Source organism: Solanum dulcamara, chromosome 12 (assembly GCF_947179165.1).
Source record: "Solanum dulcamara chromosome 12, daSolDulc1.2, whole genome shotgun sequence".
Classification (NCBI taxonomy): domain Eukaryota; kingdom Viridiplantae; phylum Streptophyta; class Magnoliopsida; order Solanales; family Solanaceae; genus Solanum; species Solanum dulcamara.
In genome coordinates, this window is record NC_077248.1 from 14,778,634 (window position 1) to 14,850,722 (window position 72,089).

General features: G+C 37.5%; 2 protein-coding genes across 2 annotated transcripts; both read right to left on the reverse strand.

The window, feature by feature from the left end:
- Positions 1-20,158: 20,158 nt before the first annotated feature.
- LOC129876926 (E3 ubiquitin-protein ligase UPL3-like) lies at positions 20,159-32,991 on the reverse strand. The gene is made up of 18 exons (XM_055952401.1): positions 31,880-32,991; positions 31,436-31,546; positions 31,216-31,332; positions 30,893-31,063; positions 30,678-30,824; positions 29,621-29,869; positions 29,407-29,528; positions 27,888-29,259; positions 25,125-25,217; positions 22,439-23,992; positions 22,107-22,331; positions 21,864-21,968; positions 21,585-21,665; positions 21,426-21,494; positions 21,173-21,301; positions 20,962-21,084; positions 20,696-20,865; positions 20,159-20,439 (listed from the first exon to the last, which is right to left on the reverse strand). The coding sequence occupies exons 1-17, from the start codon at positions 32,708-32,710 to the stop codon at positions 20,800-20,802; spliced, it is 5,565 nt and encodes a 1,854-aa protein (XP_055808376.1). The 5' UTR covers positions 32,711-32,991; the 3' UTR covers positions 20,159-20,439; positions 20,696-20,799.
- Positions 32,992-38,200: 5,209 nt separating this feature from the next.
- On the reverse strand, positions 38,201-38,818 carry LOC129875621 (uncharacterized). The gene has a single exon (XM_055950911.1). The coding sequence runs from the start codon at positions 38,816-38,818 to the stop codon at positions 38,201-38,203; it is 618 nt and encodes a 205-aa protein (XP_055806886.1).
- Positions 38,819-72,089: the final 33,271 nt, after the last annotated feature.

Here is a 72,089-nt window from a genome sequence, read left to right on the forward strand (position 1 = left end):
CATTAAATGATTTTCAATATGTTTTCGTTTTTATGTACTTTGAATTATCGTATTTTTATGTTTATGTATTTAAAAGAAAAAAAGACTTATATTTTTCTAGCAATATTATTACTTATTTTATTTCTTAGAATATATTTTTATTTTATAAAGATAAATAAATTTCTCAGTCTTTAATTAAATTCAAGATGAATAACGGAGATATGTGTCTTTTGGATAGTGGCACGACTCATACAATATTAAAAGAAAAAAAATATTTCTATCATTTGATTATGAAAAAGGCCTATGTCAATACGATATCTGATAGTACAAAATTAATTGAAGGCTCTAGAAGAGTGGCCTTATTACTACCTGGAGGAATGATATTGGTAATTGATAATGCATTGTATTGTAGTAAGTCTTAAAGAAATTTGTTAAGTTTCGAGGTTATTCGTCAAAATGGCTATCATATTGAGACTGTGAATGAAGGAAAGGTTGAGTACCTTTATATTACTACAATAAATATGGAGAAGAAAATTGTGCACGAAAAATTACCTGCACTTTCTTCTAGATTGTACCATACAAATATTAGTACTGTTGAATCACATATAGTAAACAAAAGGTTTACTAATTGTAATGATTTTATTATTTGGCATGACTGGTTGGGACATCCCGATTATAATATGATGCGCAGAATTATTAAGAATTCACATGGACACACTTTGAAGAATCAAAAAATTCTTCAATCTAAGGAATTCTCTTGTGTTGCTTGTTCCCAAGGAAAACTGATTATTAAACCATCAGAAACTAAGGTTGGGATTGAATCCCTTGCATTTCTAGAACATATACAGAGTGATATATGTGGGTCAATTTATCCTTCAGATGGACCATTTAAATATTATATAGTCTTGATAGATGCATCTATAAGATGGTCACATGTGTGCTTATTATCAACTCGCAACATGGCTTTTGCGAGATTGTTAGCTCAATTATAAGGTTAAGAGCACAATTTTCAGATTATGCAATAAAGATAATTCGTCTTGATAATGCTGGTGAATTTACATCTCAATCATTTAATGATTATTGTATGTCGGTTGAAAAAAAGTTGAGCATTTGGTCGCTCATATTCATACTCAAAATGGTCTAGCAGAATTATTGATTAAATGCCTCCAATTGATAATTAGACCATTGCTAATGAGGACAAAACTTCCTATTTCAGTATGGGGCCATGCTATTTTGCATACAGCAGCACTTGTGCGTATAAGGCCAACAAATTTTTATTAATTTTCCCCATTATAGTTGGCGTTTGGAAGGGAGCCAAATATATCCCATCTTAGAATATTTGGGTGTGCGGTATATGTCTCAATTGCTCTACCGCACCGCATAAAGATGGATCCTCAAAGAAGGTTGGAAATATATGTTGGGTGTGAAACTCCTTCTATTATAAAATATTTGGAACCTATGACTGTAGATTTATTTATGGCAAGATTCGCTAATTGTCATTTTGATGAATCAGTATACCCAACATTAGGGTGATAACATAAGCAATTGAAAATGAGATAGATTGGAATTCATTATCACTATCTCATTTAGATCCTCGAACAAATCAATGTGAGCAAGAAGTTTAAAAGATGATTTATTTGCAGAATATTACAAATCAACTGATGGATGCATTTACTAACCTTCCACGGGTTACTAAATCGCACATTCCAGCTGCTAATGCTCAAGTTCGAGTGGATGTCCCGATAGGATAACTTGTTTAGGCAAATGAGTCTAGGCCACGCTTAAAATATGGAAGACCAAGTGGTTCCAAAGACAAAAATCCTCTAAAAAGAAAAGGAATAAATGATCAAGATGATCATAATTTGAAGGTAAGTGCTCATAAAGAGCCCAGAGACACAACAAATGGTGATACCACCAAGGAGGTCCAAGTACCTGAAAATAATGAGAATGAAGAAATCTTAATAAGTTATGTCTCGACAGGAAAACGGTGGAATCGAAATGATATTGTGGTCGATAATATTTTTTCTTATTATGTTGCCTTTGAAATAATGCAACAAGATAAGGATTTTGAACCAAAATCTATCGATGAATGTAGACAGAGAAATGATTGGCCAAAATGGAAGGATGCAATTCAAGAAGAGTTAATTTTACTTGAAAAACGTGAAGTTTTTGGATCAATAATCCGAACACCTGAAGGTATCAAGCCAGTAGGGTACAAATGGGTTTTTCTTTATAAACAAAATAAAAAAGGTGAAGTCGTAAGATATAAAACACGACTTGTAGCCCAAGAGTTTTTGCAAAGGCCTAGCAATGAATATATGAAAACATATTTCCGTGTGGTGGATGCAATTACCTTCAGGTATCTAATGAATTTAGCAGTTCATAAAAAGCCTGAAATGTACCTAATGGATGTGGTCACTGCCTATTTATATGGCTCATTGGACCACGACATTTTTATGAAAATTTCCGAAGGGTTCAAAGTGCCTGAAGCATACAAGGATTCTCGAAAAACTTGCTCAATAAAGCTTCAAAAATTCTTATACGGGTTGAAACAATCAGGGCGCATGTGGTACAATCGTCTTAGCGAATATTTCTAAAAGAAGGATATAAAAATGATTCAATTTTCCCTTGCGTCTTTATGAAAAGATCTGGATCTGAATTTATTATAATAGCAATATATGTTGATGATTTGAATATTATTGGAACTCCGAAAGAACGTTCAAAGGCTATATCATGGCGTTCATCAAAGCAAACTATGAGCCCGTTTGGATGAGCTTAAAAAAAGTAACTTTTATGTATGAAGTGCTTTTAGAATTTTAAAGTACTGAAAGTTATTTTTATAAATAAGCAGTTGAGTATTTGGATAAAAGTGCTTAAATGAGGAAAATTATGTGAATTTTAGGGTTAAAAGAATAAAAAGGGTAGTTTGGGAATTTAGTTAAAATATAAGGGATATAAAAGTAATTTCCATGGTAAAAGAAAATGACTTTAAGCACTTAGAAAAAAAAAGTTAGGAATCCTAACTTTTCATTTTTGACTAACTTTAAGAACTTTCTGGCTTAAAGTTAGCATTAGGCAAACACGTTCAAAAGCTGAAAAGGGGTTTTAAGTTGGTTTTGACCAACTTAAAGCCAATCCAAACGGGCTCTATGATTGCCACTTCCTCAAATCATGCAGAGATAATAGTCATAGATGAAGCAAGTCGAGAATGCGTTTGGTTAAGATTAATAACTCAACACATTCAAGAAACATGTGGCCTTTCTTTGAAATGAGACGTACCAACAATATTGTATGAAGACAATGCTGCATGTATAGCTCAACTGAAGGGAGTATACATCAAAGGAGACAGAACAAAATATATTTCACCAAAATTCTTTTTAACTCATGATTTTCAAAAGAAGGGTGAAATAGATGTTCATTAAGTTCGTTCAAGTGATAATTTAGCAGATATGTTTACCAAGGCATTGCCTACTTCAACTTTTGAGAAAATGAGATACAAAATTAGAATGCGGCTTCTTCGAGATATTAAGTGATATTTTTATCAGAGGGAGTAAAATACGCGTTGTACTCTTTTTTCCTTAACCAAGGTTTTGTCCCACTGGGTTTTTCTGGTAAGGTTTTTAGTGAGGCAACACTCAAGGCGTATTACCAGATTTGTGTACTCTTTTTTCTTCACTAGGTTTTTTTCTATTGGGTTTTTTCTAGTAAGGTTTTAACGAGACAGCATCTATGGGTGTTCAGAATAACTATATATATATATATTTGTACTTGCACTAGAATCTTTCTTTTACATGGACATCCAAGAAAGAGTATTATAAAGTTGGTTTAATGGATGTTCCATATTATAAAGTTGGTTTAATGGATGTTCCATTATTAAAGTGGACAATTTGGACATTTTTTATTCTTATCATTTGGCTATAAATATAGCCACATTTCAGCAATGAATGAGATACACAGATACAGATAATATACACAGATAAAATTTCTCCTCTGTTCTCCTTTCTTTTCTCTTACTCTCTCCTTTTTATTTTGTTAGGTTAATATATTTTATAATAAATATACACATGTAGCAGGATACTTTTCACGTCTGAATTTTATTTCCAAATCTGCTTAATCTTAAATTGTTATATTTGATGTCACTGTACATAGTGTTCCATCTGTCCACTTTATATAAAATTATATTCAAACTTCACATTCACCATACCTTCACTCAATTTAGTTTCGAAAATTAATCTTTTTTTTTTGATAACTAATAGTTTTTCATTAATTACCAAGGTAATAGTTACATGCTCTATAGTCCAGCTTTCTACACAGCCGACTCTCTAAAAGATGGACAAACTAATCAGTAAAACTCTAGTTCCTACCAAAGACTATCTCAAGATTCTACAAAAGGAAGGAATGAATTACAGGTTTTGTCCTAGTGCCTGCCCCAACACAAAGCAATCTCTCGAAAATCAATCATTATTCGAAAAAAGGCCAAAAATATCCTTGGACTATCCGAAAAGGTTTAAATATATCCCTCATTCACTTATTGGGCTAAAAATATTCTTCAGTCCACCTTTTTGGTCTACTACTACCCTTATAACTAACATAATTTTATTTTATAATTATTATTATTTTTAATTATTACGTGTTATCTTTCTATTGGAGAAATTTAAATTTCAACCCATCTTTTTTCTCCTACCCGCCCCGACCCATTCCACCTTCCTTGACCCAAACCCAGTTAAAAAGTAAAAGATTCTATCTATCTCTCTCTTCTCATTAAATTGGAGTAAGAACTAGAAGGGTGTAAAAAACTTTAAAAAGAATACAACATTTAAGTAGACGGAAGAGGAATCTATCTAGTTACTTAAAGAAGGCCCTGACAGTTATGCAGCAGAATACAACTAAGATTCTATTGCATACATTTTGATCATGATTTGAAATACAAATTCGTAGTAAAGACAAGATATACTTGGACAAAAAAATCATACTCAAAATAGTTTGATTTTCGAGCATAGGTTTATCGGTAAAAAAATTAAATGTGTGTTCATCGAAAGTAGGAGTTATCCATGATGTTTTCCAACTTGCAGAGTTTCTCCATATCGAGCAATTAATAGTCTTTAAGTTTATCAAATTAGTTCTCTGGGGAGACAATCAGATTCAACTGTAACATATTACATAATGCATTGTCTTAAATGTGGATAAGCAAGATAACATACCGCAGAATAATTAATTAAAACATTAACATCATTTAAGCATAGAATCCCAAAATAACTCTCTTTAAACCAATTCAGCACACTAAAAAAAAGCCAAAAAAAAAGAAACTAAACACTTAAAAACCAAACAAAAAAGTGAATGTTGAGATAAACTCTCTTTGGCAGCCCTCACATAATCAGTAAAGTGGCATGATTAAGGCTTCTACAATCCAACTTCATCTATGCAAATGTCTTCACGTGCTTGGCAAAAATGGATCAGGAATTTTTTTTGGTTGATTTCCATAGTGAGTCACCCTTCTAGTTCTCACTCCAGTTTAAGTAGAAGAAAGAGATAGATAGAATCTTTTATTTTTTAACTGAGTTTGAGTCAAGGGAGGTGGATACGGGTCGGGGGCAGGTATGAGAAAAAAGATGGATTGAAATTTAAATTTATCTAATAGAAAGATGACACGTAATAATTAATAATAATTATTATTATTATTATAAAATCATTATGAAAGGATATGTTGTGAATGTCCATGTAGTGGGACCCACTAGGCAAGTTGATGTAGTTGGGCCTACTAGGCAAATTGTCCACAACTTGTTCTCCTTTTTTTGGCTATAAATTGTCATATTTTGGCAATGAAAATGGGCACACAGAATAAACGGAATTCTCTCATCTGCTCCTTTTTATTTTTTCTTACTCTCTCCTTCTTATTTTACTAAGTTAGTTTATTTTATAACACGTTATCATCACGAGCCTCCATCACTTTGAGTTATTTTAAGAAGGTAACAAAAGGGTAAGAATTTTATTTTCTTAAAATATCGAATATCTCTAAACTTGAATTTATTGCTCTTGATATATCTGGAAAAGGTTATTCATCATTAGCACTAAATGCCAAAATACATCTACAATCGATGGATCTGGTAGACACCATCAAAGATGACAATATGAAATCTAGTCAAGATCGTGTCAAAGCCACGATATTTCTGCGCCACCATCTTGACGAGGATTAAAATTACAGTATATCACATCAAAAGACCCCCTTAAACTGTGGAAGAATCTAAAAGAAAGAGATGACCACTTGAAGTTGATCATTCTTCCACAAGCACGTCATGATTGGCTCAATTTGAGATTAATGGATTTTTAAAATATAACTGAATATAATTTTGCCTTGTTTAGAATTATAGCTCAGTTAAATTTATGCAGAGAAGAAATCATTGAGCAAGACAATCTTGAAATGACATACTCCACATTTTCACCCGCGAATATGCTCCTACAGCAATATCGTGAAAAGGAGTTTAAAAAATATTCTGAATTACTTTCTCACATTCTTATTGCTGAACGTCCTAATAAAATGTTAATAAAAATCATGATTCGGTCCGTTGGTTCTTTTCCACTTCCTAAAGTGAATCAGGCAAGCTATAACTAATGAGAAAGAGGTCATGGCCCCAGTCGTTGTCGTGGTCGTGGTCGAAAAAGAAATTATAATCATTATGTTCACCTGGCACCGAAAAATGATCAACGATATAAAAAAAGAGTGAAAAGAAAGAACATATACCAAAGAAAAATTCAGAAAGTATATGTCATAGATGTGGAGGTATGAGGCACTGGTCATGGACCTACCGATCATCAAAACGTCTGGTTCAGCTATATCAGGCATTCTTAAAGAGAGAAAAAAATAATCTAGAGACAAAATTTATCTCTGAATATAATATTGAACTTATGCATCTGGATATAGTTGATTTCTTTAATTTTAGAGAAGAAAATATGAATATTGTTAAGCCTAATAATATTTAAAATAATTTTCTTTTTATTTGCCTTTACTAAATAATATGTTTATATTTTTCTGATTCATGTAAATAAATAAAATTTGTATAATGAGTCATGTTTTAATTATAATATTTATTTTATTTTTTTTGATGAAAAATATGAATATGCCTCAAATTTTGTTTGGATTAATGATCAATCACGAGGATATTTTTGTAATTGATAGTGGAATGACTCATGCCATTTTAAAGAAGGAAAATATTTTTTCTACTTGCTTAGAAGAAAAGAAAATGTTAATACAATTTTTGATAATTCAAAAATTATTGAAGGCTCCAGAAGAGCTACTATATTTCTTTCTAGGGGGACAAAGATTGTTATAGAAGATGTACTATTTTCTTTTAAATCCCCAAGAAATTTGTTAAGTTTTAAAGATATCCGCAGAAATGGATATCATGTTAAGACACTAAATGAAATGAATATTGAATACCTTGATATAACCCAAAGTGTCTCAGGCCAGAAATATATTTTGAAAAAAATACCATCGTTGTCGTCTGGCCTATATTATGCAAAAAATAGTGCAATTGAAGCACATTTGATCGTAAATCAGAAGTTTACTGATCTAAATATATTTGTGTTATGGCATGATCGAATAGGTTATCCTGGATCAATAATGATAAGACGAATTCTCAAAAATTCGACTACACATCCGTTAAAGAACCTGAAGATTCTTACGAATGATGAATTTTTATATGTTGCTTGTTATCAAGGCAAATTAATTATCAGGCCATCAACCCTGAAGGTTGACATCAAATCTCCTGGCTTTTTAGAGCGTATACATGGCGATATATGTGGACCTATTCATCCACCTAGTGGATTGTTTAGATATTTTATAGTCCTAATAGATGCATCATCTAGATGGTCTCATGTGTGCCTCTTATCATCTCGCAACCTGGCGTTTGCGAAGTTTTTAGCATAAATAATAAGATTATGGGCGCAATTCTTAGATTATCCAATTAAGGCTATTCGCCTTGATAATGCTGGAGAATTTACATCTTAAGCTTTTGATGATTATTGCTTATCAATTGGGATAAAAATTGAACATCTTGTTGCTCATGTTCATACTCAAAATAGCCTTGCAGAGTCATTTATTAAGAGCCTACAATTGTTAGTCAGACCTCTACTAATAAAAATAAATTGTCGATTACAGTTTGGGGTTTGCTATCTTACATGTAGCAATATTTGTATATCTCATACTGATAAATTATAATAAATATTCTCCGTCACAATTAGTATTTGGTTATGAGTTAAATATAGCCCATTTACGAATTTTTATTTGTGCGGTATACGTGCTTGTAGCACTACCACAACATACAAAGATGGACCCTCAACGAAGGTTGGGCATGTATGTTGGGTTTGACTCACCCTCCATAATTCGTTACCTTAAATCGTTGATAGGAGACTTATTTACTACTCAATTTGCAGATTCTCGATTTGATGAAATAACTTTTCCGCAATTAGGGGGAGAGAAAAAGGAATCTGAAAGAGAAATTACGTGGAAAGTTTTATCACTATCTCACTTTGATCCACGTACCCGCACATATGAGTAAGAAGTCTAGAAGATCATCCACTTATAAAAAATAGCAAATCAAATGCCAGATGCATTTACTGATTTGCAATGGATAACTAAGTCACATATCCGTGCAGTGAATATGCATATCCGGATTGATGTTCCAAAAAGACCATCTACTAGTATCATAGCTTCTGAATTCCAAACACGCCTGAAGCATGGTAGACCATTGGGTTCAAAGGATAAAAATCCTAGAAAGAGGAGAGTGAGAAATAATAAAAATGATACTACAAAAGAACCTCCTGAAAGAGGTCAAGATTTGAATAATTCTGATATTCCTGAAGAAATCAATGAACCCGAGATTCAAGTGAATGAAGAACTTTCAATAAGTTCTACCGATGATGAGATAAATTTAGATCGATCGAAAATCACAATTGATAATGTTTTTGCAAATAATGTTGCACTTAACCTCATGCAAGATAGTGAAAGTCTTGAGTCTAAATCCATCGAAGAATGTCGGCGTAGATGTGATTGGCCAGAATGACAAAAGGCAATTCAATCAGAATTAGACTCACTTGATAAATATGAGGTTTTTCGAACTGTAGTCCAATCCCTGAAGATGTAAAGCCAGTTAGCTATAAATGGGTTTTTGAGCGAAAACGAAATGAGAGAAATAAAATTGTAAGATACAAGGCACGTCTTGTTGCACAAGAATTCTCTCAAAGACCTGAGGTCAACTATGAAGAAACATATTCACCTGTTATGGATGGAATAACTTTTCAATATCTCATCAGTCTAGTTATACATAAAAATCTTAAAATACATCTAATGGATTTGGTTACAGCTTACCTTTATGGTTCACTTGATAATGAAATTTACATGAAAATCCCAAAAGGATTAAAATTTTCTGAAACAAGTACTAAGTCTCGAAAGATGTATTCAATCTGTAACATCCCCTAAAAACGTTGTATACGATGTTTCAATTTTTGCCTAAACATGATACAGCCTCTGTATTTTGGTCATTACTTTTCATAGAAATATCCAAATTGAGTGATTCAAGTTTCTGCGTAACCACAAGATCATTACCTACAACTTTTATGAATACCATATTTTAAGATTTGGAGGTTAAGTAGGTCAAATAAATTAATTTTGGTAAGGTAGGATGCTGTGATGGAAATGAGTGTTTATAGAAGAAAACTCATATCTCACTGTAGGTTTATCCAAATTGTTTGATTCTTAAACGATATGAAACTAGACTTCCATCTCTACAATTCTTATGAAGACACCAAATCCTAATAAGGAATTTATCTTATTCAAACGGAGCTCCCAAAAAGAGTATTCTGTCAAAGATAACTCAGTTCACCTACCATAGAAAGATCTAGATACATTTGACATCACTCATGACATAAATTGTCCTCCATTTAACATCATCCATGACATCAATATATTCCACTAAATTTTCAGATTTTTTATTTATAATTATTTTATTTATTGTTAGGTCCCTTTTTCCCACCTATAGTGTCACGACCCAAGCCTAGGGCCTAGATGTGACACGGCGAATGAGGTACCCAAAAGTACCTCAATCAAGCCTCTTAGCATTCTTTTAGCCTTTCATAGGTAATGATGATAAACAAGCGGAAATCATAATAGTAAATCTTCAACTTACATATATCCAACAATACCTCTAACTATTAGATTTAATGGGGCTAAGACAAGTCTTTAGCTCACCCTCAATCATAATAGAATAAATTCCATAATAAAATATCTTAACATATCATAAACTAAAAAGATAAAGGAGTATTGTTCCCGGAACATGGGAACTCACCAAAAGTAGTCTTCAATGGAATATCAACTAGCCACGTGGAGGAGAACGAGGAGGAGCACCGATCCCTACATGGTGATATCATGTAGGCAAAAGAGTATGCGTTAGTACTTTGAATGTACTAAGTATGTAAGGATGCATGCACATTGAGGAAATATTATAATATTTATTTAATATGGAACATAATGTAATACATGCATAATAAATCATATGGATATCTTTTAAAACATTCATTTTGTGGGAAAATAACCATAACCGACATTTAAGACCATGTGAGCTATTACATGGAATCCAACATAACTCCCTACGTTGGTCGGGGAGAATACTTGCCAGGTAGAACTCCGTCAACTTCATTCATTTCTTTAACTTTAACTTTAAGGGTTATTTATGGATCCATTAGCCTAAGCCTACAAGGGCTCCTATGTTGGCACATAGTTAATGAGACAAGGGGTTGCTACTAGGATTCCCTTACCGAATCCCACCTCAATGCCTCATTCGGTGCTAAGTCAATCCCACGGAATAGTTTAATACTTCAAAATATTCATAGCATATAACTTGAGAATTCAAACATCATATTCGGTAGAATAGCTCATTAAAACATTTGATAATTCAAATATGCAAGAATTGTCCTTATTGCATAAAGAATTCATCATTCATATCATTTCATCATTCTTTCATTTCATAAGACTCCCTTTTTTATCATAGATATTGCTTTCATAAACATTTATTTGGAGTCAAAGCTTTCAAGTCAAACTTTATTAAAAACATAGTAAAATTAGGTGGGTTCAAATTACTTCAACTTGCAAATATGTATGTAAATAAATATACATAAATACTTTGAAATCCATTAATTAAAAATCATGCTTTAAACAACCCACCATGAATTTCAAGAACCTTTAAATAGATAAATAGAGGAATTACTTGTAAACCATCAATTCATACATATAAAATTATGTTGCATCAAAATAGACCAATAATCATTAGTTTAACCATGATTCATACTATTAAGTAAAAATAAGAATTACCATAAGAAAATATTACTTGAAATCAAGAGACTTAATTGAAAGAGTTTTTGGACTACATGGGTGGAAGAACCCATGGATAAATACACACATAACTTAGAGTAGAGCTTAAAGAAAATAAATATAATTTATCATATAATTAAAATAATTTAGACATGAGAGTGGAAGGAATACTCTCATTAAAGCCTTACATACCTGCAAACCGAAGCTTTAGTTGGTACCGAAAGACTTAATGAACACTCTTGAGTCCTAGCTTCTCTTCTTGTCGGAACGTTTTGTGTACTACCCGGAGTATATGAATCACCGGAATAGTATTTCTTCACTACTAAGAACTAAAACTATATTTGAGAATGTATAAAGAAGTGTATAGAGAGAAGATTTGCTTGAGAAAGCTTGATGAATAAAATGAGGAAATAAGGTGGATATTTATAGGTGGGAAAGAGGGACCTAACAATAAATAAAATAATTATTAAAAAAATCTGAAAATTTAGTGAAATATATTGATGTCATGGATGATGTTAAATGGAGGACAATTTATGTCATGAGTGATGTCAAATATATCTAGATCTTTCTATGGTAGGTGAAATGAGTTATTTTTGACAGAATACTCTTTTTGGGAGCTGCATTTGAATAAGATAAATTCCTTATTAGGATTTGGTGTCTCCATAAGAATTGTAGATATGGAAGTCTAGTTTCATATCGTTTAAGAATCAACAGATTTGGATAAACCGACAGTGAGATATGATGTTTCTTCTATAAATACTCATTTCCGTCACAACATCCTACCTTACAAAAATTAATTTATTTGACCTACTTAACCTCTGAATATTAAAATATGGTCTTCATAAATGTTGTAGGTAATGATCTTGTGGTTACTCAGAAATTTGAATCACTCAATTTGGATATTCGTATGAAAAATTATGCCCAAAATACAGAGGCTGTATCATATTTAGGCAAAAATTGAAACATCGTATACAACGTTTTTAGGGGATGTTACATTATCTCCCCCTTGGGAACATTCGTCCTCGAATGAGAAAAGACTTAGCTTGAGTAGAGCAGAGTGTTAACAAACAACCTATCATTAATGCAACAGTGTAATTTAAAATACCGTTTAAAACATATTTCATAATTTTGCAAGCATATGACAAGAAAGTTGAGATGTAAAGATTTCAAGTAATTGAGCAAGGGAAACTTAATACCTTAGGTTTGGGTAGAGGGGAAAAGATGAGGGTATCTCTTAATCATATCCGCTTCCGCTTCCCATGTTGCACTTTCTATTTGTTGATTCCTCCAAAGGACTTTAACAGATGCAACTTCTTTGTTCCTCAATATCTTAACTTGCCAGTCCAAAATTTCTACAGGAACTTCTTCATAGGTCAAGTTTTCTTCAATATTCACTACTCCCATAGGTAGAATGGAAATAGGATCACCCACACATTTTTTCAACATAGACACGTGAAACACCGGATGAACCATGGCCATTTCCAATGGTAATTCCAACTCATATGCAACCTTACCAACACGTCTCACGATTCTATAAGGCCCTACATATCTAGGGCTCAATTTCCCTTTCTTACCAAATTGAACCACACCTTTCATGGGTGAAACCTTCAGATACACCCAATCATCCACATTAAACTCAAGATCCCTTCTTCTAGTGTCAGAATAGGACTTTTGACGACTTTGAGCCATTTTCAACCTTTCTCTAATGATCTTCACCTTCTCTAAAGCATCAAGTACCAAATCGGGGCTCAACAAGGTCATCTCGCCTACTTCGAACCAACCAACTGGTGATCTACATCGTCTCCCATACAAAGCCTCAAACGGCGCCATCTCAATACATGAGTGGTAACTATTATTATAGGCAAACTCGATGAGAGGTAGATGATCATCCCAATTCCCTTTAAACTCCAACACACAAGCCCTTAACATATCCTCTAGTGTTTGAATCGTCCTTTCGGCTTGCCCATCCATTTGAGGATGGAATGCTATGCTCAACTTTACCTTAGTACCGAGGCCTTTTTGAAATGATCTCCAGAAGTGAGAAGTGAATTGGGTACCACGATCCGAAATAATGGATAACGGCACACCATGCAACCTCACCAACTCCCGAATATACAACTTGGCATAGTCTTCGGCACTATAGGAAGTTTTAATCGATAGGAAGTGAGCTGACTTAGTCATTCTATCAATAATTACCCAAATCGAGTCATGACGCTTCCGGGTATGAGGCAAACCCACTACAAAATCCATATTCACATCTTTCCACTTCCAAGTAGGGATTTCAATGTCTTGGGCTAGGTCACCTGGCCTTTGATGTTCGGCCTTCACTTGTTGGCAATTTGTACATTCGGACACAAACCTTGCTATGTCCTTCTTCATGCCACCCCACCAATACAACTCCTTTAAGTCTCGATACATTTTTGTTGAACCGGGATGAATGAAGTATCTAGAATTATGAGCCTCCATCAAGATCAAACTCCTTAGGCCATCTACATCTGGAACACATATCCGACCTTGGTAGTATAGAACCCCATCTCCCCCTTGGGAAAAGACCTCTATCTTCTTTTCCTTTACCAACTTCTTTAACTCAATAAACTTTGGGTCAAGATCTTGCTTTGTTTTAACATCCACCACCAAAGAGGATTCAGACCTATTTTGAACAACCATACCCCCATCATTAGTACTACCCAACTTCACCCCTAATCTAGCCAATCGGTGAACATCTTTCACCAACTCCCTCTTCCTTTCATCCACATGGGCCACACTCCCCATAGAAATTCTACTAAGTGCATCAGCAATCACATTGGCTTTACCCGGATAATAGTGCACACTCATGTCATAGTCCTTAAGGAGTTCTAGCCACCTCATTTGCCTTAGATTAAGGTCCTTTTGGGTGAACACATATTGAAGACTCTTATGATCAGTATACACATCCACATGCACCCCATAGAGGTAATGCCTCCAAATCTTCAAAGCAAAAACAACAGCCGCCAATTCAAGGTCATGGGTAGGGTAGTTGCGCTCATGCACCTTTAATTGCCTAGAAGCATAGGCTATTACCTTGCCTTTTTGCATTAAGACACAACCTAAACCAATCTTTGAAGCATCACAATAAACTACAAACCCTTCTAATCCTTCTGGGAGAGTCAAAATAGGAGCAGAGGTAAGTCGATCTTTTAAGGTCTGGAAACTCTTCTCACACTCATCTGTCCATATGAATTTGGATTTCTTTTGGGTCAATTTTGTCATAGGAGATGAAATGAAAGAAAAGCCTTTGACGAACCTTCTATAGTACCCGGCTAGACCTAAGAAGCTCCTAATATCTGAAGGAGATAATGGTCTAGGCCAATTTTTGACTGCCTCTATTTTCTTAGGATCAACCTTGATTCCATCACCGGACACTATGTGACCAAGAAATGCTACCTCCTTTAACCAAAATTCACACTTACTAAATTTTCCAAATAATTGTTTATCCCTCAATGTTTGAAGAACAACTCTCAAGTGATTTTTATGTTCTTCCTCACCCCGAGAGTAAATTAAAATATCATCAATGAAGACCACTACAAAGGTATCAAGGTAAGGTTTGAACACCCTATTCATCAAGTCCATAAACACCGCCGGTGCATTCGTCAACCCAAAACTCATCACCACAAACTCATAGTGACCATACCTTGTTCAGAAGGCTGTTTTGGGAATGTCACACTCCCTTACCCGTAGTTAGTGGTAGCCGGACCGAAGGTCGATCTTAGAGAAGTGACTTGCCCCTTGTAATTGATCAAACAAGTCATCTATTCTAGGGAGTGGGTACTTGTTCTTAATGGTCATCTTATTTAATTGCCGATAGTCTATGCACATTCGAAGTGACCCATCCTTCTTTCTTACAAATAGAACGGGAGCACCCCATGGCAAAATACTTGGTCTTATGAACCCCTTCTCTAACAAGTCCTTTAATTGTTCCTTCAGCTCTTTCAATTCTGCTGGGGCCATGCGGTAAGGAGGAATAGAGATAGGTTGGGTATCGGGGAGGAGATCGATATCAAAATCAACTTCCCTTTCGGGAGGGACACCAGGAAGGTCATCAGGAAAGACATCGGGGAATTCATTGACTATAGGAACTGACTCAAGAGAAGGACTTTTGGAGTTGACATCCCTAACCCTCACAATATGGTAAATACATCCCTTAGAAATCATTTTGCGAGCCTTAAGATAAGAAATAAACTGACCCTTCACCACCGAATCACGACCCTGCCATTCAATAACATGCTCATTTGGAAATTGGAACTTAACTCGACGATTCCTACAATCTATGGAAGCATAAGATGCATGTAACCAATCCATCCCAAGAATGACATCGAAATCTATCATGTCAAGCTCAATGAGATCACAAGGAATAACTTTATGCAAGATAGACACAAGGCAACCCCTATAGACCTTTCTAGCAATAACTGACTCACCAACAGGGGTAGACACCAAATAAGGTTCTAATAACATTTCAGGTAAAACATCAAATCTATTAGCAAGGAATGGAGTAACAAAAGATAAATTTGCACCCGGATCTAATAGTGCATACACATCAAAAGAAAAGACCTTTAACATACCGGTAATGACATTGGGTGCATCCTCAACCTCTTATCTCCCATGCAAGGCTTAAAAGCGGTTGGTGCGTTGGACACCTCCTTGGACTTGTTGACCATGAGCAATTTGTCCTTGAGTCCTACCACTACCATCTCTACAATCCTTAGCATGGTGGCCCAGCTTGCCACACTTAAAGCATGCATTGGAGCCGGCTAAGCATTCCCCTTTGTGAGTCCTTCCACACTTCTTGCAAGTGGGGAAAGTTTGAGTAGCAACATTCTCTCTTGGAATCATTGGTTTACCACTCTTGTCCTTGTTGAACTTTGGAGGAGGAGTATTGGTGGAACCTTGTCCCACAAATCGTTGCCCACCTTGACCTTTGCCATTGTTACCATGATCGGACCTTTGAGGGTTAAACCCTCCACCATCCATTCTAGCCTTTTTGAACCCCCTTGATCTCTCTCTAAGCTTCTCTTCTTCGATTTGTTCTGCGTAAGTCATTAACCGAGAGATGTCCATCTCCTTGACCAACATGGCCGTTTTGCACTCCTTGGACACCAAGCTTGAGACACCGGAAATAAACTTGCTCATCCTAGCTCTTGGGTCGGAGACCATAAAAGGAGCATACTTTGACAACTTAGTGAATTTGAGAGCATACTCCCTCACGCTCATACTTCCTTGACGGAGGTTGATGAACTCTTGGATTTTGGCCTCCCTTAGCTCTAATGGGAAGAAGCGGTCTAGGAAGGCACCTTTGAACTCTTCCCATCCTATCGATCCTATTTCTTCATCCCTCTCAATAACCCATTGTTCGTACCACACTCGAGCTACACCTTTGAGTTGATAGGCCACTAGCTCGGCCTTCTCATTTGGTGGCACACCCATGATAGCCACAATCTGGTATATCTCATTAATGAACTCCATAGGGTCCTCATCTAGTTTAGAACCATCGAACTCAGGTGGATTCATCCTTTGGAAATCTCGAATTCTAGAGGCTGGATTTTGCATTTGGGGAGGAGGAACACCTAGATTCCCTTGGTTAGCTACGACTTGAGCTAACAAAGTAATAACACTGCGAAACTCGGCATGGGTTACCCCGTCCTCATGATGTTGGGCATTAGGAATCGGAGGAGTTTGGTCCTCATGGTCAACCCTTGCTCTTCGAGGTGGTCTTCCACGAGTCATTAGCTAGAGAACACAAAATGGTTCGTTAGTTAAAGGAAAGCTTAGGACACTCTAAGGCACGACATGAATTTGAAAGAAGTGAAAATTTTCCTAAATGCCTCATAGTCTCTTATTCATAATTGTGGCGCGCTTCACAACCATGAACAAGACCCTATTTGACGCAGTATGTTGGACTCCAAGGATCATTTAAAACCTCGGGCTCTGATACCAAGTTTGTCACGATCCAAGCCTAGGGCCTAGATGTGACACGGCGAATGAGGTACCCAAAAGTACCTCAATCAAGCCTCTTAGCATTCTTTTAGCCTTTCATAGGTAATGATGATAAACAAGCGGAAATCATAATAGTAAATCTTCAACTTACATATGTCCAACAATACCTCTAACTATTAGATTTAATGGGGCTAAGACAAGTCTTTAGCTCACCCTCAATCATAATAGAATAAATTCCATAATAAAATATCTTAACATATCATAAACTAAAAAGATAAAGGAGTATTGTTCCCGGAACATGGGAACTCACCAAAAGTAGTCTTCAATGGAATATCAACTAGCCACGTGGAGGAGAACGAGGAGGAGCACCGATCCCTACATGGTGATATCATGTAGGCAAAAGAGTATGCGTTAGTACTTTGAATGTACTAAGTATGTAAGGATGCATGAACATTGAGGAAATATTATAATATTTATTTAATATGGAACATAATGTAATACATGCATAATAAATCATATGGATATCTTTTAAAACATTCATTTTGTGGGAAAATAACCATAACCGACATTTAAGACCATGTGAGCTATTACATGGAATCCAACATAACCCCCTACGTTGGTCGGGGAGAATACTTGCCAGGTAGAACTCCGTCAACTTCATTCATTTCTTTAACTTTAACTTTAAGGGTTATTTATGGATCCATTAGCCTAAGCCTACAAGGGCTCCTATGTTGGCACATAGTTAATGAGACAAGGGATTGCTACTAGGATTCCCTTACCGAATCCCACCTCAATGCCTCATTCGGTGCTAAGTCAATCCCACGGAATAGTTTAATACTTCAAAATATTCATAGCATATAACTTGAGAATTCAAACATCATATTCGGTAGAATAGCTCATTAAAACATTTGATAATTCAAATATGCAAGAATTGTCCTTATTGCATAAAGAATTCATCATTCATATCATTTCATCATTCTTTCATTTCATAAGACTCCCTTTTTTATCATAGATATTGCTTTCATAAACATTTATTTGGAGTCAAAGCTTTCAAGTCAAACTTTATTAAAAACATAGTAAAACTAGGTGGGTTCAAATTACTTCAACTTGCAAATATGTATGTAAATAAATATACATAAATACTTTGAAATCCATTAATTAAAAATCATGCTTTAAACAACCCACCATGAATTTCAAGAACCTTTAAATAGATAAATAGAGGAATTACTTGTAAACCATCAATTCATACATATAAAATTATGTTGCATCAAAATAGACCAATAATCATTAGTTTAACCATGATTCATACTATTAAGTAAAAATAAGAATTACCATAAGAAAATATTACTTGAAATCAAGAGACTTAATTGAAAGAGTTTTTGGACTACATGGTGGAAGAACCCATGGATAAATACACACATAACTTAGAGTAGAGCTTAAAGAAAATAAATATAATTTATCATATAATTAAAATAATTTAGACATGAGAGTGGAAGGAATACTCTCATTAAAGCCTTACATACCTGCAAACCGAAGCTTTAGTTGGTACCGAAAGACTTAATGAACACTCTTGAGTCCTAGTTTCTCTCCTTGTCGGAACGTTTTGTGTACTACCCGGAGTATATGAATCACCGGAATAGTATTTCTTCACTACTAAGAACTAAAACTATATTTGAGAATGTATAAAGAAGTGTATAGAGAGAAGATTTGTTTGAGAAAGCTTGATGAATAAAATGAGGAAATAAGGTGGTATTTATATGTAACATCCCCTAAAAACGTTGTATACGATGTTCGTTCGAGTGATAATCTTGTAGATTTATTCACAAAGGCATTACCAACATCAACTTTTGAGAAGCTAGGATATAAGATCGAAATGCGTCGTCTCAAAAATATCAAATGAAGTTTTCATCAGGGGAAGTATAATATGCACTGTATTTTTTTTTCTTAGCCAAAGTTTTGTCCCACTAGGTTTTTCTGATAAGGTTTTTAATGAGGCAACACTCAAGGCGTATTACCAGATGTGTGTACTCTTTTTCCTTCACTGGGTTTTTTTTCACTAAGTTTTTTCTAGTAAAATTTTAATGAGGCACAACATTTATGGGTGTTCAAAATAACTATTTATATTGTTTCTTGTAAAGTTATGAAAGGATATGTAGTTGATGTCCATGTAGTGGGCAAGTTGATGTAGTGGAGCCCACTAGGCAAGTTGTCCACAACTTGTTCTCCTTTCTTTGGCTATAAATTGCCATATTTTGGCAATGAAAATGGGCACACAGAATAAATGAAATTCTCTCATCTGCTCCTTTCTATTTTCTCTTACTTTCTGCTTATTTTGCTAAATTAGTTTATTTTATAACAAAAATAAAATTTTGTTAGTTATAAGGGTAATAGTATGCTAAAAAGGTTGACTGAGGAATATTTTTAGCCCAATAAATGAATAAGGAGTATATTTAAACCTTTTCGGATAGTCCAAAGGTATTTTTAACCCCTTTCCGATCATTATTCATTGATCAAATACAATTGTCATATGATAAGTAGTGAAGTCTATTTCAGAATCTAAACAAGCTCACTGGTTTCTATCTTTAAACCCAAACACAAGATCAACTTTATATTTTTTTGAAAAATGCTGTAGGATCACATCTCTGTAAATTTCAAGATACCAAACACAAGAATTAAAAGAAAATGGTGTGGGTTCGATTCTTTAATAGATCCCAATACTACCACAACTCTCTCAAAAGAACTACATCTAATCAAGCTGGCCTTTTCTTTTTTTTTTTTACAATTAAAGATGAAAACTTCAGCATACTTCAAAACAATCATTTTTGGAGAAGCAGTACACAAGGAACATGAAATGCGTCGGACTCGGTGGAATTTATTATAATGTATTAAAAATAAGCTAAAATGCCAAAGGTGTATAATTTTAAATCTAAGAGAAGCAAAGGGAAGAAGGCAACATTGTGACCTTACACTAATGTACTTCACCAACTTAATAAATCAAAAATGAAAGGAGAATCTTGCTACGTATTTACTAACATTTACAACAGAAGGAACTCCGGCAGAAAACTTGAACAAGCTTCACAGCAGCAGAAAGAACCCCGGAGAAATCTTGAACAAGGCTTCCATGTCAGCTGTGAAATTAAAAGGCCAAAAAGCAGGCAGCAACACTTAAATTTTTTTAATGAAGCAATACTACGTTCAAGGCACGTAAATCAGCAAGCTAAATTACAATGTTTTAGACAACAAACAAACATTTGATATGCAATCTTAAATAACTTACCTGAAAACTGAAAACTGAAACCTGATGAAACAATCCTAATTAAATAATAAAGGTTGCAGAAACGAGTAGACAGAGAATCATATCAATGCCTCCAGATGCTTACAGACCTTACTATTGTTAGTTTGAAGATGATGGTTGACGTCACCATTATCAATGACCAGAAGCACCAATTCTCTCGAGTTGTATAAACAAGTCTATTAGTCACTTTGACTTACGACAAATCAAATGATCCTTGACCTTCATTAATGGCATAGAGTATCTTCTTGCACATGATCTCCTGCGGAGTGAAATAACGCTTAACTTGGGGAAAATAAAGAATTGATTGACAAAAGGGAAGTACAACATGCGCCTATAGTAATTAGAGAAACTCTACCTTAGTAGAATAGGGAGGGAGTTTCAAGTAATTAGCACATGTCATCACACTGGGTAGGTCTTCATCTGCAGATTCTAATGGAGCATTACTGTTGTGAGCTGCATTGCCAGCACTGGATGAATGCTGTTCCAAAGATATGAATGGTATGGTCAGTCACTGAAATAAAGAGATGGAGCAAATAGGCACACTTAAATTTTAGCTACAGCCATACCTTCCTCACAATTGTCAACTTAGGATTCAAAGCAGCAAGACCACCTGTGGCGAGCCGGGGAGCACCAGTGACAAACTGACAGAATGCTTGTTGCTGCTCAGGTGTGAACTCTCCCATAATCTCTAGTAACTGAGAAGAAGAATTTATTACAAGTCATCAACTTGAAACAAATAGAAGTGAATGATGAAGAACAGCAAATCGTCACTGTTTCAGGCAGTTTACTTTCACCAACAGCTGAAGAACAAAAACTTACGTGAATAATGGGAGGGCTCTTGGATGTGTACCCATGATCGAATTTAATGTGATCTACTAGTGTCTCAGGCTGCATCACAAAAAGAATATAATACATTCAACCAAATACAGGATAAGTAGGTCTTTTCATAATGAGCAGATTCATGAGAACAGATATTACCTTCCACAGCTCTCTACGGCCACATAATAGATAGTCCAGCTCTGAAGGAGAGAATATTTGTAGAGTTGAATAGTCGAAAACCTGAAAGTTGTGAAGGCTAAAAGTTATTTATTATTAGATATAAAATTATCTCCAGGTGTATCTAAATTGCTAACGCATTAATAAAGAAACAATAATCTGAATAAGGAAACTGTCAGATTGTCCCACTACGCTTTTTTAACCCAAAAGATCATCTGGCTCTTTTAAGTTCTCTAGAAAAAATATCCTCAAGCAGCAAACCTGATTGAAGCCAGATCTAAAGGCCTCCATTTGCTGCCTGATTCCAGTCTTGACAGTAGCATCAACTACCAAAGAAATGTATTCCTCCAAGTTACTGAGATCCACCTGCGAATTCCATTTAAGGTATTAATAGAAATATTAATGGAAACTCATGCAATTGAAGGACTTCATCAGTCAAATACTAAAAATAAAAAACGAAGAAACAAAAAAAAATCAAAGAAAATCCAAGATATCGCGGCTCACATTCTCATCGCCTGCTTTAAGAACATATTCAGGATAGCCAGGAAGTGTGAAATCTAAACAAAGATCCTCAACTGGAGTCCCACGGAAACGCATGTCAGAAGATTTGTCTAGGTTCTGATCTTCTATTGATTCTATATATTGCTTTCGACTGACAAGAGCTTGCAACTCTTGCAAAGTCTTCCCCAGTTCGGCGTCAAAAGAAAGAATATCGTACAAATCAAGTTCCTGAAGTGTTTCAAGTTAGAACCGTTAGCGGAAAAGATAAGATGCACCGGCGGGTGCAACAACTGATCACAGAGGACAAGTGTGTAATGAAGAGCAGGGGAGCTTACTTGGCCAAGAACAAGCTTATAGAAGGCCATGGACAGTGGAAGGTCCAAAAGCCGTCCATCTTGAAGAGCTTTCGCCATAACACGTCCAAGCAAGCGGAAATATTCAATTGCCTTATAGAATTGACCTCCATCAACAGTACCAGTATGTGGTGACCAGGGACGTGGGAATAATCCAAGAGGTGCTTGGACAAGATCTCTATCACCCCCACTTAATTTATTATCTATATGAACTTCCATAGAATGTCCATTTGACGTTGATGATAAACCTGATCTCCACATTCCAAGTCCAAGTTTTTGTAGATCGTGACTTATGAGGGTATAAAACTCCAGTGTAGGACCCAGGCCAGTACCAACTTCACCAAAATATTCAACTTCAAGAACAGCTTTTTGGCTAGAGTACATCTCCATTACTTTTGCAGCAGAATCCAGAATGCGGTTCCTTGAGACACGAACTTTCTGGCGCTGTAATCTACCAACCCTAACTGCTCTCTCATGAGTAGATCCATTACCATCAGCACCTTGCTGTTGCTGCAGCCTATATAAAGCACGTGACAACCCAAAAGCAGTTGAATAGAAGTACTGGCGCCGAGTCTCAAATGGAAAAAGAAATGGGCAGGCATTGGTCAACTGGCAACACCAAGCTGGAAGAGACCCACTACAAAGTGCAAGAGCATCCTGGATCTGTCGTGCCAATTTCGGAGTGAGCTTACTATTGACAAATTCCTCAGAAGGAATTTTGATACCCGTAGTACTGAGCTCATCTAGACTGGAAATTTTTCCTTCAGAGAAATCGTCAATCATGGACAGGACTCGCAAACGGGGGGCAAGCTGATTCAGCGCCTCCAATACACGTAAGAGGTACAAAATACTGTAAGTAGGGTTACTTTTCTCCAGATCACAAGGAAGTTCTCCCTGCAATATACTATCTAACAATGATGCTCGAAGCAATGAAGGATCAGCACTGGAACTTGTCGAAGAACTGGTTTTCGCAGACTTGGAACTTGAACTCCCAGACCCATTCATCGGCCTCTCAGCTGGGTTGTCTGCCCTTTGGTATGTGATGGTGTAAATATCACTCCAAACCCTGCTTCCGTCACTAGATACAAAATCATTGCCACCATATCTCTCATCATCATCCTCGTCTAGAACAAGCTGCCGCTGGATAGCCTGGTAGATAGTCAAGTGCCTATTAAGCGGCTTCCCACCAACAGAAAATATTAGTTTTGGTGGATCACCAGAGCCGAGTAGAGGATGCCCGTGCCGATCTCTGGCGCCTCTCACACCTCTACCACTAGCAGATGAAAGACCAGCCATGGCAGCAGCAGCAGCAAATGACATTGCGCCCCTTGAACCATAGGAATTCCTACTTCTGAACACAACGGAATCAGATCCCCGAGCAGAAGCAATTCTGCTCCTAGAACCACCACCAGCATTTGTATTGCTACCAGTTGGTGTCTGTGCAAGAGGGCTATCCTCCGAAGAGTCTCCCAATTTAACATCATGCACTTCATCTGCCATGCAGACAGGAAGAGGAAGACGATCATCCCTCAGCACCTGGAAAATGGGGAGAAAAAATAAGAATGTCACTAATACAATATTTGCACCATCTATATCTAACACTGAAAGAGCTTTTCAGAGTGATACATCAAGAAAAGGATAAAATTATGCATATACGGGAAAGAAAGTATAACCCCTCCCTCCCCCTCTCCTGCCCCAGGGAAAAAAGCAGTTCATAAATAGATGCCTTTTTGAAATATTCAATTCATATCTTCCCCAATCCCTCCCCTCAAAGGAAATCTTACTCATTTCACCGTTCAAACACTTTCAGTTACAAAATATAAGGGAAAGACTTTGATTGTGCCAAAAAAAATTATTTCATTGTCAAATCCATGCTTAATTCAAGAATCAAATGTAGGACAAAAGTTTGCCCACACCCATCCATAGTCCCTGCTTAATTATCCCTCATGATTTCCTCAACGTAAGAGCTTTCACAATTCCATTTCTCAAAAACTCCTTGCTATAATAGAACATATTTATCCTATATTAAGAGAACACCAAACCAAAAATCCCTTTGATGGAAACACCACATACTACCCCAGACCAAGTCCCATTCTTTACTTGAATCCTAATCCACAATCACACTGAGCTCATGTTTGTTTTCTAATACAATCTTTTTCATCAGGCTTTTCTTTTTTCTAATAACCGTTGTGTCCAAGCCACAACTTGCACACACCTCAACTAATTCCACGAAGTACTCGCTACCTCTCACCAATACATGTACCGGATAACTCTATCCACCAAGGCTTGGACAAATGGGAAATAATCACCAAATGATTTCGACTCATCTGGGAAGACTTTTCTTTTTTCCAACCCAATTAAAACAGCCCAGGGGTTAGTTCCCCATGGCCACCATTTTAAAAAATTATCTACTTCTAGTTATACTCCTAGCACTAAAGGGAAAAGTTAATTTCATTAGTTGACACTGATGCATCTTTAAGAATCAGTAAATCAAAAGCTTAGAACACTGATGCAGCTTTTAATCTAAAGTAATTTCCTTTGCCTAACAGTGTTCAAGAAGACTTTGAACCCTTAAAGATGGAGATCAAGTTAATACCATTTAAACAAGTTAAACCAAAAATAAGAAAAATAGAAAGAACAAAAGAAATAGAGAAATCTAACAACATACATCATCATGGTCGTCTTCATCTTCGTCGGACATATCGTCCTCAATCACCAAAGCATCGTCAAGTTCAATGAGAGAAGGATGCAGCCCGTCATCCTTGGCATGAGAACAAGCAGCAAAATGTCAGCATTCAGGTGGACATAAAATCCATTAACCCTACTTTAGTAGATAAAAAATGTAAGCAAGGACACCAGCAAAAAGAATCAAGATTTCCCATAAATATCTTTGCTTCATCTGGAAAACTCAAATTTTCAATAACGCAACAGGTATGATCAACAAAATAATTTGATCCCCTTCAACAAGCTAATTATGTCAAGAATTTTAGAGAGAAATTAAAGATATTACACTAACTTGAGGAAGTTTCAGTTATTAAACTAAATGTTAGATTCCTTCAGTCTTGTGTGATAAAAAGGTACCACCAAAATTTGAAGGTAAATTCCACAGAGTAGGGTACTGTAAGTGTTTTAGGGTTGAGGAAGTTAAACGTGATATTAGTAGGATGAGTAGGGGAAGAGTGACCGGACCCGATGAGATTCCGGTGGAATTTTGGAAGAGCATGGACAAGGCAGGTATGGAGTGGTTACCAGGGTTGTTTAATGTTATTTTTAAGAAGGCAAAAATGCTTGACGAAGGGAGGTGGAGTACAATAGTTCCATGGTATAAGAACAAAGATGATATCCAAAACTGTAACAACTACAAGGGTATCAAATTGCTAAGCCACATTATGAAGGTTTGGGAGAGAGTGGTGGAGATGAGGCTGAGACGAGAGGTGTCCATTTTTGAGAATTAATTTATATTCATGCTGGGACGATCGACTATTAAAGTCATCCATCTCATGCGAAGACTAGTAGAGAAATATAGGAAAATGAAGAGGGAGCTACATATGGTGTTCATGACCTTGAAAAGGCCTATGACAAAGTACCGAGGAATGATGTTCACTCAATTCCTTTTTAAACTTTCGGTGCTTGGAGGCTAGAGGTGCCCAATGGTTTATATTAGAATGATAAAGAACATGTACGGTGGTGGAACCAAGACTCGGATTAGAACAGTTGGAGGAGACTCAGAACACTTCCCAGTTAAGATAGGGCTGCACTAGGGATCAGTTCTTAGCCCTTTCCTATTTGCCTTGGTGATGGATGAGTTGGCACAGTCTATTCAAGAGAAGGTTCCATGGTGTATGTTATTTGCGGACGACATAGTATTGATTGATGAGATGCGGAACAGAGTTAGTGTGATTTTGGAAATTTGGAGACAAACTCTGGAGTCCAAAGGGTTCAGATTGAGCATGACCAAAATAAAATATTTGGAGTGCAAATTCAGCGTTGCGTTGGACAAAGCAGATGTGGAAGTGAGGCTTACCGCACAGACTATTCCTAAGAGAGAGTTTTATGTATCATGGGTCTGTAATCCAGGGAAGTGGGGATATCGACGATGATGTCACATATCGCATTGGAGTGGCATGGATGAAATGGAGGTTTTCCTCTGGAGTCTTGTGTGATAAGAGTGTACCACTTAAACTTAAAGGTAAGTTCTATAGAGTGGTGGTTAGACCGTCCTTATTATATGGGGTGGATTAATGGCCAATCAAGAACTCACATGTTCAGAAAATGCACGTTGCGCAGCTGAGGATTTTTAAATGAATGTGTGGTCACACTAGGAGAGAAAAGATCATAAATGAGGTTATCAAAGAGAAGGTGAGAGTGGCCTCTGTGGTGGACAAAATGAGAGAAGTGAGACTAAGATGGTTTGAACATGTGAAGAGAATGTGCGCAGACGCCCCAATAAGGAGGTGCGAGAGGCTGGTTGTAGTGGGTGCATGAAGGGGTAGAGGTAGGCCGATGAAGTATTGGAGAGAAGTGATTAGATAGGACATGGCACAACTTTATATTACCAATGACATAACTCTACATAGGAAGAAGTGGAGGTCACGTATTAGGATAAAAGGTTAGTAGGGGTAGAGTGGGTTTTTCCTTGCAAGGGTTTAGACTTCTTAGTGCATGTCATAGCACTAGTCAATAGTCATAAACTTGTAGTTCTTGCTATTGATTATCTATAGCCATGTGTTGTTTATTGTGTTTCACTTCCCATACTATTTTATTGTTGTTATTGCTTCTATTGTCGATTGTACACTAGTTTTCTTATTAACTGCTATGTTTTCTACATTGCTTTCTTCATTGTTTTGCTCTTCTATTGCTTCGGTTTGATTCACTTGAGTTAAGAGTCTTTCGAAAATATCCCCCCTACCTCATCGAAGTAGTAGTAAGGTTTGCGTACACTCTACCCTCCCAGACCCCACCACTTAGTGGGATTTCACTGGGCATGTTGTTGTTGTTGCTGGCTTGATCAGTGTTATACTATTATAAGAGGGACTAATGTGGTGGATACCTTCACAAGTTCCGTGTTATCTTTCTTGTTTTAAACAATCATCCTATTTCACCAACAAATAGTTGACACGTAGAGAAAAAAAGTAGAAAATAAGAAATCTAAAATTAATGGCTCTAAACACTTGAGGTACCTTCACAAGTTCCGTGTTATCTTTCTTGTTTTAAACAATCATCCTATTTCACCAACAAATAGTTGACACGAAGAGAAAAAAGTAGAAAATAAGAAATCTAAAATTAATGGCTCTAAACTCTTGAGGTTAAATTTGAGAACCGTACAAGATTACTCCTTCAATCCAAGTGAACTCAAGCAACTACTAAGCCAAACATCTTCAATATACATACATACAGAGCATAACAACCATAATAAAGTGAACAAAATTACCTCTGAACTAGAGTCCCCGTTAACAGGTTCCTCCTCTGTTAAGGCCTTCGCCAAGGCAGCTCTTATTCTAGAAGGATTTCTTGATTGAATTCCTCTGCCATCTTTTTGAGGAGGCTTTAAAACCGCTTTACCTTTGCCCTTTGAAGAGCTTCCATCACTGTCATTAATATTAACTGCTGACCTAGATCGAGCAGAATGACGACGAGATGCAGAGGCAGGAGTGGACATAGATGGAGATAACGCACTGCCTCCTGCAGGTATAGTCCCAGACCCAGAGTTTCCTGCAGAAGCAGAGGCTTTCTGTCCAGTCTCTGGTCGCTCAACTCGGGCCCAGAGGAATTCTTCAATAGCTACTAAACTTGCCAAAGGATCAATCAGTAAAACATTTGAAGAGTAGTCACGGAGGGTTTTCTCTCCTTGAGCTCTGCAAAGGCGCAGCTTAAATGGCTGAGACAAAATACTTAAACCTGAAGAAAGACGTGCATTTCCAGTCGATGATCTGGAACTATGACTCAGCACAACAGGAAAACGCTCCAATGAACATAGAGCATTTTGAAGCTTTTGGACCAGAACAGTCATGGGAACCATACTTCCACCATCAACACCAGCAGGAAGGGCAACTGCAATAAAAGACTTGTATCTTCTGATTGCTTGTTGTCGAAGCCTAGACATACTAGTATCAGAGATTCTTTCCTTAGAAAGGTATGCAAATGTAAAATATTTCAGCAAAGAAGCAACAACTCCACTTCCAATGAACTCAAAAGTTGAAACACCATCCCCTTTGCTGAGTTCCCCCATCATGGAAGCTATCACTTCAGCCAAATTTTCTTCCTTTCCAACAGAACTATCCCCAAGCTGAGGACCAAATGCTTTGGATTTTCCTTTAGGTTTAGCTATCTGCTCATCAATACCAGCATTCAACTTCATGCAGAGATTTTTCAATCGTATAAGATCATCTGTGGCACCAGCTTCAGCGGCCTCAGAATCTGAAGGGAAGTATTTATCCTTGAAAGCTTTTGCACATGTACTGACCGACATCCGAAGGCTAGAATTGACAGTCGGAATTTCCATTGAATTTGGCAGAGATCCAGTACTTGGAACTGGAGTAGTAGGATCTTCAACAGAAGTTGCATCTGTATTGGAATTAGTGCTACGGCGTCGATTATGTTTCTCCTTCTCAGCACGTGTTGGCTGGGGAGGAGCAGAAACATGAGAACCAGACAACATCAAGGCATCTACAGCATGAACAACACCTTCCCGGACAAACATCTTGCCAAAAACTCCAGGGAGCTTCTCCATTAGAATCTCTGCTATTTGAAGAGCGGGCACCAATACTTGGGGATCCTTCCACGCCAAAACCCCAGCCAAGAAACTATTAAGACATTACATTCAACCATTACATTCGGAACTCGCACTGAGAAAAATATCATTGAAAGAAATATTGTCCTATTGATAAACATTGCTTCCACTGGCCAAATGTTGAAGAATAATACCAAGCTTTAATTTGGTCCCAACATACCTTGACAAGTTAGTGTCATTAACTAAACACTGAATCATATCTGCATTACTGAAATACATAAGTTTTCCAATAACTGAGAGGCATTTGTGGCGTGCTGCTGTATTTACACTGGATCCGTATGTCTGATCAGCAAAACGAGCAAGTCACATCTCTAATGTCTGTCCACTATGGTAAGGTGGTGAGAGTAATATATCCATAGAGTTATACTACTAACCTGGATCAGAACAGGAAGGAGATCGGTTCCAAATTGTTGCAGAAGTTCAGGTTGATCATTCAATAGCTTCTCACGAGCTGATACCTCCTGAGAAGATGCATTCAGATCCTCCTGTTTGCTAGAACCACTAGCAGAGGATTTCCTCATAAAAGGACCTCTAATGAACAAATTTGTGCTGACGGGAAGAGAGATGGTTCCTTGAGGCAGCGGAGGAAGTAGTTCATTTGCCAAATTCACAATCTCAAAAATCTACAACAAGAAAAATGTGCATTTTGGATTTATCATAAAAGCAAGAACCACAATGCCCAGAAAGTGGCTACAGAAAGAGGTTGAATTCAACTAGTTGTTTGATTATGTGTCATGCAAATTACATGAATAATATTCCCACAAACAAAAATTACCCAGCCTAATAGTAGGAAAGTTCTCAGGGCTGCCATGGAAGTGTAACAACTGAGCAGAAAAAGAAATACACCTTTGAGTGTTAACGAACTACCTAGATCCTCATTATTATCAATTGTGAAAAAAACATTCTGGACTAAGGTGTTTCATTCTAGACAGAGACACACCATGGCCTTACTAACATTGTTTTGACAGAAAAGGCTGACCCCGCTAATAAATATCACATGGAGTGCGGTATCAATCATCTTATTACACTTTCTTCATGCAAAGTTTGACTGTACTTTTAATTCCCTCAAGAAAAACTCCAGCAATTTCTCGGTATTTTTGTAGAACATCTATTCCTTGGGGGAATACAAAGTAAAGACAGAGAAACAGAACACAAAAGGACTCCTACTGTTTTCTAAAATTAATTCCACAAACTAAAGCTCAACCCCCAGTTATTGTCCACTTCCATTTATCCACGTGAAAATGCATAGAATATCTAATCCTGTCTCCTCATGCCACAAATATCCAATATTCAATATGCAATAGTTCCAATATTTCTATAATTTAGTAAAATTCATATTTCTTTTTTCTGATACTCTTGAACACACCCTTATGGCAATATTAACAAACACAGCGAGCAGTGGATTGCGAAAATTAAAACTATCACACAAACCTGCTCCGCAGGTCTGCTCAAGGCAGGTGAAATAGAGACAGAGGCTGATAAAATGTCCTTGAGGATCCCACTGATACCAAGCATCATCAAGGTTTTAGCCCCTAATGGAGAGCCACTGGCACACGTACAAAGAAGCCGGATCAAGCCCTGAAAACCTAATCAAGTCATAATACAGCCCTGTGTAAACGATCAACACATTCAAGAACTGAACTTACTGTGTAAGTTTCCGTGCTGAGTGAAGCCTGACCACCTCCAGAATTACTGGTTGAGATGAGGGAGGCAGCCTGTGTGACAAGTCCGTGATTACAGAGTTCATCTAGCTTCTCTGGAGATAATGCAAATGCTTCAGCAATCCGGGTCAAGCAGATAGAAGCATGCTCTAATACCTAAACACACATCCAAGCACCAAGAAATAAAATGATAAAGAGAGAAGGCTTAACCAAATTGAGGAAGCGAAAAGGACGGAAATAAGTTTACTTAGCCCAAAAAAATTGACAAATCTCCCTGTGATTTTGTTAGGACGTGATGATGATCTCACCTTTGCATCATGATACTGAAGGAGATTCGTCAACAATGGAACAGCTTCCATCACAAAGTCAGCAGCATCCGAAGGCAGCTTCTTGCACATATTAGCAGCAGTTGCTAATGCTACTCTCTATGGGAGAATGACAAAAAGATCAGAATGAGATTCAACCTATCAATGGAACTATCAATGGCTTATGTCAATAAAATCATTTACAATTTATTAGCTTCGCTACCTGAACACCAGTGGAAAAGAAATCGAGATACGAAAGCACAGCCATGAGTGCACCTGCTCGCAAACAGGCAGTTGGATCTTCCTGAGATATCTTCTTTAAAGCTTGTAGAGACTGTTAAAGCTAAACATTAGCATCATAACTTAAAATTTCCATAATGCCAATATTAAGCAAACTGCAGCACTTATAAGGCGTATTCCCTTAGCAGGGATGTTATATGGAGAATTCTACTTCTAGAGAACTCTTAATGTTATCATAAACATACAAATTATTGAGCATTGGAATGAAATGAGTCCAAATGGAATGATTCACATAACCAACCCCAACTAGTTTCAGATTGAGATGCAATTATTGCTGTTGAGTACAAGGCCCAATTCTAGAGAGTCGCAGTAATTAGAATATACACTGAAATCAATTCCCTTTGGCACAAAGGAATAACTTTTTCACCTGTTCAGCTAAGTCCACGTATTCGATCGTGAGCAGCCGAGCTACAAAACATGAAATCGCTCCATAATGCACAACAGCAGCACAAGAAGATGGCAGAACATCAACCAAATGGGTTAACGCCCTAGCTGCGAGAAGCATAGTATCAGGATTACTCATATGATTAAGCAACCCCACCAGCACAGGTACAAAAGAGTCCACTGAAAAAGTGCTCAACGAGTCTTCTGTTCCAATGGAAAGCATCACACAAAGCTGCGTCAATGCCTCTATTTGTTTCCCTTCTTCCCCATCAGCTCTCAAGCCCGATAAAATCTTCTTCAGACGCCCGTTCTGTTGCGACGAGGAAGTGGACACCATTGCTGAACTCGGCAGTAAATCATCCAAACCAGCACCCAATTTTCTCAACAATCCTTGAAGTGCACTACTTGCTGAAGTCAAATTATGGTGCAAAACCCCAGCACCACCTTCACTTTCATTATCATCTTCATCACCCCCATCAGTATCCATGTCCAAACCGATATCTCTGTCTCTATCCCTAATTTCGTGTTCTTTTTCCTTACCCTTCTCTGGATTATTTTTATCCGACCCGTGATTCTTTCCCCGGCGGATTCGGGTGCCCGACCCGGAAGACTCATTCGTGGAGTCCATCGGAAGTGGGACTTGCGAACGATTTGTGACTACGGAACGAGTTGAGATCGAGTTTGAGGCGGCGCGTGTGGTGAGACGAGCTCTCTTGACAGCGCGTGTGGTGGGACCAGAGGAAGAAGACAAAGAAGAAGAAGCAGAAGGCGCTGATGACGTGGCCTCCGTCCGTTTCCGGCTCCGAGTTTCCATACAAAATCGAACACCGAACAAGGTCGCCGATTAATCGGCGATCAGACAGTCCGGTAACCAGATTTTCATCATCTTTCAGAAGCCCTAATTCATAAAATTGGGAAAGGTTAAAAGGGAACTTTGATTATTTTAGCCCAATCTTCCGTCACAATTTTTGCAAAAATTAAATGATTTTCTTGTATCACAGTGAAGAACTCTTCAAGAAATCGTAGGTAAAAAAGGAAATAGGATTCTGCAAAGAAGAGGAATATAAGCAAGAAATGGAAGAACAAAAAATTAGTAATAATAAATTTAGAAATAGAATCTAACTAAAAATATTTGGTTATGAATTTTTCTTGGGTTAACTGGTTGATTAATATAAACACACAGCAAATTACGTGCTAGTAGGAGTTGTGCTCCTAATTTGTTGTTAATCTGTCCAGCACATTATTATTATAATTTTGGTCCTTTATAAAACAATTAAATTGTTATGAAACAATATAAAACAAGAGGAAAGAAAATGGGGGAGAAAACAGAAGATTTCTTGAGTATTAGAGATGGAAAGATTTGAATGTGTATTTGATAGATTATGTATCTCGTTAAAATTTTACAAGATAAAATTCAGTAGGAAATAATGTAAGTGAAAGAAAAAAGAGTTTACATATCTAATAATAAGCATTTCGGCTGCTTTATTAAAAACTTTATAAAAAAAAATCAGTGGGATAAAATCTCGTGAGAAAAAACGAGTACGTTGCATATTAACTCTCCATAATAAGAACATCAATCCAAATACTTGAATCTTCGAATTTCAAGCTTGTGCACCATCTTCTCAAAAATTGTAGTTTGTAGAGACTTGATAAATAAATCTGTCATATTATTTCTTGAACAATCATCCATATTATAGCTTGAACAAATTTGTTACACGTTGATATCACCGTTCTTGGGAGCTCAAGTGTGTAGAAAAACTTTGGCGAAATTTCTTCATTTTATCTTTTTTTATGAATTATCCCTTATGGATCAAAGAATTCTGCAAGTTCCTCACTTCAACTTCTTTAAGCAAATAATCAATTGTATTTTGAAAACTCTTCAAGAGTTGCAATTCAAGTCATCAACTTGCATAACAATACAAAAGATTCTTGATTAATTTAATCCATATGAGAATTATAAATAAGTTTTTCAAAAATTTGTATATGCTTTATGTATTTTGAATCCATCAAATAATTTCATATCAATTTTGTCAAATGACAATATTCAATAATAAATGCATGACATCTTCTAGTGTCGAGATAGCAAGTCAAATAAGCTTTACACTTACCAAGATGCATCATTCAACCTTTCACTTGATAAACATTTCTACATCAGCATATTTTAATAGATCATAGAATTCAGATATTTATAATCTTTTACAATAGTGCGCTATATTGTATCAAAAATATCATCGATGATATATCATTTTATATCGATTCACAGTATGACATAACTTATTGAGACCTCATCACTTTATTATTTTAAGATACGTACCTACCCCCTCGCATGAGGTTCATGCATTGTTATATCATAGGCTCTTCAAAATCATATTGCCTCTTTATTATGATATCTTGATCCTTTGTTCCTCCCTCGTTTTTAAGGATTATTTTATTTAGAACCGATTAGTCTATCATGCATCATGTGTCACTCCTCGGGAGGGTACCTTAAAAGTGCTGACACTCAAAAATCATTGTTGGCTCCCAAGCGAACCACTTGGCCTACTCACACATTCACTTACTTAGCGGGAGACTTAATTTGATAGAAAAATACATCTTAGTAGACTATCTCAATCAACAATCTAAATCATTCCATATTAGAAGAATAACTTTAACCAAAATGGCCCAAGTCAACTCAAAGGATAATAGTTTTAAAGAAAACAAATCCAAAAAATAGAAACATCAACTCTAAATCTATCACTGTCTAGTCTATGAAGCATCTATACTATTCAACTAGATGGTGCCAATGACAAGTTCATGACTACCTCAAGAAATAGAAATTACTAAACTCCAAAGAAGGAAAATATAAATGATATCCTCTAAATGCAGGGAGGACTCACCAATAACTGAAAGTAGAATGATCCTCAACGATACATTTGTTGATGATCTTTATCACCTGTATTTGCATCATGAAACGATGTAGGCCAAATGGTATTAGTACACGGAATGTACGAATATGTAAAACGATAGGAAAATAATAATCATCAAGATAGAATAAGCTCAAGAGATACTCAACTCAGATAACTCGACTCAGGATAATAACTCAACTCAGTAAAATAGCACAAGTTTGAAAGTAAAACTATGTTTTAAGAAGAACTCAGTAATATGCAACTCAATCAGATCATATCATATACTATCATGCACTATTTGAGAGTTTCTCTAGTCCGACATCCATCATCTATGAGTCGGTGATGTATAACGAGCCAACGTTGTTGCCACATCCGTCCGATACTTTGCCAAGATAGGGGACGAATCAACCAATTTTGGATCCACAATCAATCAAATCAAGTCCTCTTTTGGGACAAAAAGGGAAACATCCGATTTTAGGTTCAATCCTCACCTACGCTGGCTACAAGTTTATTGAATTTAAGTTGTTATTTACTCTCATCCAATTTAGTGTTCGATACTCCTTCCAAGACTCAATATGCTTATAAGACTCCAATCAATCCCTTCGATTAACTCAAATCAATTAGTTCAATCAAACCATTCGACTAGTGTCATTGGACTCTTTTCAAAACTCAATATCATCTTGAATCTTTAGACTCCTTCAAATCAACTCATTGAGACTCAACACTCAATTCTTTTAAATCTTTTAAAACATGCAAAGACTCAATTTAAAAAATTGTACTTCATTAAATACATGACAACCATTAATCTCAACTCAAAATAATGCATAATGAAATCATGATCAAAATAATAATAATTTTAAAGACTCTTTGAACTCAACTCATGCTCGACTCAATCCAGTCAGGACAATCACAATTCGTCCCTTCAAACTCAATTTATGCATAAAATCAAATACAATCCTCAATTAAGGTTCATGTGAATGAAAACATGAACATGTATCTCAAATAAATTACTCAACTCATAAATACCATCAATACTTGTTTAAATAGGTACTAGAAACTTAACAAGATAATAGATAATTCAAGAATTCAATTCAAGAAACTCAGGATCTCAAACTCAAACTCAATTCAACCAATAGAAGTGAAAGGGCATGTGGACAAATGCAATCCAACGTTTAGATTATCCTTACATACCTTATACGCTCCTAATTCTTGAGAAAGATGAGATCTTTGGAGGAAGAGATGGAAGGAATCCATTTTGTTGAACCTTAGAGGTGGATTTTCTTGAAAATCTATAGATTTCATGGGCAAAAGATATTAATTGATGTTAAGATAAAGAAATTATGGAATTCTATGGTCAAATCTTACCTTGGATATTGGATGAACCTTGGAGGAAGTTAGTTTCTTGAGAACTTCTCTTTTTAGGGTAAATATTTGAACTAGGAAGATGAATTACATCTTTGGGGTTTTATTAAAAGCCTCAAGTTCATAATAGCATGTGGAAAATGCTTCGGGCGCGCTGAAAACGTGTGGAGAGGGCAGTAGCTGCTACCTCATTTATACTAGCGCATGGAAAGTGTCTCGGGCGCGCGGTCGGCGCGCGACAAGACAATGCACAGTAAAATGGGCATAACATTTTACTCCGAAGTCCAATTGATGCAAACTTAGTGGCGTTGAAAAGAAGATTCATAGACCTTTAATTTGATAGATTATGGGCCACCTAACTCCTTATATATATTAAGATATATGGTCATTTGAAATTGACCTAAGTAAAATCTTTTACTGAAACTAAATCAGTAAGAAAGCTTTCATCTCAACTTTGTGCTAGAGGATTCTTATGACCTCAATTCATCTCCAAATCTATTCTCACACTGAAGAATTAACCTTCACATATGTAAACAATTATGAATCATCCGGTACAACCCCATACATATATAATGGATGGCTTAGTCTTAGATTTAATTTTTTTAAAGGTGTTACATCATGCATGTCATAGACTCTGTCCTTTAAGGACATTTAATAGGAGTATTTCCAACTCTTGATTGCTTATTATCTCCCCCTTATGATAAAGAAACTAACATATCTCTCAATCTACAGAACAAGTAAATACAACACCATAAGCACATATATACAGAACAGACTTAACCAATATCATCTCCTAACCAGTACACAACATTATCGCAGTTCATCAGTCTCAATATCATGCAATTTCACAGAAGGATCCTCTCATAGGACCTACAACCACTCATTTATGTGTGGGAATGTAACACCCAATCCAAGGTTATGTGGGAATGTGTCACCCAATCCAAATATGCGTCGGAACGTGACACTCGATCCAAATATGTATCGGAACGTAATACCCGATCCAAGTATACAAGTCAGCCATAATCACAGTGAATAGTCAAACTATCATATCTACCAAGAATAGGTTCATTACAAGTCATGGTCAGTAAGTAATCATTTCACATAGATCATTTAGTTCTTCCCTATTCATATACACACATGTATACAGTGGAATAATTTAGCAAGTACATGAATCACATACAGGAAACAAACCATCACCTACCTCAAAACCAAGCTTGACTATTCTAAAGTGTAGGAGCTTTCCCTTTCCTATTTCATTCGGCTTTTTCTTGGTCTAAAAACAATAATAATATACAAATAATCAATACAATGGCCTAATATATATGAATTATAACATAATTCCCCTCCTAGGCCAAATCTATGATACTAACCCCCATTTAGGGCTATTTTTCACTATTAGTTTCAGGCCAAAACTCTTCCCCAATGATCACCCCCCATAGATTATGGGTTCTAGGAATTAAATTATAAGTTTTGGGAGTAATTTACTTAACTTTGGCATAAATTATGGTGGAAACCAACAAGAATTTGCCCTATGTCACTTCTGGTTCCTTAAGAATGAAGTAAAGGTGAATAAAATCATTTTGAGACTTTTTCCCAACTTAAGTCACGTTCTTTCTTGCCACAGCGGGACCATCTCGCTCTGGCGACCCCGCACTGGTGGAATATGCGGAGATAGTGAGCTCATAAAGAGTCTCCAAGTCTCCCATATCACAATGTCCAATTTCAAGAATTTTACTTGCCTGAATATGATTTTGTAAAGTCGTACATGCTTCATATTGTTATGGCTATTAGCTTACCCAATCAAATTAAATATTCAATCCCCATCCAAATCTGAATCACCTTAGACTTTTCCTAACTCAGAATTCGTCAAAGTCTGACCTAGGCTCAATTTTTTTCGAAATTACTACTCAAGATTTTCTGGCCCGAATTCATTTCTTATTGGCTTTCCCGTAATGACAGAGGCATGTCGTTACAATAGATACTAATTTAATCATTACTCGTCTCCGAGTGACCAACTAGGAAAAACAAGCTAAGATAGAGATAGAGTAGTACCTGATTCAACGAACAACTGGATACTTGTCCTGCATGTCTTTTTCGGTATCCCAAGTAGCTTTCTTTACTGGACGATGCTTCCATTGATATTTAACAGACTTGATTTCTTTGGTTCTTAGCTTCCGTACATCACAATCCAAGATTACCACTAGCTCTTCTTCATACTGAAGATCATTATCTAATAAGACTGAGTCCCATTTAATGATGTAATCCCTATCCCCATGGTACTTCTTCAACATTGACACATGAAACATCGGATTTACTTTTGACAAGCTATGCGGTAAAGTCAATCTATAAGCCACTAGTCCTACGCGGTCAAAAATCTCAAAAGGACCAATGTAACGAGGACTGAGTTTACCCTTCTTAACAAATTTCATTACCCCCTTAATGGGTGACACTGTCAGTAATATTTTCTCATCAGCCTGGAATGCCATGTCCCTTACCTTACTGTTAGTATATTCTTTTTGGCGACTTTGAGCCGCTAGAAGCTTAGCTTGGATGCTCCTACCTTTTTCCTGAGCATGCTTCACTAAGTCCACCCTCAAAGGCTCCACTTCTTCAATTTCAAACCATCCTATAAGAGACCTACATCCCCTCCTATAAAGAGCTTCGAATAGTGTCATCCCATACTAGAGTTGTAACTATTATTGTAGGAGAACTCATACAAAGGCAAGAACTTATCCTAATGTCCCCCAAAATCCATCACACATTCTCTCAATATATCTTTCAGCACTTGGATGTTCCTCTCTGACTTTCCATTTGTCTGTGGATGAAAGGCTGTGCTAAAAGTAAGTTGAGTGCCTAACACTTCATGCAACTTTCTCTAAAATTTAAAGGTAAACTGCGTACCATGATCTGAACTGATAGAAAGGGGCACCTCGTACAACCTCACTATCTCCTTCACATAAATTCTTGCCAACTGTTGTGCATTTTAGTCCACTCTAACCAAAATGAAGTGGGTTGACTTTGTCAATCTGTCAACCACCACCCAAATGGAATCATACTTGCCTAAGGTCTTGGGGAGTCCCACCCCAAAGTCCATAGCTATCCTTTCTCACTTCTATTCAAGAATGGGCCTCCTTTGGAGCAAACGTGCAGATCTTTGGTGCTCATATTTCACCTGCTGAAAATTCTTGCACTTAGCTACATATTCGGCTATGTCTTTCTTCATACCCGACTACTAATACAGATGCTTCAAGTCTTGATACATCTTGGTCAGTTTGGGATGAATAGAGTACCTCGAACCTTGGGATCGGATAATACTTTCTGGATTAAACCATCTATTTGAGGAGCAAAAATCCTTCCCCAAAAGTTGAGCACCCTACCTGAGTCAAGGACTGAATCTTGAGCCTTGCCCGTCAAAATGTTTTCACTAATCTCATTCAAGTTCACATCCTCAAACTGCTTGGCCTTAATTTCTTCAATAAAAGTGGGTCAACACTGCTATTACCCCACCCTTCTCTGATATGCCTAGCCTCATGAATTTGGTCTCCAAGGCCTTAATCTCTCTAGCTAGAGGCCACTTGTAAGCTCCCAAACATGCTAGACTGCCCATACTAACTGGTTTTCGGCTCCATTAGTCTGCTACGACATTAGCCTTACCTAGATGATACTGAATGGTGACATTATAGTCTTTGAGCAATTCCATCCATCTTCACTGTCTCAAGTTCAAATCTTTCTGGGTGAATCCATGCTGTAAACTCTGATGGTCAGTATACATCTCGCACTTGACACTATAAAGATACTGCCTCCAAATTTTTTAGAGCAAATACTATCGCTGCCAACTCAAAGTCATGAGTCGGGTAGTTTTTCTCATACACCTTCAACTGCCGTGAAGCATATGCTATAACATTTTTTCCTATATCAACACATCACCCAAAACTGAATGAGAAGCATCACAATAAATAATAATGTATTTACCTTCAATCGGTAGGGTCAAGATAGGTGATGTGGTCAGAAGAGTCTTGAGCTTTTAGAAGATCTCTTTGCATTTATCAGTCCACTCGAAGGATACCTCTGTTTTAGTCAACCTTGTTAAATAGGTAGCGATAGAAGCAAAGTTCCTCATGAACCGATGATAATAACTAGCAAGTCCCACAAAACTCCTAACTTCATTCACAGAGCTAGGCCAAACCCAATCCTTAATCTCTTCAATCTTTTGTGGTTCTACCATTACCCTTCCTTTGAAACAACATGAACCAAGAAGGCTACTGAAGGCAACTAGAATTCACACTTAGAAAATTTTGCACACAGTTTCTGCTTCCCCAAAACACCTAGAACAATGCAAAGACGGTCTGCATGTTCTTGCTCTCTCCTTGAAAATACCACAATATCATCTATAAATACAATTACGAAAGAATCTAGGAATGGCTTGAAAAACCCATTCATCAAACTAATGAAGGTTGCAGGTGCATTGGTTAGCTCAAAAGACATTACTTAAAACTTATAGTGCTATATCTCGTTCTAAAGGTGTTTTGGGCACATCCTCAGGCCTAATCTTCAATTGATGGTTCCTAGAGCTGAGATCAATTTTTGAAAACACTGACGCACCTTGCAACTAATCAACAAAGTCATCAATACATGGCAACAGATAGTTATTTCAAATGCTGACCTTATTCATTTGTCGGTAATCTATGCACATTCACATGCTACCATTTTTTTTGTTAAAAAATAACATCGGAGCACCCCAGGGAGAAGCACTAGAACAGATAAATCCTTTATTTAGAAGTTCTTGGATTTGAGCCTTAAGCTCTCTTAATTCTATTGGAGACATGCAGTACGGAGGAATAAAAATTGGGTGAGTGCCTAGCTCAAATCAATACAAAATCTATGTCTCTATCGGGAGGCATACTAGGCAAGTCTATAGGGAACACGTCTAGAAATTCACACACTACCAAAATAGACTCAATTGATGGGGACTCTACATCAATATTCAAAATATGGGCCAAATAAGCCAAACAACCCTTGCCCCACCATTTTTCTAGCTTGGAGAAAGAATATGACCTTAGCTGTCTTAAGTTTGTACACTCATTTCCACTCTAACCTTTCCCTCCCTAGGATCTCTAGAGTCACAATCTTAGCATTATAATTAAGCACAACATAATAAGGGGACAACCAAGTCATGCCTAAGAGCACATCAAAATCAGTCATGTCTAAAATTACTAAGTCATCCCAAGTTTGGGATCCCATAAATATAACTAAACAAGCACGATAAACATAGGTGACTACGACTGACTCTCCAACAGAGGTAGAAACATGGATGGGGCATCAAGTACATCATAAAGTGCATCAAAACCCAATGCATATCTCACTGGCACATATGAATAAGTGGAACCTGGATCTAACAAAATAGTAGCCATTTGGTCATATACAAAAATAGTACTTTTGATCATCGCATCAGATGCCTCAGCTTCTAGCTTGCTCGAAAAGGCATAAAAATGATCCTTGTCATTCTAACGGGCCACCTCCCTGCCTGACTGCGCTGCTCCTCAACCTACATTACCATTACCTCGGCTCCATGACCTCTTGGTTTTCCTTCTTCCCACTTTATAGATGTCCTCTACCATTTCTACCTCTGCCCGTGGGTTCCACTATCCTAGCCTACTGGGGTGCTGAATCTGTCTTGCGAGGGTGGGAATACTCTTTCCTGATGTTCCTTGGCTCTTTATAATTAAAACAGCTGCGCTTAAAAAATAGCCTGCTACCCGAAAAGAAGATCATTGGACCTCCTGGGCCGAGGGATACTGTGGAGTACCTGAAAAACTGCCAGTAAATATGGGTAGTGCTGACTGAATTGACCGGGCTGCAATTTTTGGCCTACTTGACCCTCTAGAATAGGATTTCTGAAAGTTACCTGTACTCTTGGCTTCTTTGCCAAAACTTTGGCCTACCCATCTCGTCTCACTCCCTCTACCTTCTTCAAAAAATCAGTGATCTCATTGGAACTCTTGCCTGATGAAGTCATGTGAACTGACAAAACCTGCAGCTCGGGGTTCAACCCTTCACAAATAATTGGATTCCCTCATCCTCTATAGTTACCAGCTGAGTACTATACTTGGACAATGCATGAAATTTGGCCTCATAAGCGGCCATTGACATATCACCCTGCTCCAATGCTATGAACTCATCATTCTTGTGATCTCTTAAGGTACGTGACACATATTTCTCCAGGAACAAGGCATGGAACTGGATCCAAGTAAGTGGGGGCAACATCGATAAACGACACTCCACGTATGCCTTCCACCACTGCTTGGCGTCACCCTATTGCTGGAAGGTCACAAACTCTACTCCATACTTATGTACTATCCCCAGTTTGTGCAACCTCTCTTAACAATCAAGGATGAACTAATAAGAATCATCACTCTCAGAACCATGGAAGATTGGAGGCTTAAGCTTCAGGAACTTAGTGAGCATGTCATGCTCAATGTCGGTCATAACTAGGCGCATAAGTGGTATGAAGAAGACATTAGTGCCTACCACCTAATCTACCAATAGGGTTGCAACAGCAAATGGGGAACAACAGGAGTTGGTGCTGCGGGCATGGTGGGAAGGGCTCTAGTGCCAGCTAGGGGTGTGCATTCAGTTTTTAGTTCAGTTTTGTGTTATTTGATTTCGATTTTTTGATTTTCAGTTTTGAAAAAGTGTAATCCAATTCAAACAAAAAAAAATGATTTGGTTTAGTTTTTCTCTTTTTGGTTTGGTTTTTTTCGATTCGGCTATTCGGTTATGTCAATAATTAATAGCATAATCAACGTTATATTTGCATTCTTAAAAAAAATAAAAATTACATACAATCAGAAGTAATAATATTGAATTCCTTATATATACTTTCTAAAATAACTCACAAGTTAAACTTTAAAACATAATACTTAGTAAAATAAGAATGACTAGTGACTCGGGCCTAAATATCCAAATATAATAAATTACTAATACCTTGATAAAACTCATTTATCCCAAAAAGGGGATAAAAATGGTTAATTATAACTTTAATTCTTAACCTAAATATTATATATGTAATTAGTAATATATATATATATATATATATATATATATATATATATATATATATATATAATAATTCAATTTTCTTCAATTTTATTTTTCTAAATCCGAAACTAAACCAAAAAACCAAACCAAATTAAAATTTGGTTTAATTTAATTTGATTTTTTAGTTTAATCTGAATAGTGCACACCCCTAGCTTCGGCGTCCTCCACCTATTCTGCAGTCTCTCCTTCCTCAACCACTAAGTTTTCCTCTAGCACATCTTGGGGTGCGGGAAGGACCTCCTCTCCTGCTACTTCCTCAGTTGGAGCCTCGCCCCTAACAAGCACTACTCTTCCCCGACCTTTGTTGTGTCTCCCTCTTCTGCCCCTACCTCGACCGCGTCCTCTTATGGCTTGCTCCTCTTCTGGCTCAATAGGAGCCATGGTTCAAACATCGTTGTATCAAGTATTTACCATCTGCGAAAAAGGGAGTCAAAGAGGTTAGATACCAATTGGAATCAAGTCATAGCATGAGGAAAAAGAAGATAGAGAAACTTTTCCTAAAGTCCTGTAGCCTTTCAAAAAAAAGTATAGACATCTCCGTACCGTTTCGTAAGACTCTACTAGACTCATTTTGGTACAACGATATCAACGAACCTATGGCTTTTATACCAACTTTGTGATGATTCTAACCCGCTGTGATTGACATCCACACTAACCCTTCGGTGGAAGAACCATTATTACAATCCAAATAAACAATTAACGCACGATATATGACATTTAAGGTACTAAATGGATTAAATATAAGAGAAAAGGGTGTTGAGTTTCCATAAACTCTGCTAGTTCTACAATCTTGCAAAAATACCCCTAGAACTCGAAAGTCGAAGTACAAAAATTCTAAACAAAACAACAAGTGTAGGAAAGGGGATACAACCTCAAAAGTCATAGAAACAAATAAACAATGAAGACAGAGTCTTGAAAGAAGGGCTAGAATAAGAAGAGCCCATGGCAGCCTAAAAGAATTGACTCACCCTTGAACTCTAGTATCTAATAGTCCTCTATTCTAGCTCTATCAGTAGCTGTCTTAATATGCCCTGAGCAAGAGTAGTATTAGTACACAAAAATAATAGTATACTGGTAGGATCATGTGGCTAGCCAGTAAGCGAGACATGAATAACTAAATACAGCACCAGTTCACAGGCCAAAGTTAGAGCACAAATATAGGAGCAGCGTGAGGCTTCCGTGGTCCAGGGTTTGGTGGGTCAATGACCTGGGGGCCCTATGATTGGTGTTGGTGGAGTACATCAAGCGATAGCTCAGTATATTCCTGTAGTTACAATGATAGACGATGAGCAGCGTCGATATGAGAGGTTCCTAAAGATAGACCCACTACAATTTCAGGGTGGGAAGACTGAGGATGCACATGAGTTTCTGACTATGTACAGAAAGTTATTAGAGACAGTGGGTTTAGCTAAGACACGTGGAGTTTGTTATGCTACACTTCAGCTCTATGGGCCAGCTCAAGAGTGGTGGAGGGTGTATTTGAGTGCCAGGCCAGTGGGGTCACAGTAGGTTACTTGGGATGAGTTTGCTACTGTCTTTTAGGACTATTTTATCCCTTATAGTTTGAGGGAGGAGAGTTGGTTACGGTTCAAGAATTTGAGGTAGGATAGTCTCACAGTTGTTGAGTGTGAGACCCATTTCTATCAGTTTTTGATACATTCTATGGTCGTCATTCTTGATGAGATGGAGTAGGTTTGCAGATTTGTGCAAGGATTGACTTATTCCATCTGTATAATAGTGTTCTGAGCTGCCCGAGAGAGGGTTTTCTTCCAGTCCATCATGGGTGCCACTAAGGAGGCAAAGTTAATAGAGAGAGAGAAGTTTGGGGACCTCAAGAGGTCTCATGATTTGAGTCAGTTTTTGGATACCTTATCTGAAGGTAGGGGTCCTTATAGGAGGTGGTACCTTCCAGCATAAAGAACCAGTTCACACATCTATGCCATCTTTCAAGAGTGGCCAAACACCTCATGGGACCTATAGTTCGGGACAAAGTTATCAGGGGTCATAATAAAGACTAATAAGTCGAGGTGGTTATGCAGGTTCTTTAGGTTCATCACAACAGTTTTCACATGGGAGAGCTTATTACACCTGTGGATATATAGACCATCTTTCATGGTAGTACACATCTTAGGGTCAAGGGGGACCCCAACCTAGTTCTTTAGCCCTAGTCAGAGGACCAGCACCGCTGATTAGAGATTGAGGTAGAGCTCAGACTAGTAGGTGTGGTCTTACTCCTGGTAGGGGTGTTAGCGGTGCTATAGTTCCATAGGGAGGTGATAGAGGTACCATGCAGGCTGGCAGTGGTAGGGGAGCTCAGTGCTATGCTTTTTTAGGGAGGCTCGAGGCTGAGGCTTTTGATACAGTTATTATAGGTATCATTCTAGTTTGCCATCGACCTGCAGCAATGTTATTTGATTTGGATCTACATTCTCCTATGTGTCTACCTATTTTGCATTCAATTTTCATTTGGCCTATTATTGTATACCTATGTCTATTTATGTTTCTACACCTGTGGGTGAGCTTTTAGTGGTGGATTGAGTGTATCGATCTTATCTTTTTTATTTAGCCGGGTATGATACTAGGGCAGACATAATCATTTTGGGGATGGTAGACTTTGATGTGATGTTGGGTATGGATTGAATTTTGCCTTATCGTGTTATTCTTGATCACTATGCTAAGACTGTGACTTTAGCATTCTCTGGTGCCTCGTGAGTTAAGTGGAAGGGTACTAGTAGTTCCTATCCTAGCAAGGTGATCTCCTATCTTTGCATTTCGAGATTGATCGATCGGGGATATTTATCTTATTTAGCCTTTATTCGAGATACTAGCATTGAGTCACCTCCCATGGAGTCCATTCCTGTGGTTAAGGAGTTTGCCGATGTTTTCCATACTGATCTTCCTAGAGTTCCTTCAGATAGGGATATTGACTTTGTCATTGACTTGGAGTCGGGCACTAAGCCCATATCTATTGTACCTTATTATATGAATCTGACAGAGTTGAAGGAATTGAAGGACCAGTTATAAGATTTTTAAGTAAGGGGTTTATTTACCCTAGTGTGTCACCTTAGGGTGCACCAGTGCTGTTTGTGAAGAAGAATGGTGGGTCTACAAGGATGTGCATTGACTATAGGCAGTTGAACAAAGTGACTGTCATAAACAAGTATCCTTTTCCTTACATAGATGATTTATTTGACCAGCTTTAGGGAGCGACCTTGTTCTCTAAGATTGATTTGAGGTTTGGGTACCATCAGTTGGGGATTAGACCGTCGGATATTCTTAAGACAATTTTTTGGATTCGTTATGGCCATTATGAGTTTCTGGTTATGTCTTTTGGGCTAACTAACACTCCATCAACATTTATAGAGTTGATGAATGAGGTGTTTCATCCATATCTAGACTCTTTTGTGATTGTATTTATTGATGATATCTTGGAATAATCTAAGACAGAGGAGGATCATGCTTGTCATTTGATATCGGTGCTTCAGAAGTTGAGAGTGTAGAAGTTATATGCAAAGTTCTCTAAATATGAGTTTTGGCTTGATTATGTCGCATTTTTAGGGCACGTGGTGTCTAAAGAGGGTATTAGGGTGGATCAGGCCAAGATTGATGCAGTTAGAGGTTGGACTAGGCCTATTTCTCCCACTGAGATCTAGAGTTTTCTGGGATTGGCGGGTTATTATCGATGTTTTGTACAAGGTTTCTCCACCATAAAGGCTTCTTTGACTAGACTGACTTAGAAGTTTGTAGATTTTCTTGGTCTGATGAGTGCTAGGTGAGTTTTCAAAAGCTCAAGATGTTGTTGACTATAACTCCTATTTTGACCCTACTTGAGGAGTGTGTGGACTTTACTGTTTATAGTGATGCCTTTGGAGTTGGTTTGGGTGGAGCATTAATGTAGAAAAGGAAGGTGCCTATGCCTCTAAACAGTTGAAGGCTCATGAGAAGAACTACCCTACCCACGACTTAGAGTTACTGACAGTCATGTTTGTGTTGAAGTTATGGCATCATTACTTATATGGAGTGCATTGTGATGTGTTCACCGATCACCGGAGTCTTCAGTACATCTTCAGTTGAACACATATGGCTTGAACTACTGAACGAATATGACATAACTATCTTATACCTTCCGGGGAAGTCCAATGTGGTGGGCTATGTATTGAGTAGAAAGGCTTCTAGTATGGGTATTCTCATAGTGATTAGTATTGACAGGAGGTCATTGGCTAGAGATGTTCAGAGATTAGCCAATAATGTTATCCATTTGTAGGTATCTGAGGATAGTGGAGGCTTTATAGCCTTCATTGAGGCACATTCTTCAGTAGTTGAGCAAATTCGAGAGTGACTGTGGGATTATGAGAAGTTGTGTCTTATTCGAGACAAGGTGATACAGGGAGAATCCAAGAAGGCTAAGCTCGATTTAGATGGTGTTCTGAGAATTGAGGGTAGGATTTGTATGCCCAAGATGGGTAATTTGATTAGGTTGTTTCTGGAGGAGGCCCACTATTCTAGATATTCTATTCACCCGGGTGTGGCGAAGATGTACCATGACCTTAGCCAACACTATTGGTGGTGTGGATAAAAAGGGACATAGTTGAGTTTATGTCCAAGTATTTGACCTGTCAGCAGGTCAAGTGTGAGCACTAACGGCCTGGAGATGTGAGTCAGAGGATGCCCATTCCCACTTGAAAGTGGGAGAGGATCATCGTGGACTTTGTTGTGGGTTTACCTCTCATCATGGGTGGTTAGGATTCTATATGGGTGGTTGTTGACAGACTGACCAAGTTTGCTCCTTTCATTCTGGTTTGGGTGAAGTACATGGCGGAGAAGCTAGTCCAACTATATATAAGTTAGATTGTTCGGCTTCATGGTGTCCCAGTATCTATTATTTCAGAACGGGGTTCATTATTTACTTGTCACTTTTAGCGGGCATTACAAAATAGGTTGGGTACTAGGCTTGATATATGAGTACAACTTTCCATCCACAGACTGACGGACAGTCCGAGCGAATGATTCAAGTATTGGAGGATATGTTTTGGGCCTGTGTTATTGACTTTGGTGCTCTATGGGATTAGTATTTTCCCTTAGCGGAGTTCGCCTACAACAACAGTTGTCACTCCAATATTCAGATGGCCCTATTCGAGGCATTGTATGGTAGGCGATGTCGATCTCCTATCGGGTAGTTTGATTTAGCTGAGATAGATTCTCTAGATACGGATTTGCTTAGAGATGCCATGTAGTAGGTTCGTATAATCTAGGATAGGCTCGTGACTGCCCAGATTAGGCATAAGACTTATGCAGATTAGAGAGTTTGACCTTTGAAGTTCATGGAGAGTGACTATATTTGGCTCCGAGTGTCGCCCATGAAGGGCATAATGCGGTTTGGAAAGAAGGATAAGCTTAATACTCGATTTATTGGCTCATTTGAGATTTTGGTGCGAGTGGGAGAGGTGGTATACAGATTGGCCTTGCTAGCTATCTTGTCAGATGTGCATCCGGTATTTTATGTTTCCATTCTCCGGAAGTATGTTCTGGATAAGTAATATGTGATTTCCCTTGATTCAGTGGAGTTGGGTCCAAATTTGACATTTTAGGAGGAGCCCACAACCATTCTTGACAGGCAGGTCCATAAGCGTAGGACCAAGGAGATGGCTTCAGTGAAGGTTTAGTGAAAGCACTGTACAGTTGGAGAGGTTACTTGGGAGGCAGAGTCCGATATGCATGCTCGATATCCACAACTCTTTAAGACTTCATGTACTTCCTTTTACTTTATGTTCGCGGATGAACATTGTGTTTTAGTGGTGGATGATGTAATGATCCTGAAGGTCATTTTTGAATTTTTTTTGTGAAATGACTATTTTAGCCCTCCCTTTAGATGCCCCGAGTCGTTTTTGATTATTATCGAGTGTTGGTTTTGGGAAAGTTCTATGAAAAAGTTGGGTTTTGAAAATTTTGAGGTTTTATAAGCTTTTTTTTTTTATAAATAGACCTAATCTAAGGATCTCATCCATCGTGGCGGTCAGGGGTTGAGCCACACACCCCCATGCCTTAACATAAATATAAAAATAAATATACAAGGAGAGGGACATAAATCTTATCTCTGATCCTATAGTGGTTCATAAATTGGCTATCTTACTATGGGTAGCCAACTCATTCCCAATACTTGAAATTTCCTAGTAACTATGAACCTAAAAGAGAGGACTCATCTCGATATAAAGAAACTAGGAAAGCATAAATAAGGGAGACTATCCCTTTACAAGAAAAGGAAAATCATATGCCCTATAGGTCTTTCTTTATAATAACTTTAGATCGTAGATCAAGGGATAGCTATGATGAAATAGTAACACCAAGCCAGTATGGTGTGGTCCCAACACTGTAGTCAAACCAAATCATAAAACAATCAAGGCGGTTCTTTAATTCTCTTAGTCTTCCTTTGTCTGAGATTTGCCAAACCAAGCTTGTCTGTCCTGTGTAGTCCTCTGATTTGTATAGGCAGGTCATGGATATAAGTAAACTGAACATCAACAAGTGTGGTATGGCTATGTTTGTACAATGCATCAGCTATTGCATTGCCCTCTCTATAGATATGACAGCAAGAGAAGGTATGAAGCTGACGTATGGTGTCCTGGAGTCTGGTAAAAGCATGATGAAGATGCCAGAGGGGTGTGATACTACCCCAATCCAGCTGACTAAAAGCTCTGAATCAACCTCAATAGTCACCCCTGGGTAGCCATTATCAAGACACCAGGCTATTCCAATACAAGCCGCTTCGAGCTCGGCTTGATTATTGGTACTGACCCCTAAAGGGGAAGAAAAAGCATGAATGAGGTCTCTATAGAAGTATCTAATAATACCTCCTGCTCTAATTCTCCCTGGGTTACCAAGAGCACTACTATTAGTGTTGAGTTTTACTAGTCCAGGAAGAGGTCTAGAGCAATAAACTCTTGTGAATCTGATCTCGTGGATACACGACTCCACTCTAGCACATAAATGTCCCCAGTCAGAAGGCCAGTGAAAACAAGGGTAAGTCATCTTCAAAAGCTTGTAGACATCACTAGCTATACAAAATTTCACCCTTAGCAAATTAGATTATTTGGAACCATACTTTACCGCGCACCTGTTCTTCCAAAACTTCCAACAAATAAAGATAGAGAGCGATCGGATTTATAGTTGATAAGGCTCATTACTAGCCTTCTGAGTCCACCAATGCATAAGAAGGGTTCTAAGGGGTTTTGTTTCGTGTCTAAAGCCCATCGTAAGAGAAAAGAAATTCCAAACAACATTTGCAAAATTCCTAGAAACAAAAACATGTTGCACATCCTTATAACTAGTGACAACAAACACAATTTGTTTCCACTTTTGAGTCAAAAACAAGAACCCTGGATGCAATAGGAAGCTTATTACTCAAAGCCCTCCAGAGAGTAAAAGATCATTTAAAAGGAATATGTTTCTTCCAAGTCATTCTATTGATGAAAGTGGTCTGTCTAGAAATTCGCACTACACCCCATGTTGAAGGACAAGTGAAATTACCAGATGTAATAGCCTTCCTATAAGGCTGATCCTATCTATTGGGTTAAAACTGAATATGAGTGCCAATAATAAGATCAACCAAGTGATGTTGTAGCAGCTGCCAAAGTCGAAGAATCCTTCATTAACCATGGTCAAGGAAATCCAAAACTATAGCCCTACCCGATCTTCTCCGCAATATTATGTGTGTAGCTAGAGGACCAATACCAAGCCAATTATCCCACCAGAAATTAGAACTTCCACAGTTGATTTTTCAAAGAATATTCTCCTTAGCCTGCTACCTGATAGTCGTGACATTCCTCCATTTATGAGAGTCTCTATTGTTGTATCTTTTTTAAATCAGGTGGGAGCCTGACAATATTTGGCCAAAAGAAATTCTCTCCAAAGAGAGTTCTTGGTTCTGAAGTTCCACCATTGCTTGAGTTCTAAACATTTGCAAATATCATGAATCTTTCTAAAACCAACTCCTCCTTCATCGCATGGATTGCATAAGTTACTCCAAGAAACCCAATGATACCTCTTCCTTCCATTTTTAGCACCACAAATGAAATCCGTTGTCACCTTTTCAATCTCACCAAATCTAGTTTTAAGAGAAGAAATTGAGCTTAGAAGATGCATCGAAAGTGACTGTAGAACACACATGATAAGAGTAGCCTTTCAACCATAGCTAAGCATCTTTGTCTGACACCCAGTGATCCTACCAGTTACTTTGGAAATAATATCAGAGTAATGAACTATCCTTTGTCTCTCAATATAAAGAAGGAACCCAAGATAATTGATTGTAGATTCTTTTTGAGAAAAACCATTGATCGCTTCAATAAAAGCAACAGTAGGAGGGTGCGCACCAGTAGGGACCATGAAATTACTTTTACTTCTATTAATAGGCTGACCAGAACATCCTTCATAGTTAGTGAGAGTCTGCATAACTAACTCAAGCGATCTCTTTCTACAAGAGGTGAAAATAATGACATCATCTGCAAAACTAAAGTGATTAACATAAGGCCCTTTATTTTCCATATAAAACCCATGGAAAAACTGGTTGTCAATAAGTTGTTCATCATCCTGGAAAGTACTTCTGCGTCTAAAATAAATAGGACAAGAGCAAGTGGGTCACCCTGGTTTAAACCTCTAGTAGAGTGGAAAAAACCATATCTAGTACCATTCACAATCATAGAGTACCAATTATTAGCTATAGTCCTCCAAAGCATGTCTATAATAACTTCACAAAAACCCATTCTTTAAAGAAAGAGGCAAGTGTATGCCCAAGAAACTCTATCATAAGCTTTGGCTGTATCAAGCTTAATGACCACATTTCCTCCGATGTTTTTCTTCTTAATACCTTGAACCACTTCCTGAGCAAGCATGATATTCTCTGAGATCCTATTAACAAAACTAGATTGGTTTTCAGAAATAAGACCAGGAAGGATAGGAGAAAGATGGAGACAAATAAACTTTGAAATAACCTTATTGGTGAAGTTACTCAAACTAATCGGTCTGAACTCAGAAACGTGATTTGTGGACTCCACATTGGGTATCAGAACTAAACAGGTATGTGAGAAGTATTTTGGAAGAGAGGTACAAAGAAGAAAGATCTTATCACAACAAGGAGGTCCATTTTAATGATGTCCCAATAAACTTGAAAAATATTTGCATTCATACCATCTGGCCTTGCTGCATAGTTGGGATTCATGGAGAAAACCACATTTTTAGCTCCTCCAAATCTGGTATAGCAATCAAGGTATCATTTTGCTCATTTGTGACAAGAGGTAGGATGCAAGTTAATAGATCTTCCCTAATAAAATATTTTTGATCTGTAAACAACTCTTGAAAATGGTTACAAGCAGCCATAGCAATATTAGCATCACCCTGAATCCAAGCACCTGTATCATCTTGTACTTTATGAATAAAAATATATTTTTCTACCCTGGATAAGATCATAAAAGTAGCTAGTGTTGGCATCTCCATATTTAAGCCAATGTAACTGTGTTTTTTGTTTCAAGATAGACTCTTCCAACTTAAGGAACCTAATGTATTCAATATTTAGGACACGTAAAGAAGATCTATATTGATCACTGTTAGTTTGCATATACTTTTCCTCTGCAAGTCAGACAGCTTATTCAAATTCTTTAACCCGAGCAAAAATATCCCCAAACTCACTTTTAGATCATTTGCTAAGTGTAGTACTGAGTCGCTTCAATTTCTGGTGAAAAATCCACATCGGATTCCCTTGAATATCATGGTCCCAACAAAGTATCTCTGTATCCATTAAAGTCGGATTATCAACCTAATGGTGAAGAAGTTTGAAATATTCGGTGATAGTCTCCTATCGATCAGTCATCTCCACTAGAAAAGGGCAGTGATCTGAACCTACAAATGACAAATGTGTCAGTGTAGTGAGAGGCATTTTATAGAGCCAGTTATCATTTATCATAGCCTTGTCAAGCCTCTTCCAAATCACATCATTCGGACTTCTCCTGTGGGAACAAGTAAAAGTAGTTCCATGATAACCTAAGTCAATCAACTCACATTGCTCAATCATGTGAAGAAACTCATAGCTATTTTTCATTCTATACAAGACACCCCCAAGCTTCTTCTCTGGAGTAGTGATAACATTGAAGTCTCCAATAATACACCATGGACTAGTAGTATCTGATCTACGCCTAAGTGTATCTCAAAGAGGAACTCGGAGATTATCTCAGCACTTAGCATAAATAAAAAAAATAATGAAACTCTATGCACATGCTAAATGTCTAAACTCACAAGTCACATATTGGTCTTCCGAGCTTAGAAGAACACCATTAGTGTTATTATCCCAAAAAATCAAATTTTTTCATTGTCATTACAGATTGATTTGTGCATTTTCAAGTAGTTAGTGAAGATATTAATATGTGTGTTATTAGAAAAAGGCTCAAGGATGGTAATAAATGAAAGTTTATGAATCTGTTTGAGAGATTTAAGTCTCTCTAAAGCACCAAGGGTCCTGATGCCCCTTGCATTCCAAATGAGTGTACTAACCATGAGGAAGTTTAAGTTTCTTCTTCTGTATGGTCCTGGTTGCTGGGGTACCAGTCCCAAAGCTTGGTGAAAACATAGAAGTACCTTGGGGTGAAAGACCCTGCTCATCCGTGAATTCAAGTTGTTCTTTTCCTTCTTCAGGAATATCATTTATTTCCTCTTCTGAAACAATTTACATATACTCATCATCAATAAAATCTTTACTATTTGGAGTGTTCAGATTACACACCGCAAATATAAGATTCGAAGGTTTTGTAGCAATGTGAGTGGTCTGATCTTTTCCACTGTCTAACTGAGCCTTTGAATTTGGAACCAAAGTCTGAATTAGATCAATATCAATAGGATCATTAGGATGATCATAAATAAAATGACCAACCCCTTCGGTAGAACACTGGTTCTCAACATTCACAATATCAATAGCCGTAGTGATCTGATCATCTGAAACCCTAGTAGTCTGATTACTATTTTCACCTTGTCCAACAATTTTTGGTGAAGCTTTAGAATAGAAATTAGAAATCTTCTGATCATGTAATTCCACTTTCTTATTCTAAGCCACTTTTCTCTTTTGAGCATTTGGCTTTGCTTTCTAAGGCTGACTCTTATGGGTAGGGCTAGTGGCTTTGGATGTAGCTGAGTGGGAAAGACTTTTTCTAATAGGCTCTATGGGATTCTTCTGGCAATCATCCAAACCTCCAAAAACATCCTCCTGACCGTCATCCTCACTTCCTTCAACCAATAATTCATAATTGGTAGCACATATAATGGGGTTGCCATAGGGAGTGAGAGTGGCAACATGCATAATGGGGTAGCCATGGAAAGGGGAAATGGCTGAACGCATAATGGGGTCTTCATGGAGAGAGGGAGAGAAGTTATTAGCAATAACCTAGTTTTTAGGAGAATCTCCTGCCTTTTGTGTTTATCTTGCCATTATATTTGTCTTGCCATTGTTTTCTTAGTCTAGTTGTTGTGGAACTTGATTCTTTGGATTTTTTGGAGTTTGCTCTTTTGGATATTGTAGGACTTTCTCTTTTGGATTTTATGAGACTTGCTTTATTGAGTTTTGTGGTCCTTGCTTTAGATTTTGTGGTGATTGTAGGTTAGTATAATCAATACAATAAATATATAAAAAGGAGAAAGAGACCATACTTGGATCTTTAGATTGTTTTGGAGCTTTGATTCCCTTAGCTTTCCTAGCGGCCTCTTCTTTCTCTTTTTGTTTTTTCTTTTCTACATCTTTCTTCTTCATATCACAAGGTAAGTGAGTGTGACCTTGGTGCTTGAAATAAGAGCAATAGAAGGGGATGTCTTCGTATTGTATGTCTTGCCAATGACCTTCCCCATTAATATCATCATCCTGGTTAAAACCAATCCAAACACTTTGGATCTGCGGCTTTATGATATCCATTTGGACTTTGGCCTTAGAAACACTTCCTTTAGATTTTTAGAGGAAAGTCGCATCCAAATGAAAGACTTGACCCACATCGGCAAGCAAATGAGCAACAAATTCCTTATAATAGCAATTCCATGGAAGTTCAGGTAGGAAAATCCAAACCAAAATAATGGTAGTTTCATTATTTAGCGAGAAAGTCGGAGTCAAATGTGGATTCTCATGAGTTTACCATCAATATAGAGTCATTTACTATCCAACATAGTATATCTATCATGTTAATTATCCAAGTCAATGTAGATATGCCTTGAGTTGAAGTGAGTAATCTTGACGGAATCAAAAAGTTCAACTTGACTATTCATAAGCTTTAAGTGTTCAAATGTGGTATTTGGGGTCAACTGGAGCTATGAGTTTCAAAAATGAATTTTGGTCAATTCCAGCATCTTCGGAGTGTGGAAATTAGTCTAAGAGAGTTTTCAGAATCTGAATTGGAATTATAACAAAGATTTGCGGTCTTGAGTTGGAAATTTGATAAATTTTAGGCCAAGGTTTCACTTTGGTCAACTTTCGGAGTTCTAATACTCGAAATAAAATTCTGATGACTCTGTTGGATTTTAGGGATGATTTTAGGTGTAGGAGTGACTTTGGTTGAATTTTTGGAGGCACCAAGCTTGTTTTGGTATTTTGGAAGCCGTAGTTAGTTTAATTGCGACTTTTCGAGTTTCGAGTCAAGGAGACCTCAATTTTGAATTCTGATGGTTGAGTTCGAAACATTAAAATTAATATGGTAACATGTAACATTTGTGTGCTCGAGGTTTTGAATGATTCCTGAGGATCAATTTTGGGACTCGATCTTAGTGTTTTTGCTGTGATTTGCTGTAGTCTGGTGTATTACCTTTTGCTCATTACGATCGCGTGGTCCCTATTGCAATCACATAGTGGTACTTTCCTAAGTATCGCGATCGCATGAACTGCATCGCGATCGTGAGGGTCAATTAATGAGTTGATCCTCTAACTCATCGCGATCGCGAGGTATTTGTCATTGCGATCGCGAAGCAAAAAATATGTCTACATAGTCTCCCCAAATCGAGACTGACCTTATTTCACTATTGTTGGACATTGGGGAGCTCAGTAAGGCAAATTTTTAAGGGATTTCAGGGGAGATCATCGGGGTGAGGTCTTTTACATGATTTCATCATTTTCCATTTATCATTTGCTTATTTTAACTTGAATTTGAGGATTTCAATGGAGGAAATTAGGGTTTTTAAAAGAACTTGGGGCTTTTAATGCTTTGATGATTTTGAGCTCATTTTAAGACCAAATTCAATTTTATTTTCACTATTTTATTCCAAATACTTTAAGGATCATTTTATGTAAAAAAAATTGGATTTTCTGTTTGTTTTCTAAATTGGGTATTTCGAGTTTTTCAGATTAGATTTGGCTAGGTTTTTAAAAATATTGATTTAGATATCGTTAGACTTATATTTCATTGAGTGCATATTTGAATAGATTATCTTGATTCAGAACGTCGACGTAAGGGTAAAGCTCAGATTCCGGAGTAGTTCCGAATTAAAAATCAAGGCAAGTGAATTTTTAAACCTTTGCTTAAGCTTGTAGGATCATATAATCATGTCTTATGTGTTAGGAAGTAATTGGTGATGATGTGTTATTCAATTGAACTTAATAATGAATCATGGGGTAATAAATGGCAAATAAGATGATATAACATGTTGTGTTTGATATAAATTGTTCCTTGATTTATTGTGAACATTTGAATATATATATTGAGTGATATGGTTAATGATATTAATATAATTGAGATGGTGTGTCTTGACTATATTAAGATGAATTATGTATGAATATGAATTTCATTGTACATTGCTATATCTGTGATTATGTTTGCATTATAGTAATTCTATGGCACCACTGAAATGACATACTTGAGAAATAAATGAGAAATAGGGGATATGCCACGTGCTCCATGGTAGTATTCATGATGAATAGGGGTCGGACCACACGCTCTGTTGTAGGTATTATAAGAGGGGTCGGGCCACACGCTCCGTGGTAGGTTATATGGACAAATAGATCCCCCATGGGTTTCAAACTGAGATTCAACAGATGTGTACCGGTAGGGTAGGAATGCATCATGTCATCTGATACTGTATTGCATTATATTGCACTTCATTGATTGGTTGTAGATTCGTATTTTCTCTGTGAAAGTTGTGGATTATTTTACTGCTGATATTCCCTTAATCTGTATTATTGACCGTTAAGACTTGAGTTGTACTGATTGTTGAGATATATGTACTGGTGTTGCTAGAACTATTAGACAGGTTGATTTCTATGAAGGTTGTAGTCTGAGGGGTTGGATGGTATGGCAGGAGTATGTGTATTTTACTAGATTAGCATAGTCTTAGTTGTTCGTTTGTTGGGCATCGTGTCGGTAATACTCACCCTTGCTATCTACACTTGTGTAGGTTCTGAGCCTGAACAATGATCCAATTCTGTTACCTTCATCCGAGGCTTTTTGAGGTGATTCGAGAGGTAGCTGTTGGTGCCTGCCATCTTTCTATTCCTCTTTACTTTACTTTATTCTATTCGAGAGACAAAGATTGAGACATGTATTTATTTCAGTATCTTGCATTTAGAGGCTTGTACATATGACAAGGGGGATTTTTTGTAATAATTAAGATCTTCTGCTTTTGTTGATAATTTGCTTATTTTAAATTGTTTTCGCTTTTAATTTCACATTTAATGGGTTAGACTGACTTGTCCAGTAGGAAAGGATAAATGACATCACATCTGAATTTCAGGTCGTAACACTTATTCTCAAGGATAAGATTGAGGTGTTGATCAAAGAATGAGTCATTCAACTCAAAGGTGATGCTCTTAATATAAATAACAATCCTTTGACAAACCATGGAAATGTGAACATGATCACCATTGATGAATAATGCAATTTGGAAGGGACCATCGTATCAGTCAAAAAAGAGAAAAATATTGTGACTTCAGCCTTTATTGCTCCCATAATCACAGTCCAAGCACAAGCACCAATTGAAGTGGAAGTTCTGGTTCTCAAGCCTAAGATCACAACTTTGGTTGCTCAATCAACTTCTTTTGACACTAAAGTAATTTCTTAGAGTTACTCGACTGATGCAAGGGACAAAGAAAAGGGAAAGATAGTTGTAGAACCTGCTGCTACGGGAATGACAAGATCTGGGCATTGCTCTGCTTCTAAAGAAGTCGCACGAGCCAGACCAAATAAGGAAAATAATAAAAAAAGGCTGTAACAAAGGCTAAAGTAGAGGATTTCTGGAGAAAGATACCAACTAAGGAATATTATGTTGTTGAACAGTTGAAAAAACCTCCCGCCTAAATTTCCTTAATGTCATTACTGATGAATTCTGCAACTCATAGGAGTGCTTTGGTGAAGGTTTTAAGTTAAGGTTATGTTCCGACCGAGAGCACGAGCGAGAGTTTTTCAGCCATGGTCGGACAAGTTTTGGAAGCTAACAAAGTCTCTTTTCATGAAGATGAACTGCCGCCTAAAGGCTTGGGGTACAACAAAGCATTGAACATTACTATCAGGTGTAGGGACAAGTTTGTTTCTAGAGTTTTGATTGATAATGGTTCTGCATTAATATATGTCCTTTCGTTACCCTTCGAGCTTTGGGAATTGATATTGAGAAAATTCGTGAAAGTAATGTGAGGGTTAGAGGTTTTGACATGATGCATATGAGAGTTATTGGAAAAATTGATTTGTCATTGCAAATTAGACCTGAGGAGTTCGTAGTGGAATTTCAAGTGATGGACATATCTGCTAGGTACAATTTATTACTTGGAAGGCTATGGATCCATATGGCTGGTGCGGTCCCTTCTACCGTGCACCAAACTTTGAAATTTGTTTGGAACCATCATGAAATTATTATTCACGGAGAAGGTAATAATTCAATATATCCTAACAACTCAATCCCTATTGTTGAAAGTATGGAAAAACTGGATGGGTCTGTATTCCATACTAGAGAAATTATGTATGCTACTCAAGTTGAAAGGGTAAAATGGCCATGTGTGCTTATGATGGTGGCTTGGGAAATGTTGAAGAATGGTTTTATGCCTGGTCTAGGTCTTGGAGTGAACTTAGATAGAATAGTGGAACCAATTCAATTGCCCGTTTAGAAATATACCTTTGGTCTAGGATACGAGCCTACTCCTGAAGAAGCCTCATTGGCCAATCTCAAAAGGAAAGATGATTTCCCTTGCCACAATCTATCCCACTCTTGAATTAGTCATTTTCCAAGGCATTTGTTGCACAAGAATTAGAGAAAGCCATTGAAGACAACCTCGTGGAAGGACTCAAAAACCCGTTCATTGAAGAAGCTAAATGCAATATGATTTTGGAGGATTGTACCGAGATCCTGACCATATGGGATACTGAGCCTGTAGATGCTTTGAACTATTGGACCTGTAACCCATCCCCGGTTTCCCAGGAATCTTGGAAGAAAATTGTAATAGAATTCACAACGTCATGATTCAAACTTGAAGCTTGAATCATGTTTATGAACTTGATGTGTTTTGCCTCCACCCTTTGAAAGCTTAAATCCCAAATCAAAAATATGTTTTTTGCTTTAAATTTCAAAATTTGTCTTTAATTATTAATTTTATTTTATTTTCTTATCTCTTTCAGCAAGTAAATTAATAAATCTTCCAATATCGATAATGTGACTTGTAATGAAACAAGCAAACAAATCCCAAGTAGAGAACAAGTTTTTGTAGAATATGAAGAAGATCCGCAGCTCGAGGAGTTGACGAAAGATTTGAATATTTTGAAAAACTGGAAAAATTAAATTTGGATGAAACTAAGATGATTAATTTGGGAGATTCAGAACTAGTGAGGGAAACAAGAATTAGTATCCATCTGACTACGCCCCAAACAAAAAGAACTTATTTATCTTTTGAGATAATATATGGATGTATTCGCATGGTCTTATGATGATATGTTGGGTCTAAGTACAGATATTGTTTCACATAAGTTGTCAATTGATCCATCTTGCCCCCAAGTAAAGCAAACGCCGACAAAGATCAAGCCTGATTTGAGTCTAAAAGTTAAGGTAGAAGCCTCCAAGCAATTTGATGCATACGTCATTCAAGTCATAAAGTATACTGTTGACACCCTATTTTGACCCTCTACAACGTAAATTGGTTATCGAGTTCCTTCAATTTTAAATAATTTAAAGTGATTACTTTTAAAAAATTCAAATACATAAATAAATAAATATTTTTAAAGTTGTTTTAATGTAATTTTGTCATTTTTATAATTTTTGAATGATATATATATGTTAATATGTAATTATTAGCTTTTATAAATATTTAAAAATGATCTCAAAAAGATTTTGCTTTTACTTAATTATTTCGTAAAGTAGTAGTTGATATTTTTGAATTAATTAGTTTAATTAAGTTAATTAATTTATTTTGTTAGAATTTACAAGTTTGCTGATTAATTGGTGTCAATTTATTTTATTTAAATTCTAGCTGAATTCCCTAATAAATTTCAAATTGGCTAATTTCTTAATTTCATGTGGCCGTTTCTCAATTACAATCTTAGCCACTTTTGGACTCTTTTTTCTTTCAATTTCAGCCCTTCCAACAATAACACTACTACAACACTAACCAATCCCCTCACTACATCTATCCAATTTCCTAATATAAAACTACAACAATATCCCATTTCTTTAAATTTTCAGCAACATTACAACACAACAAATAATTCCACTAACCCATAGGCCCACCACTTTAATCTCAATTTTTTAATTTTCTATACCTACATAATAAACTCCTAATTTCCAGCAAACAACAATAATTCCACCAACCCATTGGCCCACCACTTTAATCTCAATTTTTTAATTTTCTACACCTACACAATATACTCCTAATTTCCAGCAAACACCAATAATTCCACCAACCCATTGGCCCACCACTTTAATCTCAATTTTTTAATTTTCTACACCTACACAATATACTCCTAATTTTCAACAACACCAATAATTCAACCAACCCAACCGACCCCACATTTTCCATTCCCTACAATACACAACAATATCAATTTTCTTCTGCAACAAAACCCAATTCCAATTATCATTTCCATTCCAATTCACCATCCTTATTTCCCATAGCTTCAACATCATATTCATCTACACCCACATACATACACCCCTTCACACGTCCTCCTCGGCTTCTCTCTCAATTTTTCGACAGCAACGGATCCTTTTCCCTCTCTCTATCTATGAAATTCTGAGATTTCATAAAGCCTTATTGTTGACTTTGTTTCATAATTTCTTGCCTAGATCTAATTTGAATCAGAAGTCGTCTAAATCAATTTCAGATTTTTAGGGATATGTTTTCATCTCCTTTGACTTTTATAAAATCTGATCATTTTCCCTCTCTCAGATGACTCATTTTGAAATTCAAATCAACTATTTTTAGCTATAAATATCAGCACTTGTTTTCATTAAAAGAACGATCGGAAGAACCATTTAAAATACAATATTCAATAATCATTTTAACGAGGGATTAAGATTAAGAGTTCGATTTTTAGTAGTGAGAATAGTATTTTTCACAAAATCAAAGCCACGAAGGTTTGACCCTCAGATCTTGAGTTTTCTTTCAATTCTTTGCTTGCTTGATTTTTTTTGTGGTGAGGAGTCCATCTTCTTCAAATTCGTCATCTTGGTTAGTTGCTCAAAAGGAGGTAATTCTTCGTTTCTTGTCTTATTTTTATCCTCTGTTTTAACTTAGCAAATATGTGTAAATCATATCTTAATTTCTGTCTAGACACAAAGTACTTATGATTTAGGATTGTCTTGGCATGTTAGTATGATTATTTTCTAGGTATATATTTTGAATGGTTTCATTGGGTCATTATAGATGATTTACTGTTCTTATTAGCTAACTAGCCTTCTTTTTGCCTTAAATAATCCATTTCTATGTGCATGAATAATGTAGTAGATGCTTTAGTTTAGCATTTAATGGTTACCAGAACTTATTTCAATTTGATTTTTTTATGTCTTGCTTCTATTAACACATAATTCATGACTATTTGGTTTAATTCCGTACTGCTCCTTCTATCTTATGTTTAAATTGATGAAATTGGAGAAAGTTATTAATTTCTATTTTTTTGCTTATATGTGATTTCAACATGGAGGAGTCAAAATTGTGAACTCCTATCTCCCCATTGCATTTCTAATGGGTTTGGCAAACTCAACTTTCCTTTATCGAGTTTGCCTCGCAATCCAAATGGAGAAAAGAAGCCAACACAGGTCCTGGAGGCTAATATACGATCGATATACATAGAGATACAATGTATATATAGTAAATATAGCCAAAAGAAGATGTAGAAGCAGTCAAATGCATTATTGATAAAAATGGGCTGAAATCCATTTATTTGCAACAACCCTTTTATTTAGAATTAGGACAGGTTTGGGCCTGCAATGAAGCCCAACAGATTTAATTGTGAGCAATGCTCAAACTTATTCTTTCTTTTATTTGTTATTTGCTTATTGTATATTTTGTATTATTTCTAACCTTAATTGTTTAGTTTAACTTAATTAAATTCCTCAAAAGAAGAACTAAGTATATTTTATATTAATTCTAACATTAATTGTTTAATTTAACTTAATTAAATTTCTGAAAAGTAGAACTAAGTTCCTTGTGTTGGTTTATTAGTTTAAATAATTTTATTAACTCTTGTCTTTATTTATTTAAATGTCTTGTCTTTATTCATTTAAGTATTTGGGCCAAAATCCTTTACTTGTTTCAAAAAATAATAATAATAATTTTTTTCAAGCTATTATCTTTTTTTGAAAATATGTGAGTGTTCTCCTTTCATCATATTTTAGTCAAATCTTAATCACTCCTAATTTGATTGAAACATATTGAGTTTGTTGTTTTTTCTTCAAATAATTTTTATTTTTTTCTCTTTACTTGATTATTTTGGTAAATTATATTTTCTTTCTAAATTATTCTAAGTATTTTAAGTTAGTACAACAACAACAATCAATAACAACGACCTAGTAAAATTCCACAATGTGGAGTCTGGGGAGGGTAAAGTGTATGCAGATATGACTCCTACCAAGGTAAGACGGCTATTTTCGAAAGACCCTCGGCTCAGTAAAATCAAAAAAAAAGTCAAAGAAGGATAAGAAGTTCAAAGCGATATGGAAAAACAAGTATCGAAGGCAACCCAAATAAGATAAAGCAATTAAAGTAGAGATTATAACAAACATCAGACACCGGGATTATAGTGAGCTAATATGCCTACTAATAAGAAAGAATGACGAGACTATGAACTAGCCTTCTACCCTAATGTGGGTCCTCCACATTCTCCTATCTAAGGTCATGTCCTCAGTAAGTTGTAGTTGCGCTATATCCTATCTAATCACCTCTCTCTAGTATTTCTTTTAAATAATAATTTAAATATCTTTATTATTTTAATTAATAATTTCCCAAAGTTAAGAAAAATATTTTTCAAATCGTCGGACAACCACGTGTTAGCGGCCACTTTGAGTGCTAACACCTTCTCAAAGTGGAAATTTGAACCCTTATCCTTTTCTCTAAATTTTTAAGGCTTAATTTGTTAAAGTCCTTTAAATTAAGTTTTCTTAATTTCTTTATAAAATTAAGTGGCGACTCTTTTCTAAAATTGATTTTTTCTCTAACATCTTTTCCGCCACTTGACTTTTTGTTTAACTTAAATGATGGTTATGCGGATCGCAACCGTTGAATCCAAAATGTTCCTAGGTGGTACGCTGGCGAAATGAGTTGGCCACTGGATGGTCAATAGTTGCTAACTTCCCCTAGCCCAAGTTGTCCTCTTGGGTCACTGGTACACTTTAAAATAAAGCCCACTTTTAGTCAACCTAGCCTAGAGCGAAGCCAAATCCATTTATTTAGTGTATTGGACTAAGTTGACCCAACACTCAAGGCATGTTGGGCCCATTAGAAAGACCGCCTTGAGTTCAAAATGCCCACAGCCCAATTGGACGCTAATGATTAAGTGTTTAATTTGAAGGATGCATGCGCCGTTTATTAAACCATTGTGCCTATGGGTTTGGGGTTTTTTCCTAATCCTTTGTGTGTTTTGTAGATGGCTAGAAGATTTTTGAGTTTTGGCATAGTTACCAAGACTCCCAATCTCCTCCGCTTTTGGTGGGACAACCTTGGCCCTTCTCTACAGACTCAATTTATGATCTTCCTTGGGAATCTCCCATCAATCATGCAACTCCAAGCATGACCTGAGTTTATTGAGGTCATTACTTGATTCTGGGATAGCGAAAGAATGGTTTTTTGATTCAGGAATGTTGAAATAATACCCACTATCGAAGAAATTCAGGATTGGCTAGAAACTATTGGAATATGTAATAAACGAAAGCATAATCTTGACCATCGTCACCATAAATTTAGCTTGAGTCTCTCAAACTTCAGGATTCAAAAAATGAGAGAAGGATGGTCTAAAGTTCTTTATGATTTGAAGGAAGATGTCATTCATTGGATGTTCAAAGACTTTAGATCTGAAAGGATAGCAATTCGAGGTCTTTGATATCCTTTTTTGGTCCTTGTGGGCATTATGGGAATGTGAACTTATAGTCCCAACAGAGTAATACGACAGTTCAGGAGGAAGCAAATCGTACCCTAGCGAGGGCACATGACCAATATGTCATCAATTATGACGATCGCGATGTAGTGCCTTATGCTAAAGAAATTTTCAAAGAGTGGGTCGGTCGTATTTATTTAAAAGAGAGCATAGCTGAAAATAGATATAAAGTTGGGTACGATGAAGAATACAAGGCATGGTTAACAACGGATTTGCAAGGTTCACTCAATCTGGCACCACATGAGGGTCCTCAAATCGAAGATGTTCATTCAAGGCTTCAAATGCAGGCCCACCTTTTCCAAAAAGAGTTTCAACACAGGGAACAAGAGTTTCTACATAGGGAACAAGAGTTCCACCAAAGGGAGTATGAGATGCAAAGAGGCTTAAGTTTCATAACACAAGAGCTAGCTAATTCGATAGCTTCTCTAGCACAGTTGGACTTAAAATTGGACGATCAACTCGCTAGCCTCAAACTATTACCAATACCTGATAAATCCTTGTTGACTGAGCCTTACTTGTTGGTCAATAAGTACATTATTCGAGAATAGATGGAGAAAGTAAGAGTAGGAGCATGAACTTCCACTTTTCAGTTTATTATTTCCCATGTGTGGGATTGATTTCGTTTGTATTTGCATTTCCCTATCATTCCACTTTGTAATGTCTTATTTACTTATTAAATCTTATTTTTTGGGGGAAATAGAATGTTTTCAAATGGAATGATACATTCTTCAAATCGTTAGGCCTACCCTTGGCACAAAAGGGTCACAAATCTGTTTAGTACACACAATAAATGTTTATCTGCTATATGTTATAACTGTTTGTGTGAATGTGTTTTTTTACTTGAAGACATTCTATCCCACTTATTTTAATTTTTTTCTCTCTCTAGAAGTCCCTAAAATATCAAGTCACTATTGAAAGTGCATCCAAATACTCCTTGTGTCTTTAGTTTCCTAACTAAATTTGCACTTTCCTGTCAAATCCTAAATCTTCGAATTTCACTTTTGAATCCTTAATCTTACTATTTCTTCTCAAAATAGTGTTGATTTGTCATCTCAAGTAGGAAAAGGTTTCAATCTAGTCGAACCACATAGGGCCTGACATCTTTTTCATGAGATACATAGACAGTCTTTCAAGGTATGACCTCTATCTTTTAAAAGCTTGCTTTCCTCCTTCATGTCTTACAAAGAAATACCAATATCACATCAATATATGTCAAGATACAGCCGTGAAAGACATAATAAGATCTTGGCTCAACGCAAATCATCTTCCTGATATACTAAATCCTAAGTCAAATAGGCAAAATCCTGTCTATTTAGTCATTTTCTATATCTGTGGGTTAGTTTATCTTCGAATGAAGCAACTCTTATGTGTTTGATTCTCTATGTATGATATCATATTATTTATCATCTACGGAGACTAACATGTTTACCTTTTGAGTCGTTCTTCCATACATGTAGTTAAAATTGATCTATGTTGAAATCAAACTGGCTGACCATCCTTACTTTACAAGATCTAAGGCAATTGTACCACCCTTTCTTGACCATTCTTCCAAAAAAGACAAAAGCAAAATGACTAGTACCCTTAAAGAAACCGGAATAATGGACGTGACCATCAGAAATTCAGAACTTAACGATCAGAGTGAATTGATATTTCAGTTGATGCAATGAATCATATATATGCAAGAAGAGATACAACAGACCAGGGACTTGGCCAAAATAGCTATTGCATCGAATGTACCTCCTCTCGACACCAGAATACCTCTACCTCATTTTCTATCGCTCAGCTGCCTATTACCTAACTATTTTCCTACCCATACTACAAGACCTATCACTTCCAACAGTCCTACCTTTGATTTAACTATGCCCAATGCTCCCTATGACAACAGTTCCTACCAAACACCACCCCGCCAAATCAGAACCAAATACCTAACAATAGTCACTCCTAAAACTTCACAGCAATTTACCAAATACCACCATTAGTTTTCCATAACCCATATGTTTTGCCTAGCCAACCTGCACACCCTTCTATAATATTTCAAACTCCACCAGCTTATAGAATCCCTGAACCATATCCTAGCCTTCTTGTGCAGCCAGAACTAGATAACTATGAAGAAATGGAGAGAGAATGAAAATTGAAAGAAGAAAAGTGCAAGCAAGAAATGAGCGCTATGAAAGATGCCATCTTCCAAGTAGTCGAGAGTGTTCAATCTTCAAAGAAACTCACAGGACTTGAGTATGAGGAACTTTGCATACACCCTGACTTGGAGATACCTGAAGGTTACAAAATTCCAACGTTTGAAGCCTTCAATGCGTTGGGAATCCTATGGCCCACCTCTAAGCTTATTATGACAAGCTTGTGGGTATTGGGGAAAAATGATGTATTAATCATGAGGTTATTCAGCAAGAGCCTAAGTGGAGAGACGTTGATCATGTACATAATTGTTTGAGCATCTAAGAGTAGCAGGAATGATTCATCTAATAGAAGAAAATCTAATAAATCCTACAACGAGGTTCTTTTGAGCAGACCAGTGGTGTACTTACCATTCTGGATGGGTAGGACATGATACAGAAGGATGTATCAACATGAAGCATAAGATACAAGACTTGATTGACCTCACAGTTATCAGTTTCCAAGCTTATTCCCCCAATGTGAACCATAACCTATTTCCTGATCATGGGGGAGTAACCATAAACATGATCAAAAAAGAAGAAGATTGGCTCACCAATAAGACCAGTAGTGACTTCATTAACCATAAAGGCTCATCCAGAGTTTGTGGTGATAACCGCACCTTATCAAGCATTCGCTTTGGCATCAGAAGAAAGCCATGTCCATCCCAAAGAAAAGTTTGTTGTGCAGATGGCTACAATGCAAGGATTGACACATTCTGGAAGATGTTATGTTCTAGAGTAGGTGACTCAGGAAGCACAAAGGAAAGAGAACAAAAAAAGGCTAATCATAGAAGGGGAAGCTGAAGAGTTTTGGTGAAGAATGCAATCCAAGGAATACTCCATTATCAAGCATTTGGAAAAGACTCCAACTCAAATTTTGTTTGGGCTCTATTAATGAGTTTTGAGTACCATCGATAAGCATTGTTGAAAGTACTTGATGAAGCATATGTACTGACGGGAAAAAGTGGTGAGAATCTAGCCTCCATGGTGAGTCGTGTCATTGGGAGTCACCAAATCTCTTTTCGAGAAAAAGAGTTGCCACTTGAAGGAGTGGTGCACAATCGAGCCCTGTATATCACCGTCAAATACAGGGGCAAGTTTGTGGATCGAGTGTTAATTGATTATGGCTTGGGACTTAATATTTATCCATTATCAACCCTAACTCTACTAGATTATGATATAGGAAAAATACATCAAAATTGTATGAATGTAAGAGAGTTTGATGGTGCACAAAGAGAGACCATGGGGGAAGTAGACTTGTGCATCCAAATGGGGCCTGCGGAATTTGTCACTGAGTTCCAGGTAATGAGTATAGACACAACCTATAATTTATTGCTAGGAAGACCATGGATACATGTGGATGTGGAAATTCCATCCATATTGCATCAACTGTTGAAATTTATTTAGGAGGCCCATGAGATTGTCATTCAGGGTGAAGGAAGTGACCTTAGTTACCCTTATTTCATTTTTGAAGCATTTCCAAAATGTATTGATTTTCACATGATAGAGATAATGAATACTGATGATGATGATACAACACGTCAAGCGCCAATGCCACTAGTGTACAAAATGTTTTCCACAACTATGTTAAGAAATGGGTTTGAACCTAGGCGTGGTTTAGGAAAGAATTTGGATGAGATATCTGAATGTCTTTCTACCCCAACCAAAAATTTCCACTTTGGCATTGCTTATATCCCAACAGAGGAAGAATTGTTTGAAGCTGATACAAGGAAGAAGCATGATCCTGATATACCAAAGTCTATTCTAGGTCTGTTCCAATCATTTTCTACCAAAGCTTTAGAGTTAGATTTCCCTTGTCCGTACCAGTTCTGAGTTGGCTGTTCGATGCATGGGGAAAGCCCCTGAAGAAACCATTCCCAGTTTGTCCCCCGGTCGGCATGCGGCGACCCGCTCTCACCGCGGGAGCAGCTCGAGCTGTCCACCGATAGCTGATGGGTTCGAGACTGGGATCTCTGGGCCCATCCCTCAGAGCCAATCCTTTTCTCAAAGTTACGGATCTATTTTGCCGACTTTCCTTGCCTATATTATTCCATCGACCAGAGGCTATTCACCTTGGAGACCTGATGCAGTTATGAGTATGACCGGGCGTGGATGACATTCGGTCCTCCAGATTTTCAAGGTCTACTAGGAGTGCACCGGACACCACGCGACGTATGGTACTCTTCCAGCCGCTGGACCCTACCTCTAGCTGAGCCAATTCCAGGGTGGACAGGCTGTTAAACAGAAAAGATAACTCTTTCTGAGGTTCTCGCTGACGTCTTCAGACTTTTTAACGTTGCCATCAACCACCACGTCCCGGTTTAGGAATTTTAACCCGATTCCGTTTCGTATGCCCAGGCAGACGTACCCTTGGCCTTATGGATTCTACCGATGCCAACCCCTTTCCTGCACGCATGCCCATCCAGTGCCATGCGCCTATCTTGCACATACCCACCTGATGCCATGTGCCTGTCCGCCTGGTGTCATGCGCCTAACTCGCGCATGCTTGTGCCTGATGCCATGTGCCTGCCTCGCGCATGTCTGCTTGGTGCTATGCGCCTAGCTTGCGTATTCCCTTGCCTGTTGCCATGCGCCTCGCGCATGTCTGCTTGTCCACTTGATGCCATGTACCTGTCTCGCACATGGCCTTGCTTGTTGCCATGTGCCTAGCCTGCGCATGCCTGCATCTGATGCCCTGCGCCTAACTCGCACCACTGACATCCGTCAAGCTTCTTGCTAGTAGTCATATGCTTGTCTCAAAGATTAAGCTATGCATGTGTAAGTATGAACAAATTTAGACTGTGAAACTGCGAATGGCTTATTAAATCAGTTATAGTTTGTTTGATGGTATCTACTACTCGAATAACCATAGTAATTCTAGAGCTAATAGGTGCAACAAACCCCGACTTCTAGAAGGGATGCATTTATTAGATAAAAGGTCGATGCGGGCTCTACCCGTTACTGTGATGATTCATGATAACTCAACGGATTGCACGACTATTATGCCGATGACGCATCATTCAAATTTCTGCCCTATCAACTTTCGATGGTAGGATAGTGGCCTACCATGGTAGTGATGGGTGACGGAGAATTAGGGTTCGATTCCGAAGAGGGAGCCTGAGAAATGGCTACCACATCCAAGGAAGGTAGCAGGCGCGCAAATTACCCAATCCTGACACGGGGGGGTAGTGACAATAAATAACAATACCGGACTCTATGAGTCTGGTAATTGGAATGAGTACAATCTAAATCCCTTAACGAGGATCCATTGTAGGACAAGTCTAGCACCAGCAGCCGCAGTAATTCTAGCTCGTATAGCATATATTTAAGTTGTTGTAGTTAAAAAGCTCATAGTTGGACTTTGGGATAGGCCGGCCGGCCCGCCCTAGTTGTGCACCGATCATCTTGTCCCTTCTATCGGTGATACGCTCCTAGCCTTAATTGGCTGGGTCGTGCCTCCGGCGCTGTTACTTTGAAGAAATTAGAGTGCTCAAAGCAAGACTAAGCTCTGTATACATTAGCATGGGATAACATTATAGGATTTCGGTCCTATTACATTGGCCTTCGAGATCGGAGTAATGATTAATAGGGACAGTCGGGGGCATTTGTATTTCATAGTCAAAGGTGAAATTCTTGGATTTATGAAAGACGAACAACCGTGAAAGCATTTGCCAAGGATGTTTTCATTAATCAAGAATGAAAGTTAGGGGCTTGAAAATGATCAGATACTGTCCTAGTCTCAACCATAAACAATGCCGACCAAGAATCGTCGGATGTTGCTTTTAGCACTCCGCCGGCACCTTATCAAAAATCAAAGTTTTTAGGTTCTGGGGGGAGTATGGTCACAAGGCTGAAACTTAAAGGAATTGATGGAAGGGCACCACCAGGAGTGGAGCCTGCGGCTTAATTTGACTCAACACGGGGAAACTTACCAGGTCCAGACATAGTAAGGATTGACAGACTGAGAGCTCTTTCTTGATTCTATGGGTGGTGGTGCATGGTCGTTCTTAGTTGGTGGAGCGATTTATCTGGTTAATTCCGTTAACGAACGAGACCTCAGCCTGCTAACTAGCTATGCGGAGGTATCCCTTCGTGGCCAGCTTCTTAGAGGGACTACGACTTTTTAGGCCACAAAAGTTTGAGGCAATAATAGGTCTTTAATGCTTTTAGATGTTTTAGGCCGCACGCATGCTACACTGATGTATTTAATGAGTTTATAGCCTTGGCCGAGAAGCCCGAGTAATCTTTGAAATTTCATCGTGATGGGGATATATCATTGCAATTGTTGTTCTTCAACAAGGAATTCCTATTAAGCGCGAGTCATCAGCTCGCATTGACTACATCCCTCCCCTTTGTACACACCGCCTATCGCTCCTATCGATGGAATAATCCGGTAAAATGTTTGAATCGCGGCAACGTGGGTGGTTCGCTGCCTGTGATGTCGTGAAAAGTCTATTGAACCTTATCATTTAGAGGAAAGAGAAGTCGTAACAAGGTTTTTGTAGGTGAACCTACGGAAGGATCATTGTCGAAACCTGCAGAGCAGGAGGTATGGCACTTGCTAAGATGAGTAGGAGGCGCGACCGTCGTGTGCAAGGAGCATTATTGTGGGCAGATAGGAGCTGACGGAGGCCTCATGCCCTCTGGGTTTACCGAATTTGAGAATCCGAGCTGCTGCTCGCGGGAGCGGCTTTTGGGTTCACCCCATGCACAGAGCGCGAGGGGTAAAGGCGACCGATTGTGAGCGATAATGCCCAGGCATTGGGTATGCAGCACAGGAAACTGATTTCGGGTGAGCCTGATTTGTGCTCGCCCCACATTTGAGATGGCGTACAGGTCGGGACGTCGCTGCGCGAGTAGGGATCCAACCTAACCATATAAGCCGAGCACCACTCATGCGTCCTGCGTCCGAATGCTTCGTCGATGCGAGCCCGACACCCGCACCAATGCCTAGTATTAGATGCCGTACGCCGACAAAGATGTCGACGTTGCAAGGCCAAAGCAAGCCCCGCCTAATGTGAACCCGCCTGAGGATGGGAGAAGTTAATCCCGCAAGAGGCGACGAAAGCACGCCAAAGCTTCTGTGCGGGCACCCCCAACGTCGGTCGTCA

Bases quoted from the DNA above. Each gene is read 5' to 3' on its own strand.
- LOC129875621 (XM_055950911.1), bottom strand. From the start codon at position 38,818: ATGACACTATTCGAAGCTCTTTATAGGAGGGGATGTAGGTCTCTTATA.
- LOC129876926 (XM_055952401.1), bottom strand. From the start codon at position 32,710: ATGGAAACTCGGAGCCGGAAACGGACGGAGGCCACGTCATCAGCGCCT. The intron at 21,969-22,106 runs GTGAGCCGCGAT...TGGAATTCGCAG, and splicing joins TTAAAGCAGGCGATGAGAAT to GTGGATCTCAGTAACTTGGA. The intron at 20,866-20,961 runs GTAGAGTTTCTC...TTCACTCCGCAG, and splicing joins TCCCTCCCTATTCTACTAAG to GAGATCATGTGCAAGAAGAT.